This window comes from Filicampus tigris, chromosome 12, assembly GCF_054856515.1.
Source record: "Filicampus tigris isolate MCC_2025a chromosome 12, RoL_Ftig_1.0, whole genome shotgun sequence".
In the NCBI taxonomy this organism is placed as follows: Eukaryota; Metazoa; Chordata; class Actinopteri; order Syngnathiformes; family Syngnathidae; genus Filicampus; species Filicampus tigris.
Genome location: NC_141228.1, coordinates 9059904 through 9131992, shown reverse-complemented (window position 1 = coordinate 9131992; position 72089 = coordinate 9059904). Strand labels below are relative to the sequence as shown.

General features: G+C 38.2%; 3 protein-coding genes across 7 annotated transcripts; 1 reads left to right on the top strand and 2 right to left on the bottom strand.

Moving 5' to 3' along the window:
• Positions 1-26369: 26369 nt before the first annotated feature.
• On the bottom strand, positions 26370-44898 carry mfsd8l1 (major facilitator superfamily domain containing 8-like 1). The gene is made up of 12 exons (XM_086047421.1): positions 43419-44898; positions 42033-42218; positions 41879-41941; positions 40890-41009; positions 39740-39819; positions 38587-38944; positions 37639-37712; positions 37271-37484; positions 36474-36596; positions 34637-34767; positions 34346-34436; positions 26370-32757 (listed from the first exon to the last, which is right to left on the bottom strand). The coding sequence occupies exons 1-11, from the start codon at positions 43492-43494 to the stop codon at positions 34359-34361; spliced, it is 1503 nt and encodes a 500-aa protein (XP_085903547.1). The 5' UTR covers positions 43495-44898; the 3' UTR covers positions 26370-32757; positions 34346-34358.
• Positions 44899-45138: 240 nt separating this feature from the next.
• Positions 45139-48787, bottom strand: polr2h (RNA polymerase II, I and III subunit H). 2 transcript variants are annotated; one of them, XM_086047423.1, is made up of 6 exons: positions 48626-48787; positions 47997-48083; positions 47746-47829; positions 47467-47560; positions 47294-47377; positions 45139-45529 (listed from the first exon to the last, which is right to left on the bottom strand). In XM_086047423.1, the coding sequence occupies exons 2-6, from the start codon at positions 48067-48069 to the stop codon at positions 45412-45414; spliced, it is 453 nt and encodes a 150-aa protein (XP_085903549.1). In that variant the 5' UTR covers positions 48070-48083; positions 48626-48787; the 3' UTR covers positions 45139-45411. The 2 variants fall into 2 exon arrangements, with proteins under 2 accessions (XP_085903549.1, XP_085903548.1); XM_086047422.1 differs by lacking the exon at positions 48626-48787 and adding an exon at positions 48437-48619.
• Positions 48788-48848: 61 nt separating this feature from the next.
• Positions 48849-71241, top strand: armc9 (armadillo repeat containing 9). Of its 4 annotated transcripts, none has more exons than XM_086048052.1 (26): positions 48849-49014; positions 49321-49513; positions 49619-49744; positions 49916-50086; positions 52870-53025; positions 53099-53191; positions 54078-54102; positions 54307-54464; positions 55482-55580; positions 55701-55736; positions 59085-59119; positions 59208-59319; positions 59459-59551; positions 60163-60253; positions 60883-61006; positions 61128-61267; positions 61539-61615; positions 61823-61897; positions 62093-62183; positions 63188-63240; positions 64190-64288; positions 64880-64992; positions 65813-65982; positions 66284-66389; positions 67438-67616; positions 69382-71241. In XM_086048052.1, exons 2-26 carry the CDS (start codon positions 49439-49441, stop codon positions 69402-69404), a joined length of 2520 nt encoding a protein of 839 aa, XP_085904178.1. In that variant the 5' UTR covers positions 48849-49014; positions 49321-49438; the 3' UTR covers positions 69405-71241. The 4 variants fall into 4 exon arrangements, with proteins under 4 accessions (XP_085904178.1, XP_085904177.1, XP_085904180.1 ...); XM_086048051.1 differs by lacking the exon at positions 69382-71241 and adding an exon at positions 67867-67960; XM_086048054.1 differs by lacking the exons at positions 49321-49513; positions 69382-71241 and adding an exon at positions 67867-67960.
• Positions 71242-72089: the final 848 nt, after the last annotated feature.

Genomic DNA, 72089 nt, shown 5'->3' with positions numbered 1-72089 from the left:
TTGCCACTTCAGCTATTACAAAAGAACCTCTTTCAGATACAACAACTCTTTGAAGTATGGAATTACTTGCAAGGGTGTCACAGGAAAGCTTTTGGAAAACCTGGGGGAAAGTGAAATTCATCTCTATTGCTGTGAACGAATCAACAAATTGGGAGGCATGTGTAATGCGAAAGAGAAAAGGCCTAAAATTTGGAAGTACTTACAGAAACCTAAACAGGCTAAGGAGTACAGATTTTAAGAGGCTGAAAGGAGAAACACTGAAAGAGGCTTAATAAAGAAACACGTTTTGGTTTTAAAGGAGAACAACCTTACGCAGAACCTTATTAGAACTGAATATTTAATAATTACCTGTAGTGTAATTACAGGGGACTGAAAGTTTAGTCGGACTCACCGACGGACAGCCGGGTACTATTTTTTTACCCCCTGAAACAAAGGCGAATGACGGAGGACGCAAGGGTACCTACCCACACTGCAGATGGATGACAAATAACAGACGCTCAATTTTTAGTAAAATGCCCAGCTCTGATTTTCAAATGACAACGCTGACAGGTTCCTGATTATATAATGCATAGTGCAATTAACCCTTCCGTGAGAATCAGTGGGCAGCAACCGTGCTTGTGATCAACTCCAGAATTTATGTCAATATTTTGGTCGATGAGGTCGGCAAGAAATAAATAACCTTACATTTTCGTTGAGGGAGGAAATCTCACACAAACCCGCAGGGCAGAGTAAAAGTGTCAATCAGTTCATCGGAACTGGCGGTTTTAAAACAGCTTTGATTGAGGTTTGAATTAAAAACATTTTTGCACTTTATATTCTGACGACATGAGCACCAAAGTAGAACGATTTGTTCGTTTTATGCAATTGCGGTGACGGAGGTGAAGTTCATCTGACCCATGCAGCATAAAGGCTACTTTTATCTTTTATTACTACAGACACATAAAGATAACAAATTCATCCACAAAGTCTAAAATAGAGTGCTTGGAATGAAAGATTTAAGGTGTTTTTACACTCCCTGGTAAACTCAAGAGTCAAATGTCTCTTTCAGTAATCTCTCTCAACCGGTTTAAATGGCCTCTTTTTATTGCTTCTATGAATTGTTTCCAGGGTGATTCAGTCGAAGATGTTCATACATAAAAACATCCTCTTTATTCCTGGGCCATTCTCTACATGGTTCAAGGGGCACTTACTGACTTCTCGGTCTTATGCTAAAAGGAGATGCTGCTGATTCGATTATGGAGCAGTGAAAATGTACGGTTGAAAAAAAAAAAGACTCACTTTACAACAAAAACGAACACAGCATTTGGGAGAAAAACATGAAAGCAAACTATTCCTCCAGATCTAATTCACTGCAGTGTCCCCAAACAATTTCTTTCAACTTTGGATGCACTCGTGTTGAGTTGTACATTTTTTGGTTTAGTTCAAAATAAAAAGTAGCATTAGTAAATGTTACCTCAAAGAACAAAACACATTTCTAGAGTTTTAATTTCCAAATTGTTTGTTAGACTTCTAGTCATTAATATATGGGAGACCAGAGTTTTTCTGGAAACGCAAATACTTTGGTAGAATAGCTTAAAATCAACATCCATTCATCAATCCGTTTTCTACCGCTTGACCTATTCATTGTTCCAGGAACAGGAGCCTTTGCCAGGTAAAAGGTTGCCAGTCAATCACAGGGCACATGCAAGCACACATCTATTCACGCTCACATTCACAACTATGGACAATTTTGAGTCTTGGATTAACCCATGTTTTGGGGATGTGGGAGGAAAGTGGAATACCCGTGCAAGTGCAGGGAGAACCTACAAATTCCACATAGAAGAGCTAAACCAAGATGGTCAAATCCATTTGATATTGGATGGAGTATCAATATACACACCGGAATAAACTGTTACACATAATACACAGTTGATTATTAAAATTAAATAACCTCTTGTTTCCAGAACTCAAATTTCAATATGTAGTCAATTTTGTCTTTGAAATACAATGCTTTTATCATCTTGGGAAAGGTTGATAAAACTAAATTCATTCATTCAGTTTAATGTAATTTTAATTCTGTTCAACTAATCTTGCAGGTTACAAAACAATAAAATAAAATAATTATGAGGTTGGTCAAAAGGCTCCATCATTGTGCAGTAAAATTGCATTTCAGTTTTTTAAGAAAATGGTGTACACTCAGAAAAAAAGCTGGTCTTGTCAACCAGTTTCACATACCATAAGTTATGCTAAACACAAAAATGAATGTATATTTGACGCATTGCTGTGATCAATTTAGCATTAGGCCTACTGAGTATGAAACATTGACTTCAAGTAACAAAATATAGTTGTAGACAAGTAGCTCATGTGAAAATTGTAAATGAAATTTTCTAGTACTCAATGAGCCCTGCGATTGGCTGGCAACCAATTCAGGGTGTCAACCGCCTACTGCCCGAAGACTGCTGGGATAGGCTCCAGCACTCCCAACGACCCGTGTGAGGAGAAGCGGTATGGATAATGGACGAATGGATGGATAGTTCTCAATGAGTGGGTCATTATAGTGTCTAACGGTATTTTATTACAAAAGTGATTAAGTAACCAAATGGGCATACTTTTATGCATAAATTTTTGCATATTTTTCCTTTCAATTAACAGACACACCTGATCTGAAGTCAGCGTTCCGCGCAGGTCAATAGACACTGTTAGAAGTTCAAAGGTGAAAGGTCTGAGCCTTGTCCAATAAAATCTGGCTTGACTTCCTGAGAGGAAGCTTTGACCTGACCTAAAGTTCTTTGTGAGCTTGGCAGGCACTCAGGAGTACTCTCCACATAGATCTTATTCAGCCATCAGACTACTGTCTCCTAGCTGTATTTACGCCGGTGTAATTACTAAAACCAGATGACAAGTCATTGACAGAGGGTAGAAAGATGGGCTGCGCCCTTGAGTTTGGACTGCACTTGTATGGACTGGTTTTCACAAATTTACAATGCGGTAATGAAAAAGTGCAGAGTCGCTCAAATAGATTCTTCACTCAAGGATAGAGATATTGCATTAGTATTACATCCTCGCAATTTAACAACATGGAAAATTTGACTGTTGAAGCAATCTTAGACTGCCACTTTCTCTGAAAAGTAATAAAATATTAGATCAAAAGGTGGCCATTACACGTACAGGAAGCTAAAAAAATATAGAGTCTGGCTCACAAGATGAAATTCTTCCACACCAAACTCAACCAACCATGCATTTATTCACATTCATGGACCTTTGGTGCAGTGGAGCACATGCAGAAAAATGCAGTTTTGATTGGCACAACCAGGGTCATATGAATTTAACGCAACATTTTTAGTGGTATACAATCATACTGAATAGTGCACGTAACTGCAATCTGGACTTATCTTGACTTAACAGTGCCCCAACTTTCAAGTTTTTGGACTTACGTGCCTTAGTTTGGTCAATATTTTGCTTTTTGTGCAAGCCAAAATTTGAGTTACGAGCGAGCTTCAGATACACTTCCGCTTGAGCGAAGTAAATGTAAAATAAAAGGACAGCCACAGTCAAAGATGCACTTTCTTGAACGGGTAAACTAGTCCAACACACCAATACAAAATGAAAACACTCACAAGGGGCATGAAGCAGACACTCACTATGAACTAGCCGGGTGGTAAAGGGCCAACCAGGCCTACTCGGTTTGCACTCATAAAGCCATAGGTGCCATATGTTTCTGTTATGCTGACAGTAATGCAAGGCCTACTGTGCAATCTCTGCTATGAGGTGGGCAAAGTGAATTATAGCCACACGTGGCCATCATACAGTCAGTTTTGACTTAGATAGCCAACTGTAATCCATCCATTTCATTGCAGGAACTAGCCCATAAAGCCGTCATTATCCCGTCACTTCAGTATTATTTCAGCTGCTAAGGCCATCCGCAGGAGAGCGGAGAAGACAGTTCAAAAAACAACAGAGGAGCGCATCAAAAATTGTGAAGCTCTGTGCCAAAAGACAGTACACCTCTGCATAACTTTCACTTCCCAGGTCACAGACGCTGACTTTCACCAGTCGCTCGATTGTTAAATATTTTATTCCTGCTACTTTACTTGGCATTCATTTGGCTACGAAGCAGCATCACAGATGCAAATAACGACAATTAATATAATGCATTGAAGTATAGTTAACAAGAATAATTTTACAATAGTACACCTTGACAAAGTGAAATGTTAATATACCATTTTAAATGGAAAGTTCCGTTGAGCATCACAGACTGTATTTATTATTCTATCTCTTATGTTGAAGAAAGAAAACAACATTGTAAGGAAAATATATTTACAGTATTTCCAAAGATGATTGAGGAAATATGAGAAAGCTTCTTTTGACTCTATTTGCACTCAATCAAATCAAAAACATTTACCGGTGGCCTTTTAATTTCCTGCTTGGTTTAGGAAAAAGCTAAAAGTTTAGACATCACTTTGTTTTATTCTTGTTATGGATCGAGGAATTCATCAGGCTGTTAGTTTATTAGTTCTGCTTCCAGAGGCAGACTTCATAATGCAGAATGTTGTCTATTGGAGTGATAGATAATTTATTTTATGATGAAATATTATCTTCTGGCAATCTTGCATTTCTGTCATGACATCAGCAAAGAAGAGGACGGGATTCATTATGTCGAGTTCGCTAGTGAAATGACATGTCGTCATTCACACTGTGCACGCTTGTGCGTATTGACCCGCCATTGTGTAGGATTTTATCTCATCCCTCAAGCAATGTGCATAAAGGCAGTGCTTGACACCTGGAAGGGAGTATGAGATGTGATGACTATCTTTACTATTACATTCGTACTTACAGGCTACAACAATAAATACACCTGTAAAACCCAGTGAGGTCAAATAAAGTAACTGTATAACAAAAGACCAGCACAATATTAGCGCCTGGATCTTTCATAATGCACTGACATAATACAATGGGCTGGATATTCATAGACAGCGCAGCTTTTTCCACCATTTCAAGGACTATCGCTAGGACTAGCGAATGAGAGGAGCCACTTAGATTGGCAGTGAAACAAGTCGGCTGTTCACGCCCACAACAGCACAAAACTCTGTGTTTTTAATGTGCCATGCTACACCGGCTTGCACGAGTCTATGAAAATACCTAAACTTAGTCTAACCCGCCCGTGCATAGATTTACACCGCGGCTCGCACCAGATTTGCAACGGGCACAAAAATATAACCTTCAAAGGAACCTTCCCAAATCAGTGTTTCTATGGGTTTAATCATTCACTTTAACTCAATATGACATTATGAATGACACCAGAGTAGTACTAATTAAACGTGTAATACTTTTTTTACTTGAGGATAGTTAACACTGTCATCGTACTACCCTAATGATAACAAACATCTTGTATCAATTATTGATCACTATTTAAATTCCGTTGCTGTCAATCTTTTTTTATTCCTTTTATTGAGAGATGGACCGTCATTATAACAGAGTTTCTTCTTCAGCATACAAAGTAAGGCCCATATTCTATGAATGAAAACAGCCTGTAGAGCTGTTGACCTGCTAAAGTGCTTGTGGCCGCAATAAACCAGAAAGAAGGGGGATCATTGATTTTCTGTAAAAATCATAACTAAACCAAAAAAAATAAATAAAATTGACGTCAAGGGACATTTGTAAAAATGTATTTTTCAGCAATGTAATGACCCATGAACACTTTCAAAGATGGGACAAGTATCTCAGTAAAATAAAGCATTAAAAGCCAATGTGTTATTTGCATCAGTGTGGCCAGATGTCCCCAAAAATATCTGATGCAGTATTTTGTTAAAAATACTATTGAATTCATCCATTATTATTTCCAAAATCAATCATACCATTCCATGGCTCTAAAACCAACACTTTTGTCACATTTCACACATTTCTAAGTTGTGGCGCAGGTGGCGTAACTCCATTTTGGGTGGATTAGATCAAAGCACAGGCAGACAGATTCTGCTCATCACTAATATGTGTGGTGGATGTCATCATACTTCATTCATAAATATAACAACAGCGTGCATCAAACCCTCTGAATCACTATACAAAGCAATTCATTGAATGTATTATTTTTATCATCGGTGTGTGTGCATGTGTGTGTGCGGGTGGGGGTGTGTGTGGGGGTGCGTGTGTGTGTGTGGGGGGGGGGGGGTGCGGGTGTGTGTGTGTGTGTGTGTGTGTGGAGGTGGGGGTGCAGAGCGGTCTCCAAGTGCCCACTTCACAGCGGCCAACTTTACATCATCCGCAAGTGGAGATCTTCTCGCAGCTCCTTACAAATGTAGTTTGCACGCGCCAATCTCCTGCAGGGACTCCAGCGAGTTATGCTTCCGCCACGTAGACCACACGACTCTTCTGCGCTGCATTTAAAGGGAATGACAGGAGTTGCTTCGATTGACTGGGTATCAAGTTGGCTGTATTCACTCCCACAACGGCGCTAATGCCCATTTCTACCAGTGCTCGTCTATGAAAATACCAAAAGAGAGAAAACTCCACCCAGTTAGTGTGCTTTGCACTAGACTTGAACAAGGATAGGGCCCAATATCTGTTTCTGCCATTCATACACAAACGTATTAGGATCACAAAGCTTCTGTCAGTTATAAATGTAAATTTACCTCTGGACCCAAACCAAAACCACTCCAGATAAATGGCTGATAATCCCCAAATATTTATAGTGGGTTGATGCTGACTTTCCACAAGGACTAAACTTGAGCTACACATGACATTTATAGACTTTGTAAACAATAAAGAAGAATAAAACACATTTTAAAATAACTCCATAGCTCCCGCTGGCCCCATAAAATGGTATGCGGGCCGGATTCAGTCCGCACGCCTTTTGTCTGACGTCTCACGGCTCTTTTTTTAATTACATGTTCAAGCAGTGATGCTTCTACAGAAAGTCAGACTGAATTTGCGGCAGTTTTTTAAAATGTTTCCAGAAAATCTATGTTAACAGATGTTGTTTTGCACTGAAAGTTGAAGAAGGATGTAGCGCTCGAAAAAGAAGATCAAAACTGACAAAACAAATTCTATTAAACAGTGATTTTATTTGTATATAAAGGGGAAATGTATGTATAATTTGCAATATAAAAACAGCCAAATTATTACAATTAGATGAGAACAAGGGCTGCGATGACTTTATCATGAAGTAACCTAAATTGCATTTAGGCTGAAAACTCAAGCATGATGTAGGCGTGGTGTATTTACCTACAGTTCTAAAACAATAACATTTAACCATGTTCACTCTGCTGCTATCGAAAATACTTCCTTATACACAAGCTAATATTTCATTTGAATCACCGTGACAGTTAGATTATAGTTTATAACACAAATGTTAAACAAGTCATATTGTGGAAAATGGATTTTAGCAGCTCGTATACAAATACTCGGGTCTCCGGGGTGCTTGAGCACTCATCAAGGTGAGTAAATCTCTTCTTATCTGCACACTGTATGTCTTAAAATGTGTCTGTGAGCAAGCTATTCTAAATTTTCACCTCGCTGATAGGCAGCCGTTATTAAGGCCTGTGAATTGTTTGAAATAGTGAAGAAAAAAATATGCATAATATGTCTCCCTTAACAAACTGATATTTTCTCTCTGAATTGGATGAAACAATACTCCCTTACTGGGGTGGCGTCAGGGGGTTGACGAAATGTAAGGACGGAAGCGCTTTAAAAGGACAAGGACGGACAGGGGCGGATGACATTTTTTTTTTTTTTAATAAGGAGGGAGGGATGAGGACGGAAAGGTACCCAGGTCGCTGATGGAGGATGGAGGAGGGACCGGCAAAAAAGGGTAAAGTGCCCAGCTCTGATGGTAACCACACTAACTAACTTAGACGATGACAAACATATGTAATTGAAGCAAAAACAATATACTGTATTTGAAATCACCATGAATGCAAATTGATTTATTCCGACACTCTCTTCCACCACAACATAGTTTATGCTTGCTGGATACGATTTTGCTTAACACATAAATACAAACTGACATTTCATGCTCAGGCCTCACTGTTAATTGCAACAGCTGCAGGCTAATGTTGACTAAAAGTACATTATTAAGCCCTCAGCCCGTGAATGGTTGCACTGTATGAACAGCAGTCTCATATGTCAATCTACAGGGGCAGTTCTACTTAACGACTAAGCCTCATCATTGTTACAGTTGCTACTGTTGGACAGGAGACACACTTACTGCCCCGCTGGCAATGTGTGTGTGTGTGCATGTGTGTGCGTGCGTGTGCATGATACGCACATGGGCACAGTTGCACATCAGCCCTGTTCTAATGCTCATATCAATGGGTTCCACTTTCCACTGAGTGCGTCAGTGTGTTTTGGCAGAGGATCAGATCCTACGCCAACAATAACAGGACCCCAAGTTTCAGAGCCAAGTCACACAGCGCCCCCCTTTAATTCTCCATGATCCACCCTGTCTCCAGACAGGTGATCAGTGTGTGTGTGTGTGTGAGGGGGTGTGTGCGCGTGTGTGCGCGCAATGTCGTACTTGTAATCAGAAGTATTCTTTGGAGCTCTCACTCACAGAGCATTAGAAACAAATTTTCCTATTGGCCGTTCACTCTTTACATTAACCAATGAGGTAAGCCTGTCATAGACCCGCTTCTGGGCACTTCGTCTCTCGGCGGGAGAGTACTGAGGATTGGATATCAAAACAAGGCCATTTTGGTACTGACATCAGTCAATGTGTCAACATGTAGTGGACTGGAAGTGTAGAATTACCTTATAGAGTCTTTGCACTGCAAATCTACATTTAGCTTTTCGTAGTTAAGCGTCACCCATCGTGTGATGTTTCCAAAGGTCTTCACCATTACAGATAAAATGTAAAATGTTGCTATACATAGTGGGGCTCGCCTAAAGTGAGCTGGGACAGGCTCCAGTCCCCCACGACCCTATTAAGTAGGGCTGTAACCATAAACTGAAGTTAATATTATATTTATAATAATACATTTTTTAAATAATATTATTTAGAACAATATTCTATTATATTTATGTCTATTAATATATATGTAATTTATTAATAAGATAAATAAATTGGTCAGACTCGTTTAGACTGTGCATCAAGATGAACATTGTAGGCCGAAAACTGAAAAAAAATTCATTAAAAATTGATGGTGCATACTATACAAGTAAACTCAAAAAAAGTTGCCACATTTTGGCAATGTATGCTGGTACCTTGTGTTTGTGAAAAAGGTGTACTTTAATTCTAATATGCTATATAATGTCTGATGTTACAAATGTATATATATAAAAAAGAGATTAAAGAAATTGTGCCCATTCCATGTAAATGGTTCGGCTTCTGGGTCACAGACCAACGTGTTACATTCCTTCTATGGTACTCACTTATCAACATTAAATGCTGTTTTCCTGTTTATCTGATATATTCCGCCTACTTTCCATAACACGGTCTCCACTTGGTTACGTTTAAACATTTCGCTTTCACAGTTCCAGTTTTTACAAAATGGTAAATTGAGTGAACATACTTAGCACTTTATCTATACCATATGGAGTCGAAAGTGTTTTGCAGAGTCTCCTGTTCACTTATATGACAACGAATCAGACTGTACAACTGTGTGACAACCTATTGCAACCAATTCAGGGTGTACCCTGCCTACTGCTCGAAGACATAACTTTTTGAACTAGTGTATGTTAGGACATTGTTTTAGGTCAATATTCAGTCTGTTCCAGGTTTTCACCCCACATACAGATGCACAAAGGTTTTATATATATACATATATATATATATATATATATATATATATATATATATATATATATATATATATATATATATATATATATATATATATATATATATATGTGTATATATATATATATATATATATATGTATGTGTGTATATATATATATATATATATATATACACACATACATATATATACATATATACATACATATATATATATATATATACAATATGTATGTGTGAGTGTGTGTGTGCGGGGAGTGCGCGTGCGGGTGGGGGTGGGGGTGTGTGTGCGTGCGTGCATGTTTGTATTTATATATTAGCGCTGTCAAGCGATCCAAACTTTTTAACAAATTAGTCTCACGATTTTCCAAAACTTGCAACAAATATTTACTTCAGTAAAATCTTGGAATGTATGTAAACTCATTCAACAGAAAGTATATTTAGCTTCAAATGTTCTCCTAATATCTTTCTTTTATCTTTGAGTGCAATTCTTCTCCTGTAAAATACAACTGTTGAGCAATATGATCAAAACTGTCTCAGCGTTACAGGCTGCTTTCTTTTATTCTACTCATAGACACAATTCTGAAAACGTCTCGCTTACAGGTTTAGTTCTGTTCACGAGCAACACACGCCAGCAGCGTTGATTGGTGAGGCCCCATGGAGGGAACTTGAGCAGGGTGTTTTGCTCTGAGATGAAACGCCAAAGACGTACAACTAATACAGTACTTCAATTTAGCTTGGCAAAGTATGCAAATTACTTAAAATTTCTCCAACAAGCCCAAAGCCCATGTCTGTCCACCATCTTTTCGCCAGTGACTCTTCTCTAAGTTTGGTTTCACATGTGAGCAGAGGTTTCGGCCACCACAGGAATGAAAAAAAAACTGTTAACTGAGTAATTGTTTTAATTCGACAAATAATTCAAATTAATCTATTACAATTGAACAAATTGTAATTATTTGTAGTAGGCAGTGCTTGAAATAGAGGTTTTTAGTCTATAAAAAAATACCATACTTTTATTTTCCGAAGTTCTCCTTCTCCACATTGACCGTTGACAGCTTTGCTGACTTTCCCCCAACCATTGGCAAGAAAGTGAATAAATACATTTCCTAAAATATTAAATTATTCCCTAAATGGTGTCAGAAAAATTAACCTTTCTCTGTACTGTTAAAATGATCATTCAGCGTTCACTATTAATATTATGTGAAGCAGAATTGCAGTTCGCCTGTCAGAGGATGTGTTACATTACCTGAAAGTACTTTCTTGTTTTAAAATTTTTCCAGATGTGTAAGAGAAGCTGAGCCGCATGGGGGCTTTGGCTAAAGCTCATAATGTTCTCTCCCAAACCCTGAATCTTTTTGTTTTTAAAATAGCTTCAACTTAGTGTCATTTCCCATGAGTCTCTCTGACTGGAATGGCAAACACAGAGCAACAGTTACAAAACATAGCGTGGATACTCTATGAATTATAATAACCATTTGAAATGGTTTGGGAAAGCGCAGTCTCAGCAGGCCTAACAGCCAAACAATCAATCACAGCACAGCAAGATGAAAAAGACGGCAGGAAAATGATGAGAATCATGATGATGACGAGGAGGTGGGTTAGAGAGGAATAAGCAAGGGGATTTCTGTATTTCAGGGGGTGAGAAAGCAAAGGACAAAACACATGAATGAAAGCTCCTATTCTTCTTGTAAGGGTGCAAAGTAGCATATACTGTAGTGCACATACAGTATATTTCCCTTTCGGGGTATATAGTTGCCTTCCTAAACATTCTCCAAATTCTATATGATATGTTGAGAGCACTGTCAGTAAAAGATGTAATGGTACAAATATACAGTATTTACTAATAGACATCTTACTGTAGTCAATCTAGGAATAGGTATAGGGATAGACCATTTGGTTCTCTGGTGTTTAATTATTCATTTTACTGAGACATATTAGGCAATTGTATTCTCACAGAGTCACTGATGGTGTAGTGGCATACATGCCTGAGTTGTGTGTGGGCAGTGTGGGATCGGTTCCCGCTCAGTGACGGTGTCTATGTGTGTACCCTGTGACTGGCTGGCGACCAGTTCGGGGTGCAGTCTGCCTTTTGCCCATAATCAGCTGGGATAGGCTCCAGCACCTCACCGCGACCCTGTACAGGATAAGCGGTTTGGAAGATGATGACATGATATTCTCACAGGGAACAGATTTTGGTTCTCGCATGCCTCCGTGGCATCTTGAGAGCGTGCGAAGCCATAGCTATTCAATTTGATTTCCTTTGCAAGGACTGGTCAGGTGCCCCAATACATTTAAATGCAATTAATTCAATATACAGTATATTGTGCTTAGAAAAAAATAACAACTCACTGTAGTGCGTTATACGGCCTTGTGTTTGTGACACCTTAACAACTTTTTGCTCTGATTGCTACTGGCAAGAATAGTGTCCGCCTGTATGGTGCAATGTAGCTGCAAATACTGTATCACTATACATGCTCTTTCTGACAGCCTTGACAACAAACAGAGGCATGTTTATTTTCTTTTTCATCCTATTTCCATCTCAATATTAACATCAAAATGTATTACCTTATAGTTTAGTGAGTATTACCATACTTGAACTGGTTTGACTCCAAAGGATAATTTAATACAGATTAGCGTTAATACAGTTATTTTCAGGTGCGCCAAGTCAAGTCATGGGAGAAACATCTCCAGGCTATCTTTTTCTTGAGACTTTTATTGTTGGTGACATATTGGATTATTTCAACATTTATCAAACTAAAACCATGGGGAGGGAAAAAAGTGCTTTGGGTGGAGCACCTGGTTGATCGGGAAAATGACTAATACTGCACATTGCCTTAAAGCTGAAGTCAACCCAAGCATATTTTTTTCAAGAATATGTTCCCAGCAGGCCCACTAGTTGAAACACAGCATTCTGATTAATTTTGCGTTTGTGGAATATAAGTTAAGTAGCAAAATGCACTTGTTTTTAGCCATCTCCGGGGGTGGCCATTTTGTCTTCTGTCAACTGAAAATGACATCACAACTGCTTACAACAACCAATCACAGCTGACCTGTTCTCTGAATCTGAGCCGTGATTGGTCGTTGTGAGTAATTGTCATGTCATTTTCAGTCAACAGAAGATAAAATGGCCGCCCCCGGAGATGGCTAAAAACGAGTGGATTAACACTTATTCCCCAAAGCAATATTTATCAGAATGCCCTGTTTCAACAAGTGGGCTTTCATAAAACATATTCTTGAAAAAAATATGTTTGCGTTGACTTTCGCTTTAAGTACAATAGTTGAAAAACTTCTCGTGCAACAGTATGGGGGAAACCTTTGATATTGAGTGTCCAGTTATAAATCTGCATGGTATGTAAATTTGGAAGTTTAATTTCTTCTGAAATTGTCCAGTGAAAGATATTGTATAATGCATAACTCAATACTGTAATGTTTTTCAGGTCACGGGTGAGATGGAGCCTATCCCAGCTGAATTTGAGCAAGAGGCAGGCTACACATCGCAATATAGTGCACCTGTGGACACTCACTTGTTCCAAAATAATAATTAACCCTCCTGCTGTCCTCGGGTCAAAATGACCCGCCACTGTGTTGGAAAAAAAATGAAAATCCCACATTCACACATATTGTGGTGAAGGATGATTTTTTTCTTCAAGCAATATGAAATTTGGTGTTTAAAATTCTATCAAACTGCTTATATTTGTGGTTTAGTCATTTTGACCCAGAGGCCACAGGGTGTATACAGAAAATGAGGACAACAGGAGGGTTGAATCATCATCCATTGGAATTTAAACCTGAATTTGTCAATCAACCCATGAGTCCTGCAATGTATCAATCATCAAACTGACGAGGCACTGCAGAGTGCAGCCAAGGTGCACAAAAGCTCCCCTCCCTGCATTCTAGTGTGAACTCCTCTCCCATAATGCACTTGGCCTTTATCCAGCCCTCCCCCAGCCTCCCAACTTTATCTTTTTCTCTCACGGGTCACAACAGCAGCATTTATGGACTCTGATCCATCACTCAAAGTTCTTCTGTGCACCGCCGCCCTTGTCTTATTTAGGCTCTCTTCCAACAATTTCAAGTATTTAGCCTGAGTGACAGAGTTTAATCATGTGCCTCTGATAAAATTGACATTGGTGGGAATAAAAAAAAAAAAAAAAACTTTGCCATGAGCAAAGCTGCTAAAAATGATTGAAATGTGTTTATGGGCCTTTGTAAGCTGACGTGGAAGCGTGATAGCATCCACTTCCATGGATACCCAATCAACAATTTTGCCACTGAAAGACTCCTATTCTTCTTACTTGGATGATTTCAGCACTGATAATGCATCAAATAATCGGCAGACATGGATAGTAAGTTTGTGTGTAAGAGTGACACCAAGTGAACATCATAAAAGGCATTACTCCCCTGTCTAGGAATGTGTGCTTGCAGTCGATCGTAGCCAATGATAAGGCACCATCTGTTACCCATGAGTGCAACTTGTGTGCTGTCCACTCACACAAATACACGTCGAGGCCAGTCTTGTCACTTGTTCCAAAGCCTCCCTCCATGCCCTAGATTATGAAAGGGTTTTGGTGTATCAGGCTGCTTGGTTTCCATTCTGTTATTGTAACGTCTTTGGGCGTCACATGTTGCCTTTCTTCCTCTCTTCGGTTTCTTACTGGGATTACATGAAATAAAAAAAGGGGTAAAGGGGTGGCGACAAGTGGAGCCACGTCTCTGCTGATCCACCTCTATGAATTTAGGGCCCCAGCACAGCAATTTGGCTCCGCTCTCTCTGGGTTTAATTAGATTGGATGTGCCAGCAGGGAAGACAGAGAGGGAGACTGACAATAAAAGTTTAAAAATAAATAAGAGATATTATAACAGTTTTCTCCACGCCGTGTACGGTGTCCGCTTGTTGTGTTTGGATGGGGTTGAAAATGTGAGATGCCTGCAATGGGGCACACAGTGAGGATAATGTGACTCCAGTTTAGTAAAATGGCCACAGGATTGTATTTCCACAAAAAGCTTTTACAAAGTGGCATGCCAATCTGTCTGACCTCACTGGAGTTTAATTAAAATGTAAGCGAAATGAATGTCAGTCCAAACAAATGGAAACGTTTTAAGAGGCGCCCCGCAGCCTCCCACCCCCCTGCCCGCCTCTGCCCACGCCTTGCCTTGTAGTCCCGCATGAAAGCCAACAGAGAACTTGTCCTTCATATAATCAAAGGGTTGATTTGCATTGTTCTCTTATCTGATGCTGTTCCACAATGAAAGGCTGTTCTCAAAAAGCTGGAAAAGTCTAGTTGGAAATAACAGCATGCTTAATAGCTGTACTGTATTTTGGCCCGTGTATGGAAACGTAATATGGAGACTAATTAGGCTACTCCTATTCAGTCTGTTTGTTCAATGATGCAACATCTCTTGGTTGTTAGACATGTCAACACATCATCTCACAAGATGAATACGACTATGTCAACAAGTAGTCTACACATGTTTTAATACTTTTGTGTTAGCCAATTGAAAACGTATTTGGTTTGATGAGGAAACCTTTCAAGACCACAAAAATTTCAGTCAGGGTTTTACTTGACCCATATACAGATTGGGGATGGATTTTACGACCCGATACATGTGCACCAGGTCAGTGGTGCTGGGACCAGTGATTTTTTTATTTTATAAGACATCAGACTTGCATTTTGGGATTTTCTAATACATTTGTTAAGCATTGTATCTATTAGTAGCTATGCTCAAGTACATTCACTTCAGTCAGTAACTGAGTATTTGATGTGAAGTGGTAACACTAATTCAAATAATATTCATTTAGTGAAATTAGCTCTGTTTTAACACTCCTCTGAAAAGCCTTTGCACAATCTGTGGAAAGCAGGCTTCATTTCCCCATTTTACATTTCACCTGGAAGACATTCCAGGATTTCTCTCACTGGATCACATTCCCAGTATCTCTCCCCAAGGTGTTGGCTGCCAACACATGCCAACAAGAGAAGTGAGTGCTTGGCAGAAGAACAACAAGGTCCTGGGTCATGAAGGTTTCAGGGATTGGAAGAGAGGTTTGGAAAAGAGCTGTTATGAATTCTCCTGTGGTCCTAACTGAAAGGTTGTCACAACTAACCTTCAGGTAACTTTCAGGTACATAGCAGGCTGAATCAATAGGGAATGAAGGTTGTTCTGAATGACTATATATATATATATATATATATATATATATATATATATATATATATATATATATATATATATATATATATATATATATATATATGCACAATGCTTCTTTGCCCAAGAAGGACCAATGTTGCTAAAGCCACATTTCAATCCAGCAGTAGAGTGAGGAGGACATTAATTATTTTTTAATAATAATACTGGCTGCCTTTTCTAAGCGTATGACAAGCTCTATTTGAGAATATAATTTTCCTAAGAATTACAAGAAGATAGGAAGCAAGCCCTGTTTTTCCAATTTATCATCCATCCCTACATTTTCTACACTGCTTATTCTCACAAGGGTGAGGACTCCTCGTGATGGGAAAATGAAGCTTCAAGATACTTCATGAACCAGTTATATTTTTTGACCCCTCTACATGGTTGAAGAAATGGCAAGTCACTGTGCTTTCAGCCCTACGTCGAATAGGTAGTGCCATCTAGACGGCTCCATAAACACAACAACTGGTTCATGAAGTATCGTGAAGCTTCATTTTCACATCACTAGTAAGCAATAAGGTGGAGCCATTCCCAGCTGACTTTGAGCAAGAGGCATGGTTACACCCTGAGCTGGTCACCAGACAAGCAAAGGGAACATGTAGCCATTCCACCGATGTCTTCATTTACTGTAATCTGCCTTTACTACGTAGTTGGATACTTGCCACTATTTTTCTGGCATAATAGCATTTAATTGTATGGGTTTTTTTTTTCAATAGATAATAGAAACATTCCGAGGAGTTATGAGTCCCCCTTCCCATCATCTTGAATCATCATCATGAATGTAGTCATGGGGGGACGAATACGGAATTATCTTTGTTGTTGTTGTTTTTTCCATCGCAGCCTCCCCCCGCTCTAATGTGCACATAAAGCTGTCAGGTTCAATTAAGGGTTAACCGGAAGACAGACAGTGCTGAAGTTGGCCAATGTTTGACGGCGTCGTTATGTTTGACTATTGGCCAGGAAAGCCCATGTGACTGCAATCAAACATCCAATGGTGGACTCGCTGTTCTTTGATGCTGGCCAAAAATAAATAGCACTGTGGCAGGCATGCCGTCACACCACTAGGCTTTAGACTCCAAGGTTCTATTTCCTTCAAATGGACATGTTGTATGATAATTAGGTGTGTCAAGCTTTTTTTATTTTTTGGAGGATGTTCCTTTGTTATTTTTCGCAATAGCACACTAATTTCTAAAGAAAGCTATCCAAGATGTCAACTCATATCACAAACTCAGAGCCATGGCCAATCGCAGAATTCAGCAACCACACAACAAGGAAACACGCACTCAAAAAAATATATATATTTTTGCAATGATAAGCAAAAGTGCATATCAGCATTCCAGACTCCGAGCTTTCACATGAGATTGTGGATAGGAGTTATTGGGTGCCATGAAAGCTGAAAATAAGGCAAGCACTATCGTCAGTTTGTTCCCTCTCACCTCCGACAGCAGACAGCTCAGCTGTCCTGTTTCTTCTCTGCTAAGGTGCTAACAAACCGTGAGAGGAGATCCCCCTGACCAAATTTTGGCTTTCACGTGAAACCTGTCATGCATGTGCACACTTTGAGGCCATCTGTGCCGGGAAGCAGCAGGCGTGATTGCAGGCCCAGCACACTGTGAGGAGAACCTGATGGTGGGCCAAACAGCTTGACACACTTGGATTCTCAGAGCCTCACTCTCTGCAGATGTGTGCAGTACTTTGGGGTCCAAAATGGTGCCTATCCAAACCTGAGAATCTGATAGCAATTAACAACAACCGGTTGGACAATGAAACAGTGATGGAGCAAAGACAGAGACAAAAAAAAAAAGTTGAGGTGAAGGAAAATGCATAAAGTGGAACAAGAAACAAATGGGCCGAGAGATTCATTTTTTTCACGGTCAGGACATTTCTATATGGACCGGACCGGCCACCTACTGCACATAATGAAGCATAAAAATGTGCATAAATACAAACTCACCTCAAGGTAGAATCTAATGGTTGCTCACCATAAAATCAAGCAGTTTTAAAGGCACCATGCCCTCCGTGAATAGGAGACTTTATAAAAATTTCCTTTGGCTGCATATTGCCTGCTTACTCTTTATTAGATGTATTTTCATTTTTGATCAAATATTTTTACAACACAGCCTCACTTCAGCTTGTGAATATTACCTTCAACATGCTTGTTTTGCTTTTTGGGCATTTTTGTTCTTTTACGACACCACCACAGAACCTCTGTTGGTGAAAGAGAAAAAAAAATGTGATGAACACCATACTAACTCAATGCGACATACTATATGGCGAAGGCAGAAAGTGATCTGCATTTATTCTTTGTGACGTGACTCCCTTACCAAGCTATTGCAGTATTCTAGCCTTGTTGTTGAATACAGTTTGTTTTCATATTTTACCTTAAAATGATGTCATCTTCATTTTAGACCTGTAAGAATGTTAAATTTTAAGTCTTCTAAATATTGTATAATATTCTATTATTTAGTGTATTGTTTGTTAATACTGTAAATGCGTTACGATGGCAACGGTCTGACCCAAAACAAACGTATATTTAGATGTATTATGTCTTTTTATTCTAGATTTAAACTAAATTACATCTCAAGTAATTTATTTAAATGTTTAATCAAATTTATGTTGTGAATTTAATGAATGAGACATCAAAATTGGATGCGAACATGTTAGTTTTAGAACAAAAGATCAAGCAGATTGTCCACATTTTCCATTAAATGGTAGTTTTGTTTTTTGGTACATTTTACGATACCATGATTAATGCCTTTTTAGTTGAAGAACAGTTAACATGTAACTACTTGTAAAAGTTATACAGTATTTAATGGAACAAATTAGAAAATTCATTGTTTGCCTTTTTATTTTCTAATTCAAACAAAGCTGAGCTCAGTGCATTAGTTATTTGTGGTTGCAAGTTCAATCTCACAATCTAAAAGCGTTCGAATGTAAGGGGGAGAAGTCCAATTTTACAATGACTGATGAGCTTCAACTAATCACACATATATAATCATAATGCAAAATGAATGTTGACAATATTTGATATTGAAGCCTTGCACACATACCAAGGTGTCTTTGTCACTGTTTGTTGGCATTTAACTCGTCAGCAATGCCCTGCTGCGCTCCCAGAAGATTTGCAGTTCATCACAAGGTCATCCCTCTCTTCTCTGTCTCTCCGGATGCGATCATTTCGTCGACCCTCGTCAGCATCAGCACCCAAACCCCAAACTACGGTGATATAGTGCCCCCTAGTGGTCAATATATGTAGAATAATATACAGTATAACCGTCAAGTTTTTTCAGCTCTTTTAGCTAATTTCAACCTGTGACCTCGCTGTGAACCCAGAGTCATTCAGAGTTCATGGTGTCTGAGTTGTTGTGTAAGCTTCTTTTATAATAATAAAGCGCCAAACACATGGCGGTTATGACGGGCCTTGTTTGGAAGAATCACCATTTGTGTTCATGATGGTTTCTGACCTGGATACAGATGGAAACCAGAAAAATATTTTGAGCAAAAATATAGGAACGTTTTTTATTTTTTTTAACGAATGCAGTTTTTAGCAATTTGAAGAGATATAAAATGTTTTTAAATCTACAGTAGCTTTTGTTTTCACTGTTTATTAGTACTCGTTGACAATGCCGTTCCAAAAACTGCAGTATGAACAGAAATTCCCCGTTATTTGGATTACAATTATGAAGTGATTTTGTTGTTAAAAAAAACTAAACCAGTTCCTCCTTTTGCACAAGAAAAAGACTTTATAATAAATCACCCTCATTGAATATACTTTCTGATTGGTTTTCTAAATGTAATTTTCATCAATTTAAAGTGAATTAGAACTTTCCTTAAATTACATATTTATAAATCATAAATATGTAATATAAATAGATTATAACATATTTTGATGCAAATACATAAATGCAGTCAAATTAAATGTTAAATGTGTACACTTAATGACACTTTTCGAAAGGAGTGAACTTTATTATATTTATTTATTGTTTTAGACCGTACATTCTGAATCTGTGTACTGTATCCTCTGGGCAAATTCTTAGATAATTTATCACTTTGGATGTGGGGTTTAAGAGAGATTTTGTAAAATCCAGATTACCCTTTTATTATGCACAGAACCACATTTGGTAACAGGTAATAGAAACAGATGCCTCATTGCTCATTATAATGCAGTAGAACCTTGTGATTTCTCCCAGCCGATTTTCAAACATATTGGAATATAAAAAAATTTAAATGTTTTTTTTTTTAATAAATAAATAAAATAATAATATTAAACAGGTTAACAAACCTTTATTTTTTTTATTTTTAATAAGAGATGCGTGTAAACTTTTTAAATGAAACTTTTGCGCTGATTCCGAATCTTCTCTCGTTTTTTCTCGAGCACATCAGATTTTCATGATAATTATAAATGAGGATAAAGCAGTTCAGATAACGGATGGATGGAAAATAATAATAATAATAATAATAATAATAATAATAATAATAATATTAATAAGTAATATCGTCATATATTTAATTATGTTTATGAATGAAGGGTTAGGTTCAGCATAGGTGGAATAGTTTTCTGAAACACCATGACTATATCAATTACAACACATGGTATAATCTTCCGCAAGCTTTTAAAGGTCGAATTTAAAAACAAAAAATAAAAATCTCAAAAACCTGATGTGCTAGAAAAAACTACAGACATTTTTTAAATCAGTGTCAAAAATACATTTAGGAACACATAAAACCATCTCAGATTAAAATTAGCTTTGGACCAGTGTTATTTATAATTAAGTTATTTATAATTAGACATTCGGTAGAACATGACTATCATTTTATTGCTTTACTTACCGTTATGACACTCACTGTAATTCATCCTGTCATAAAGCTTCTGTATTATTCACTTGTCTTACTATTTTGCCCTCAAACAGTGAATAAAAAAGTGTTGTACTTTAGGATTAAATCAAAAATACTACTACAACTACTACTAGTAGTAATAATAATAATATGGTGGCTTTTCCCCCCCAGATGTACTAAACAAAACGATGTTTACCTTATAAAATTACTGTTGCCCCTGGAATTAATTCTGAAATAATACATGTGTAAAAAGTGTGCCCTATACATTTTATTTTTGCTAAAAATCTAAATTTTTAGTATGACGTACAAAGCTATATAGATTTTCTTTTAATTTGAAAAGTATGGCAATTAATACTGAAATGTTTTTTTTAATGCAGCTAATACACATACTTGTAATACAAAATTCTCATGAACTGAGTATCAAATTATACGTTCATATTAATAAGAGGTTTTCTAAATACAATATCACAATATTATATAAATGCATGCATTATGCATGTTAACTACATGTATAATAATTTAAATAACTAAAACAACGTAACCATCGCCAAGTATTTTTTTAGACGAACAAACAGCATCTAAAAGTTAATGATAGTGTTTATTATTAAATGTGTCTGGTGTCATACACAGCCAAGTGTGTGATAGTATTTTGGTGGGGCGGACTCAGGCAAGTACCCAAATACCTGTGTTGTCCTGGGAACAATTCAGATTATTATCAGTCGGCGTCACCTGACCGATTTAAGTTTGGAAAACTAAATCCTGCAATTAAGTCAAGTGTTCCCATCCTGGGGCCAGTAGTCCAGAACAGCTCTAACCTTATGTTGTGGCTCAAAATTGCTTTAGAGGCTCTGCACAAATCTCTTTCTCTCTCTGTGATCCCATTATGCCCCCTTTCCATTTATACAATAGATACATAAAATATTAGCTAGTGTAAGAGAGTGTTCCTCCCTGGAGATTTAATGGAATGTGACACAAATATTGCTTCATCAAATGTTAAACATAAAGAATCATATGCGGATTCTATTATCTTATGCATTGGTGTCCTTTGGAAAGAGCCACTAGTATTTCAAATGGGCAGAAAATGTGTTCCACAGTACACAGATCTGAGATTAAGGGGCTACAAGATGGAGGTAAATTCCTATAGCGACATCTTGTTTTGGCTTTAATGTAGACTTTATACCCTGCTTCGTGCTTCATCTTGGGCCCACCAATGGAGTCTTGGAGGCCTTCAGAGTCACAGTAAGAGTCAAGACAGCCCCTCAGAATCTTTTGTTGACCCCCTGCTATTGTCTGGATCTTCAGTCATGCTGCCCCTGACGTTTTACAGTGCAGCCTAAGCATGGATATGAATTGTTGTCAAAGAGGGACAGCAATGGCAAAATTCATTGTCAATCCCTCATAAAAAAATAAAAAAAACTAAAAAAATCAGTTTTATGGGTAGTTCGATGCCTCATTGGGCTTTACATAGCGCAAACAGAATGAGGCGTGCTGGGAGTTAGGTTCCTATTTAAGAACAATTTTATCGGTGGATCCTATTGTGGACTAGACCTAGGATTGAGCCTCATTAAGATAAATCAAACCCTTTGTAATAAACGCGGTCAAGGAGGCTGCCGAAAGGCAATGGCCCATTTTTTTTTCCTTCCCCCTATTGCCTGTGTACGCTTTCCTCTTTGCTTGTACTGAGCATGCTCATAAGCATCTTGTGTGCCTTCACCTCCATCACATCTATGTTGCTGCCGGTCTTATGCATGTCATGAGTGTAAAAGCAATGATAAACTTTGACGTCCAGGGCGCAGCGGTTTTCTGTGCTACGGAGCAGAAGTAAATGCAAAAAGCTTGGTACACAAACCGGCAGTGCGTGACTTATTGGTCAAGCTCAGGGCTGACATTACTCTGCTTCTCGTGTTCATATTTCAGTTGGAAAACAGAAGGGCTTAGTTCTTAAAACACTGTTTTAGAAAAGATTCCAAGATGAAAATCAGATACCATAAAGTACAACACTTACACAGACAATAAATATAACATTTTAATGATATACTATATGATGCATGATATGTTGTTTCGATAACATCAAGCTGTCCTTTAAGGATTATATAATAGCTGTTTGTGTAGTGGTATAATCAGAAAAGCACCTCAGTATTTTTTAAGTGAATGAGCATCATCATTCACAGTAAAGTGTACAGGCATTTACAAATAGTCTCCCAAATAAAATTGTGCAATAGAATACAAAATTCAGTATTTAAATTGTAATAACTGCAGGAAGAAAGGCGGTCATTGCAGTACTATATATTTATGGTTTATGTAATACATTTGGGGAAGATGTCAGATATGGCAGTTGATATGTGCTAATATCTTTGAATTCATCCTCCTGTTTACCACAATTATCCTTTTTAGTTGAGTATTATGTTGAAAACTCAGTAACAACGGAGACAGCTAAAATGGTGTTCTGAGCTATCTCTACAACATTTGATGAAAAGAAGAAACAGGCACCAAATGTCAAATTAAATATTTATGGGAATAGCGGGATCCTCACAGTGTGAAGGAATTAAAATGTCTCCTCTCGGAACAGAACACCAGAATCACACTGGTGATGGGATCGGCGTGTCTGTAAGTTATCCCCTTCAACAGATACACGTAGTGCAAACTAAAATTAACATAATGTGAACCCACTGACATGCCATGACAATTTTTATCAATGTTTTATTTTATTCATTCTGTGTCTAAAGAATTAGTTTTTCTTTCTAACAGACTTTACCATAGATATACAATTAAATCCAGCATTAACCTAAAACTTGGAATTTAAAAAAAGAGGGAAAATGTGAACCATTATGAATTTATGTGTACAGATTCTTTTTTTTTTTTTAACAAAAGTGTGAACATTTTTAACTGGAAATATGAGACTATTGTTTTTAAATAAAGTGGTTCATAATCAAGTTTAGAACCTAAATAACAAACAGCACTTTCTTTCATGTTATTCATGTGGTGTCTTATATAATAAATACACATTTGTCAGAAAGATGAAAAAAAATTAAAAGATTTAAAAAAAAAAAGGTAAACAAAACAATTTATATCACATATGATCTGCCTCAAACTACATCAGAAAAATATCATAAACCTTAACCATAAACCAACAGTCAGTAGAAGTCATTTCAAATGACAACTCATGCTTAGTTATTATTTTTTTTAAATCTATTATTTATATGATAATGTTACGGCAATACAGTACTTTGTACTGTGTATTTTTGTAAGGTTGAGTACCGGTTAGGAACCAATTTTTGTAATTTGGGTCTGGAGCTGAAAAAGTCTGGTCCATGTCCAATAGTCGTCCATTAGGGGTTATTGAGAGGCCACAGAATAGGGAAGTTATTCTTTCCAATTATGTGGCATTTGTCTTTGCACCGCATGGGTGTGACTCAAATGTCTTTTTGACACATGAGAGTAAAACTATTTTTCTATAATCTGAGCCGACATTAATTAGTGTGATTATGTATCTGCGTGAACAACCGGTCGTTCCAATTACTTTTCTAGCATTTCACAAGTTGACTGGCGCTCTTTTACACTTCACTGTCACACTGCAAGGATTCTACCATTTATACAGTCATGGCTGGGCATGTCATGTGTTTGGAACTAAATACAGTACATGATACATACGATTAACAAATTATAATTACCTATTGTATAATCTATCAGGCTTTCAAACAAGAGTTAATAATGAGCAATGCTAACGGACCTCCGCCAAGGCCAAATAACATCAGATAGTGGTATGGTTGAGCTGCCTGTAGCTTAGCGGTTATACAGTCTGCAAAGGAATTAGAGCAGAAAATGGTGCATTAGAAGTTATTTATATATTTGCTCTGTTGTTAGGCTAATTGAAAACTGCAAATTGCCCATATGTGTGAATTTGAGTGAGAATGGTTATTTTGTCTAAACTGTATAGGTATGCACTGCGATTGACATACAAAATGGATGGATGGAGGTCATTGCAAATTGCAATTATACATTCTTGTACATACTTCAGATACAGAGAGGTGAATTAGGTGGCCCTTCAGTGATACACAGCCGAGCCTAAGGTGATGTGGCCCCATGAACCTCTAAATAGGCTCCATGTAACCAGATACACAATAACACCTGTCCTTGAAGTCTTAACTATGGCCAAATAAATGAAAGACATGTTGAAAATGGATACCCGGCATGTTATTTTAATCAAACCTTCAGATTGTTATTACTGGTCACCTGCTCACTTGGGATCAGGGCTCTGCTCAACAGGAGAAGCCAAACTAAAGCTGCATCGGCCATATGCACTCTTCAAACAGTCTGCCTCAGTCTACTGCCCCCTAATTGGATTTAATGAGTGATTTAACAACACAGCACTGCCCCATCAAATCAAACTGCTACTGTCCGCTGCACTTACGTTTGGGTCACTGCTTTGTAATGCCTACTTGTTCCAGAACCCTCCTTTCTGTAGGACTCCCGCCCTTCTGCCTCATTCCCCCGTCTTTTCCCCTCACCCTCCATCGCACCCACATAGTTGTCAAGATTCTCACAGCACGGGTGGGCCCTAAAAAGAGGGGTGTTTTGGCCGATATTGGTATTGAGCTCAGGGTGCGATCACACCTGTAGGTTAAAGGAGAGAGGGAAAAAAAATAAGACATTAGGATTGTTTAGCCTTGATGTATGTACTAGATAGCTAATTCAATTGGTGCGTCTTCAAATGAATCCGTTTGTATCAAGTTGAGTTCATCACATTTAACTATACTTTACTATTAGTATAAGTGAGTGAGAGATTAGGGTGTCTTCTGACTGACGCACAAATTTGGCATAAGATCAGAACGTCGTCATAAACTGAGAACCCCCTGTACAGTAAACATTTGTACTTTTGCTATCCACTGATAATTGTATCTTAATTGATCAGATGAGATATTTTTACTGACAAATAAGTCCAAACACCTTTCATATTCTTTAAGCACCATATTGATGGAAGGGCCAACATTACTTTCCGTACCCCATGCCTTTTTACTTGTGTGCTTTGTTTCATTTTGACATTCACATGGTAAATTAAAAAGACTAGTTTAAGAAATACCGTATGCTCATCAGTAGGAAAGGATGCAAAAAGGAAGGTGTCACTCTCCACTCAATTCATAATGCTTGAAACAATTATTAGGTTAAAGGAGAAAGGCTCTAGAGCTGAGAGAGGGAGGGGGCGCTGCTGGGTTCATTAGAAGGTTCAACATGTTATTTTCTCACCATTTGTTGGGGGCTGTTATTGTGATGTACTATTTTCTAAATCCATCACAACATCACCAACCCGTTAAGTAGAGAGAGCAAGAGACACTGTGCATTAAAGGGCACATACAATAATACTGTATGTAAATAATAACAGTGTGGAAGACCCTACTGAAATTGTTTTATTATTAGTAAACATGATTGAAATAAAATTATTTCCTCGATTTTTCTTGTGATTTTTATTTCAATATATATTTGTTTGGCATTGAAGGCATGAAAAACCCACAGAAAAATCAAATAACAACCCAAACTAAATCAGACTTAATGTTTCAAATAAAACTCCATCTTATATAGCAACTATGTCAAACACACACTGAAATAAGTCCTGGCAAAGCAAAAAAGCTTAACTGCTGAGGTTGAGTGTACAGTTATTTTATTGGAACATTCATAGGGATGACTTCAAGATTTCCATAATTTCCCTGATTATTAACACTGAAATAATTATTGTACAGTATTGGCGTTCCAATAGAAACAGCAGACACAGCAGCAAACATGGTTTATGTTGTACCAGAAGTAATGAATAAACGTGATTTATATACACAGTTCAATTAAAACAGGTCATTTAATAAAATAATAAAGAAGCACAAAGGCATAGTAACATACAATGTCAGCGTACATATATGTAAATATACTGTATATATAAATATATATTTTAGATTTTTTTTTTTAAAGAATTTTGAGAAACTTTGGAATATCAATAATTCATTACAAAGGCAGTTGATGAAATAGCTTAACCAGCTTTGGTTTATTGTAATCAAATGTTTATTAAAGTTTGTAATCACATTGAAAACCCTGTTGGTCAAAAGGGTACTGTTAAATGAAACCCTAAAAAAAAGGCTACTCAAGAGAAGGCAAAATGTGTATCGTGGTTTACCGAGGCAAAATCGGATGTGCACTCACCGAAAGTACAGAACTAGTACAGTATGCAGTATCGGAGTATGGAAGAGTTCCACCATCACATTCTTTAATTTGTGCATAGAATGCAAGAGGCCAGATATCATGAAGGTAAGAAGCATAAGAAATGAATGAACTATGAAATTCATGTTAAAATTGGACCTAATAAACTGTTAAAACAGTATAAGTATAATGAAGTAGCATTGCATTACTTTTGCATTCAATACAATGGATGTTACACAATTTTACTAGCAGACTATGAATGTCAAATAAAATTCTATTGTGCCTTGCGGCCAAAGTTTGATGGAAATCTAAATTCACAAGAGAGATCCTCAAAGTAATGAATGCAATACAGGAAATGTCTCCAAGTCTTCACTGTTCACTGTGTGATGATAACCTCCCTATAATAGTTACAAGACTGTTTAATGGCCTCGACTAGACCTGGCGGCCATGCAGGGCTACCATCATTACAGCACTGAAAGTCACAGAAATTTATGCTTTACTGCTAGAATCTATATTGCCCCTGACACTTTGTTTTTATAGCTCTACCACTCGATTCATGTATCTTTTTTTCTCATACATTCACTGGTGGGGGGACGACTAAGGCTTCTTCTATTCTTACTGCCATTTGCAATTTTTTTTTTTTTTCACGCTTCTGCTCTCATCATCCCTCCCCAAGTTTGCCCAATTTCTGTTCGGTTCAGCGGCAGGGCAGTGGGTCATGACACTGGCTTGATTTTCACACTGTTCCCTCTATTGAACGACACATCACATTAATCGGGGTTAACAACTGCGCCGGTGCCTTGCTGAGCAGGGCTCCCATCGGCTTAACGCGGCCTGGCTCTGGTGATCCAGATGGGCTGGAATAATCTGTGCTCTGGTTGAGAGTGGAGGCACATCTTGGCAGGCTGATTGCCTGGCTTTGGCTGACGGTGCTTCATTTAGTTGGAAAATTAAAATGGTGTCACAGGGGCTCAGATAAACAATGAATTAGAAAAAGTGATGAGACAAAACAACATGGCAAAGACAAGAGACAAAGAGAGGAGATAGACTCGAGGTGACTGCCAAGCAAACCGCGTGTATTTTGTTCATTTTTGATTGGACTGTTATATTTTGACACATCCTGAAACATGTTTATGATAAACAATATTTTTCAAGCAGCACACTACTCAAATCAAAGTACACACGTTTTGTTTTCTGTTTACAAAGTTGTCCTGCTGTTATTATTTACAAATTCAACGCTCAACCCAATTAAAACTCATTCACTGCCAAAGACAAGTTTATTTGTCTTTTCACAGTCCAGCCATTAAGTTATTCAATCCCAGGAACTTATTTATATATATTTTTATATCTATTCATATTATTATTTATTATTATACTATCTATTTATATTTTTTTCTTATTTTTTCAAACGTTAGGGTAAAAGAGGGTCTGAAAATGTCTGGCAGTGAATGAGTTAAACAGTTTTCAAATTCCCACATTTCAAGTTCCACTCCAGCTCTGCAGGTGACGAAAATGTGGACATCAAAGGAGTTGACAAATGTCCCCCCGACCAAAAAAATAGCTGTCCAATCAGTATCATTTGTTCTTTTAATTGAAAAAGATAATTTAATAAAAGAAAACTTAACTTATTTTATTTGATTTTAAACATAACATAAAAACAATGAAGAAAAAAAACCCTCCTGACTTGAATGTCAGCTTCATGCACTTTATCTGGCACGGAAGATATGCTTTCATCACCACTGTTTGCCTGTCCAATCGCATTGTTTTCATCTTAGTCATGCACAAAGAACACCACGTGGACTTGGGGCAAATGACTTGAACAACACCTTTGTTTTCATCCATCTTTCAACATTGCTCAAGGATATGTGAGGCTTTGCGTGTAGGCTCTATGTCCCACTTGAATGATTTTATTAGCTAACATGCTAATGTATCTTTACTAATGCTCATTACAAAACCTATGGGTCACATAACCACAACCAACTAAATATTCAAATAAAATGTATTTTTAATATTCTTATAATTAGAATTAAAAAAAAAACTGTCACTTTTTTGAGTGTTTAAGAGTTGTATTTTTTTTTTTTTTTTTAGGTCTGCGTCCAACTTTCACAATAATGAATGTAATAGTCATCAACAACAACATATGATTTATATTAAGCCTTCCAAAGGACCCCAAAAAAGTTGGATGATGCTGCAACATGTAAAAGGGATTACGATTGTAATAATCAAAACAATTTCACTTGAAATGTGCTTAAATATAAGGGAAATGTTGTTATTGCTCTCCAAAGACTGGCACCATTTCAGGGCCATCTCTTGCCAAAGCTTGTATGGGCTTAGACAACCCACAACCATATAGGCCAAGTGCCATAGAAAATACATTAGTCGGATTATTGTTCAAACAGAGAAGAACCTTTACGTTAACTCTTATTCTTTTGGGGACTAAAGGAAGTAACTTTTGGTACAGTGATATTTTCAGATGGTTATAACTGTAACTAGTACTTTTAACAATTACAAAAAATAAGTAAATGTGTCTCACTGCTGCATTATTGGCTGTAATGATCCTGTTCTGTACATCTTTTCAAAACATGGTTCTAGATGCATTTTCATGGCTTTTTGCAGGGCCCTTAAAATAACGTGGCAAACTTGTGCTTCTAAAGAGCTAAGTGCATAATAAATCAAACAAGAAACACATTGTTAACAAAACTACAATGAAAATCACACCTACTCTAAACAAAATGACAAAGATTATGTGGGTGAAAGTCAGGTAATAGCCCCATTCCTCCTAAAATGGAAATATAAATACTCCTAAACGAGGTAATTCAAAGAGTCAGCATATAAATACACACATAAGGATATTTAAGAAATAAACTGCATTAGAGACCAAAAGAAGTTCAGGTTTTGAAAACAAATCCTATTTAAATATCAAGGTGTATTTTTTGCTCAGAAAGCACCGGCTTCTCTCCAATCACAGTTGCATACTTTGAGCAAAGAGAGGGGTTAAAACTAAAAATGATTTCGAATTCACATCTAATGTGAGATTTCTTTTAAAGATCGAAGACGGGTATTGCTAGAAGAAAGGATGACTGAAGCATGACCTGTTTAGCAAAAACATACTGCCAGTTTGGTCCTGGCTGTATGCTGTACATATTTCATTATTCATTCATTCACTTAGACAAAAATAAATAAATATATATATATATATATATATATATAAAGTCACAAAAATAGAGAGGTCTATTTTGAAAGCAGCTAAGCCATACCTAGCACTTAAGCTAACATTTTAAACTTAGACTGAAGTCTTTCACACATCTCCAACCCTGGTACCCTATTTTTTTTTCTCCAAAAGCAGACCTTTTGTCACTGTACATCCTTAATTTTGCTGCTACTATGTGCCACTCTTTTAAGACCCATAAGCGTCTTGTTTTTGCCACACCGCGCCTTTTCAGAGTGACACGTTTTATTAATTTAAAAGGATTCAAGTGCGGCCCATCGTGAGGACACTCGCATACTTTCACAGGTTTCTGTTGGTGCCACCATTTTGATTTGACTGTGTAATGGAACACATTCGCAAAAAAAGAATGTGTGACACGAAGCACAACTAAATATTTTACGGGCCTGACATTTCATGCTCAAGCTTTAGAGTATACTTTTATTTATTACCCATCTCGGTTACTGTCATGAAAGTCTTGTAAAGTGGGTCCTTTTTGAACTATCAACTTCTTGCTCAAAGCATGTGGCAGTGCAAAGGAAAAAGGTGGAAATGGAGGGAAATTATGTTGCAGTATGGTTTTAGCAATAGGGAATCTGGGGATGGGAGGCTAAGCCATGTCAGTGTCACAGGCAGAGCACATCATCCAAATGTATCCCAGCCAAATCATTAATGAAGCCCAGAAGATACAAAAAAAAAAAAAAAAAACAATATACTTAAACTCTAAATGCCCTCATTTGCCCTTTCGAGAGAAAACCACAGTTCACCAAAAGTTCACGTCTGTTATAATTGTCGATCCTGCCCTTCTATGCCTCAAACTATCCCTGTGATTGGCTGGAAACAAGGAACCAAACATACCCTGACTACTGTTGATATGACACTCGACGTGTTCTACACCTCTGACCCTGATATGCTGGGTCGCTGTTCGGTCAGATTGTCGCTGCAGGCCAAGTGTGATTGGGGTTTGTGTGTGCGCAGTTGTGGTTGGTGATGCGGGGGGTGGGGAGGGGCAAGAAGAGGTAAAAGCTCAAAATATCTCTATATCTGGCCTTGTGACATTTTAGAGTCCACAACGCCCCACATAAAGAAAGTTCAACTGGAGTTCATGGTTGAAGCCACACCCCCTCGCCACGATGTCATCAGGCAAGCGGCGTGACATCACAGGCAAGAAATACTTCAACTTGTCACCTGTTTCCAATTCCGACACAGTGATGACACCTTGTGGGCCTTCAGCAACTGTAACATTCTACAACTGTTTGAAATATGTAGTCTTTTGGTACACCCCCGTTTACATTTTTTTCCCCATTTTATTTTAGTTAAAAGCGAAAAACAGTTCACTTTATCTTTATCTTATTTGACCAAAAAAACTCAACCAAACCAACTAAAAAAACTATAAATTTATTTGATCACTGCACAATTAAAAGTGTATGTCACAGCAATCTTATTGTTAACAGCAGTGATAATTACCAAAATCCTTTTATAGGATTCGGCTGCGTGTACAAATGCAATTTACATTTTGTATCTCTAATCAGGGACTTTATTCATTTCATAAATACGGTATAAATAATGCAAATACAAATATAATTTTAAATTATACTTAATGTAATCAAATCACATCAGTGAGCATTTTCTCATTGAGAATTTTTCTGTAATATACTTCACATTTTTTTGCTTGCAAATAATGTTCCAAACAGATATGACACAGATTACAAAAAAAGTATGCATTAAAATCTATGGCATTTAATTTACTTTGACAATTATATTCAGAGCTATTTGTTGCCCATGAATAGTTATAGCAATCTGTTTTCTGTTCCTTGTGAATAATCAACTGATTTAATTGAAAAAAAGATACCCAGTTTAAAAACACATTAGAGTTAATGTACAGTTTAATAATTTACAACATGATTCCTTGAAAAAACATTTAGCGCAAACAGGGTTAGTTATAACAAAATTGGTAGCTACCCAAATAATAGTAGAATCAACATTCATAATTATTCAGAAAAATATATTCGGGCAAAAAAAATCTATTTCTCTGTTCATGATATTTTGGGGTTTGTTAAACTTATACTGTATTATTAATTATTAAAACGTTTACTTTGGCAAATAAATATACAATATAAAATATATTAACCACATGTAACTGGACATACAACCATTTGCCACAAAAATTACAATCACAAGAACGTTTGACTATAAATACTTCCCTGACAGACTTGCGTGGATGAAGCATTAAGTTCAATTGTCATCCATTAGAAGTCCAAGTGTGCCCACTAGTGCGAAGAATAAGTACTACACCATGACCAGAAAATATTTTTTGTTGTGCCGTCTTGAAAGCAAGACAGAAGCTATTGAATAACTTTAGATGAAGCAACATCTTATATGGCAGGTAGATACAACTGGAAAATGTTAAATGCAGAACAGTTCTAATGCATTTTTTTTAACCAATAACTTAAATCAGTAAATATTGTCAGTGCTGGAGCACACGAAAGATGACAATTGGACATATATGTCACTTGGATTCTATATTCACCAAACCAGTCCTTTGATCTTCATTTATGTGCATAGATGCCCTGTGGTGGGGGCAGGAAAAAGTGGAACGGCCAAGGAACTTTACAGTTCAAAACAGGACATCCCACTTTGCTCTGGCAGAAAGGGGGGGGGGGGGGGGGGAGTATTAGATACAGATTTTCAAGCCATCTTCACACAAACTACTACTATATAAAGGGCAGAACTGACCTAGGCAGCGTAGTAATAAATAAATAAATAAATAAATAAATGGTGCAACAACAATCATTTTCAAAACAAAGTAGTGAAACTGGCACTGTACTCCCAATGAGTTGTCTCTGGTTTGAAGAGTGCCTTCTCAAAGGTTTTTCACCCAGATTTATATCGGGCTCACACACTGTGCTCCAAATTATGCAAATGTTATTTTTTTATTTTCCTAATATCTACTAATTAACTGCAATGGGCATAAAAGGAGATGCAATACAATTTTATTTATATAACGCATAACAGCATGCAATCAAATAAATGGCCAAATGTTCTAATGTAAATTGTATGTTAAAATGTTTTGATTATAGCTTCCTATTTCAGTACCAGTAAATACTGTAAGACCTATTGATGGAAATTCACCATGAATATTTTCACATTTTCAGTTCTTTTTAATTGATAAAACTTCAAATTTTCTTGTGCGTAATAATTTGGAACAGTGCATTTGAAGTTTTTGGGGGGAAATTAAAAAACTTCTTATATATTTTCCTTCTGAATCCCTTGAAAAGGATGAGTTTTTATTGTACTCTGCAATTTCTGCATAACCGAATCTCTTTTCTTTCACAGTAGGTACTGTGTTCTTCTATTTGTAGACTTCCTATTCTTTTTTTTTTTTTTACCCCTATTTTATTCCTCTGCAGCCTGAGTTGATGTGACTTGCCAAAATGTTGCAGTGTTTCTAAAACCTTTGTGGCTTGTCAAAAAGTTTTTGCGCAAAATCTAGTCTCGTTGGTTTCAGGTAATTTCAGTGAACATTTTGGGATTTTCTTTTAATGGAAGAGTACTATCGCTTTTGCCTAACTGCATACATTTTTCTAGCATTAAATTCAATAAATTCCAAATTTGAATATTGGGCCCGGCTGATTAATTGGACGGTTATGGCACTTAAAACATCAGCTAAAAATAATCGGCCAAATAGCCTACATTTGCAGATTGTTTTTACGTTTTGTGTACTCTAACCATTTACAGCAGCTGTACACAAGTAACACTGGTTTCATTATTCATCACACGTAAATGTATACAATAACCTTGTATCCTTAAATATATATAATGAAATTTGTTGATAAATTCATTTTATATAACTGTCATTCAAAACAAAGCAAATGTTAGTTTTTTTAATATATTGACACTTGATCCCCACTATTCGCACGAACAGTGACCAGGCCAGCCGGCGAATAGTAAAAGTCTGTGTATAATTGACGTGCATTGAAATGTATTGGGGGGGCGGGGGGGTATTTATTTATTTAATGCATTACCTGTATATATATTTTCTAATTGATCGGCCAATTTAGCAATTAATCTGGATTTTTTTTCTCCAAAAAACTGGCATGAAAAAGTCCTTATCGGTCTGGCCCCATTCAAATGTTAAGACATCTAATTTTAAATTAATTGAAAATAGCTTTTGTACTAAAACAATAAAATATAGTATGCTGACTTGCAACTCATTGCTATCAACCTCACCAGATACTGTAAATTAAGAGATTTCTCCGCTTTCCGCTTCTTCCTCTTGAGAAGGTTCAACCAGCCGCTTGTAAGAGAATGCCAGCATCAACTGAAGAAAAATATGTCACATCAAAATTCAGTAGTGAACGCTTTTTTGCTCTCATTTCCATTCCTTCAAAATAGCGGTATGACAGCTATTTTCCCATCTTCAGGATGATTCCATGGTTATTTATTCTTCTTTTGAGAATTTTGGAACGTTCATAATGTGTTGATCAAATGCTTCATTGAACTTTCTTCTATGTTGCTTACCGTTAGGAGTGCCAGGAGCGCCATCATCACACCCATCATGATATACATGTTGTCAGTGAGGCCACCAGCCCACAGCGGACCCAGAATGGTGGCTAGACCTCCGACTGAGCGACGCACTCCCTGACTGAAACCTGGAAAGCCAGCAACGCGTATCATATTTGCAATTTGGCTAAACAGTGAGGTTGAGCACATTATAACAGAACTACAACATAATGAAGATTGCTAGTCAGTACATTTCAAAAATGTTGCCTTAAAAATTGTTTTAAAAAGTACTGTATATATACTAGAAAAAAAAAAGAAAAAGAAACTATGACAAAAAGGAAAACCAGCACGTAACATATACTTCACCCTCCAGGAGTATTTGCGCCCCTGGTTAAGATGTTTTCTTTAGCTTTGTATACGTAACCCCTTTTGCCAACTATACAGCACCTAATCTCCTTCTAGAATTATTCACAAGATGGGAGAATACAGAAAGAGGGATCCTCAACCATTCTTTGCACAATCTCACAAAATCGTCCAGCGAACTGGGTCCTCTACTCTGCACTCTCCTCTTTAGCTCTCAGATTTTAAATGGGGTTGAGGTGAGGGGACTGACATGGCTATGGGAAGAGCTTGATTCTGTGTCTGGCGAACCATTTCTATAATTTTCAGTACAAGTATGTAAAGCTGTGCAATTAATTGAAATTCAATTACAATTATTATGATCCACGATTACAAAATTGGCACAATTGTAAAAAAAAAACGATTATTAATATGCATTTATAGCCAAAGTACTACTTTTGTTTACACACAAGGAAATCATACTTGAAGTTATACATTTGCACCTTTTTTATTTTACAAAAACTAATTTTATAAATTTTATTTGTAACTTACATAATTATAGTGTTTCAAAGAATTTCATTTGTCTATGTTTTACAATTAAATATTTTCTTGTTTTGAAAAAAATTAAATGATCGTTTGAGTAACTGTGATTTTGATTATTACCAAAATAATCATGATTAATATTTTTTTCATAAATCGAGCAGCCCTAAGACTATGCTTCTGCAATAAAAACTGAATTCATTTTATGGCTTTTTAACATATCTTAACCAGGGGTGCCAATTAATTATGGAGAGCACTGTATCAAAATTTAGGCATAGTCATGAAAGACTGCATTTAACTGCATATGTTTCTCTGCAAAGCCAATGAACATTCAGGTTGTTCTTTTTTTTGTGATGTTCGTATCGGACAATCACAAATGTCTGATATGACTCTTGTTATTAATGAGGGTAAAAAGAGATCTTATCCAATTAAATTAAAGTTGCAATCTTGCGAGGTGAGAAGATTGTCCAAACAGAAAATCCAAATTAATATGTTGATACTTATCTACTGTGGGTTGTAATTTGTGCGTGGTGTTATGTAGGATCTGATCTTTCCTAAATGGAGTTCAAGTTTTATTTAGATCCATCCATCTATTTTCTATACCACATATTCTGTTCTGTTCAGGCTCACAGGTGAGCAGGCGCCTTTCCCAGCTGACTTTGGGCAAAAGGTGGACTACACCCTAGACTGGTCGCCAGTCAATCTCAAGGAACATAGAGACAGGCAACCATTCACATTCACACTGACATCCTCATGAGAAGGAACTGAACCCACGTTGTCTGCACCAAAGTTAGGCAAGTGTACTACAACACCGTTCATGACTTATCCAATTCCTTACTGATCCAAGGGAGTACCATTTCAAGCCCAGGACGAAGGCTGCTCAACTTATTCATTTTACATGCAAGTTTAAGCTTTTGCAATAATGCGAGCTTTCTGAGCTCTTTTCTGATATGTTTTAGGCTGCACCGTTTCTTACCTTGTGTTTTTTCAGAGGTAATTTTGGAGAAGAGGGAGACCTGGGCAACAGCTACAAATGGCAGACCCAGAACCTGCAGAAACACACCTATGATAAACTCTGCCAGCTGCCATGGGAAACCACCTACACAAAGACACAGTGATCAGGTTCATGAAAAGACCATTTTTAGGTGATGCACCATTATTGTAGGTTAGTTAAAACTTTTAGGCATTTGAAACAACCTTTGATTAACCCTTTGCCATTCCACCTGAACGAAAGGTGCACCAAAGTAAATTTGATGCTGTACTTGAGCCATTTGGAGTATCGGCATAGTTTTATCTTAAAAGATAGAAGAAGGCTGACCCACGGACGACCCACAGCCTTCTATGTATTCAAACTTCCATAATTCAGTGCCTGTAGCACTTGAAAAGATTCTGACAGTTGAGGAGAAAAACCCAAAGTGTTATCTTCAAAAAGAGACCAAAACTATGCCGATACTCCAAATGGTTCAAGTACAGCATCAAATTGACTTTGGTGCACCTTTCGTTCAGGTAAAACTGCCAGGTGGAATGGCAAAAGGGCTACCACATAGCCTTTTAAAGACAATTATGGATCAAGTTGGGAAAGACGTTACCTTGAATTAACTTTACGTTCTAAAAGTTTATTAGCACAACAAAAGAGTCAAAGAATCTTTAACAGCTATTTGGCAGATATTAGAGCTCTCTGTTCATGCTTTAACCAGAAGCAAAAACAATCCCTACAAGTCCCACAGGTTTGTGTCGGAGAAGCACATGATGCAGGCCATAGTGCAGACTAACCTAAAGGGTTAGCCAGGAAGATGAGGCACCAGACACAGGAAATGTTGCAAATGACAAGGCCAACTGCCAGAATCACTCTCTCAGCAACACGTTGACTCAGCCAGCGCACGAATAGGAAGCCAGCAATCACTTCCACGCCACAGAGAGAGTACATGAGGCTGTTCTCCAACTCCCCATAGTTGAAGTACTTTTGGGTCAGTGGTGTCACCATGGTCTGGAGAACAAGTGGATTATTACCAGTGCACATGCAACGGTGTTATTATAGGATTAAGACAACAGATTAAAAGACAAAGGATGCTCATTATATCCAGTAAAAATGAGATGATTTTTACTGTAATTTTTTTTTTTTTTTTTTTTCTGAATTGTACCTCCAGTGCAGTTTGATTAAAGAGAGTGATGAATTGAGCAGCCAGCAGCACAATCACCTCTTCTCTCAGGAATTCTGCGGAGATAAAGTTGATGCAAATCACGGTCAAAGAATCCACCAAAGTGTATGTCGGTATGTGTGTAGTCAATTAAAATTTCATGGTAATAGACAACCATAATATCTAGTCCATCAAGGATGTTTATTATATTTTTTGTATAAGTACAGTGGATATAATATGTCGTGCCAAACATACCTTTTGGAAATATGGCCAAATAGTTCAACCTTGAACCTGAAAATAACATATTTCTCTGTTTGTGTTTGGGATATTTTTTATGGTCCATTGAAACCAATGTTGAATTTTATGGCCATAATTACAAACGGCTTATTGGTTCAAACAACACTGCGTGTCACCCCTCAAAAAACACCTCAAGTGCAGCATGGTAGTGGTGACAGCATGCTTTAGTGCTGATTTTCTTCATCTGAAACCAGCGCCTTATTAGAGTTGGACGGAACTATGAACAGTTCAATTAAGCAGTCAGCGTTAGTACAAAACATTACATTAGAAGCAAAAAAAAAAAAAAAAAGCAAGGAAAGCCCACAAAAACAGCTGAAATTTGAGGTTACGCAAAGGCACATTACTTGGTGGCAACTCTGCTGACTTCAATACAACAAATTTAAATATGATTAATTCTGAACACAGCCACATCCCATCACAAAAGGATATGCACACTTGTTCAACCACATCATTTCATTTAATTTTAGTTCCTCCCTCAAAACGATTCAAATATTTTTTTCAACGTAGCAGTACAGGTCACAGTAATAGTTGCAAAGGTTTTGACATGATTCATCTCAGTCAGATTTTTTTTTTTTTTTTTTAATATCACAAAGATCTGGCATTTGAGCGGGGGTGTGCAGACTTTATACCCACTGTACCATAAAAGCCGCCTACCTCGGGAGACACTGAAGTTCTTAAAGGGACTGGAGGATTCGTGGGACACTGGTGGCTCAGGACATGGTGAAATATGATTCAAGGTTGCATCAGAAGTTGCAGTAGTGTGATTCCTTTGCGAGTCAGTGGCGGCCACAGAACCGTAGGAGTCTCTCAGCTCTTGAGATTGCATTAGTGGCTTTACCTCCTCATCCTCATCCTCATCCTCTTCCTCATCCTCCTCTCCAGTCCTTTGTTTATTCACCATGTCATTGCACTTGGTTTTAAGGGTGCCCTTCCCCCTTGGCAAAGGTGGCAGATCCCAGTACATGAAGACGACAACCAATTGAAGAAGAATCCACAATAAACACATGAATAACTAGAGGGAACAAAAGAAAAATATAAAAAGGTTCCATAAAATTAGTGTTTACCAATTGTGAAACTTTCTCAATGTGTTTAATGCAAAAACTTGACGTTTCAGATGACGAGACAAGACTAGACAAAAATTAAGGCGGGTGTTCTTTCAGATGTTCAAAATGTACGCAGATGTTCAAAATGCACGCTCATCACGTGCTGATTGTTTAAAAGGAGCTGAAATGATTGACCGCACATCTTTTAAAGCTCAGTCTAATCATGCAGGTTTCATGTAAATCAATTTATCTTTGACATTTTACAACCATGGCCATCTTATGTGTGTTAGCTACTGCTGTGAAAATGCAAGGATTTTAGGCTCGTGAGTGTCTAAAAAGTGGAGTGAAATGTAGAATTTTAGACCTGTTGCTGTCACCACACAAAAAACAAACAACTGTAGAAATACTTTAGATTTTCGGCCTTATGCTCGAGAGAAAGATCAAAACGCTCCAGTAAAGGGTGGGTGCTAGTCTTGTGGTTAATAAGCCATTATATTTTGGTTTTGCTTGTTTGATAATTATGTTTTTAATGTGGTACTATTTTGCCAAAATTATGTAATTTACTATACGTTTATTAAGTATAAAAAAGTGACGAAAACTGGATTAAATGCTACGTGTATAGAGGCTAATTATTTTCCTAATTTAGATATCAGAAACCCTCCAACGTATGATTGAGCGCACTCAAACTACTGTACATCAGACATAAGAAACATATTGTTGAATTAAACATTTATTCTATTTAGACAGACTTATTGACTCCTTACCCCTGGTGCGGTGAATGTATTGACCACAAAAGGACCAAGAGGGAAATCACACAGTCTCAGAAAGATGTTTAACGCTGGACCTACATCAAAGGTAGAAGTAAAATTTGGTCAACAGGCATAAAGTCATGACAAAACAGTAGCTGATCTTTCTGCCTAATTTCCATTTTGAGCATTACAGCAGAGGCATCCATCCATCCAGCCGTCCGTCCACCTTCTAATGTTTATCTTCAGAGCTGGGCATACCGCCTATGTGACGGACCGGATCTGATAAACGATAGACGTAAAACTTTAAAAAAAATTGTCGGACTAAGCGTAGTCGGAAGGCCTTTTTTTTTCCCCCGTCTGTTTTCACCAAAGCGAGATTTGAAAGGAAACACTCACCGTGGCATGGAAGCCTCACGCGGCCAGACTAAATGCATCTCCTTTAAATGCTGCAAGGCTTCCGAGGTCATACACAAAGATACATAAAGCTCCCAAAAGGTCCTGGAAGGTGCTGAAAGGAAACGCATTTAGTCCAGCCGCTGGAAAGGATATGGCTTCATTCTGTCAGGATTAACACTATAGATCAGGGGTGGGCAATTACGGCCCTTGAGGGCCGGCATCCTGCATGTTTTCTGTCACCCTGGTGTAACCCACCTGATTCAAATGATCAGAATCGTTGACCAGCTTCTGCAGACCTTGCTGATTATATGATCATTTGAATCAGTTGTGTTCCAGCAGGGAGGGATGGAAAACAGGCAGGATGCATTCCATTTGGCGTAGCTGTGTGTTTATCATTGTGCAGTCTAGTCCAATGTCGACACGTGATGGTTATCTTAGTGACGCGTTCAAATATGGCAGCCAGCTATATTATTGTTTAAAGTTATTTAATGTACATGAAAAATGAGGTTAAATTAATTATAGACAATTGACTTTTCGTTGCTGCAAATGGTGTACATATGAGAAGTATTCCTTTAATTTCAAAACGTACTCATCGCTCTGTATTAAGTGTTTTTTTTTCAAAGTCACACTTCTCCTAATGCACAATAACCGCCCATTATGGATGAACGCCAACATATACATCTCCATGGTGAGCTACAATTTAAAAGAAAAAAAAATAGCAATAATCCATCCTTGCTTAATTCATTTCATACAGCATTGGAGCACTCACCAATCAGAAGGCCCACTTGTCGACAGACCATGACAGCGGCAAACACAGTTGCGCGATCTTCTGAGGCTGTGCTTCTGGTGAGCAAACCGAATATGGATGAGCCAGCGCCTGTGCCAATGCCTGAAGAGAACATGTCCAGCATAACTGCATTACAATGCTGATCTATTTTCTGACATGCTATGGACCAAACCAGTAAGCAGAGCTGGGCACTTGACCCTTTTTGGCCGGTCCGGCCGCGACCCTCCACCCTTGACCTGGGTACCCTTCCGGCGCGCGACCCCCCGCCCTTATTCATAAAAATTATCACCCCGGCCCAAATAAAAAAGTGTCCGCCGCCGCCGTCGGAGAGATGCTAACGGCAGAAGCTTTTTAAGGATCATTAGCTGGCTAATTTACTATTCAAACCCGCTGTGGACACTGTGGACACAAACACGCTTCAAAATGCGCCACTAGTACTTTACTACTTACTACCCAACTCCGTGTGCTTACTTCCATTGCGAGCCTCGGGATTGGTTTTGTCGTATTGTATAATTATTTGGTTCCAACAGCTGGCCAGAAGTCACAGCCGACAAGTTATTTATTTTGCACACTTCCCCTCCTTCACGGCCTTCAAAAATAAAAGCATCCCAGCAAACCACTATACGCAGCAGGTTTGCTACGGCTTATTTCCGGAAGTAGGAAAGACGCCAGAAGAAGTGCATGAACTCCACCTTGATGTGAAAGCGTCATACTTGAGTCAGTGCTACGCGCAGCTTGAATATACTCTTGGACACAAGTTGTTTTGAGACGGTTGAGTTCCAAGTCCAAGTGTAAAAAAAAAATTACAGTCAGTTTAATGGAAAAATCAATAGAATAAATGATGCTAAAAATACTACATAGGGACATACAAACTACAGTTTTCAATGCCTACGCAGCAACAAAGTACTGTAAAATCTTCCAAAAGTATGTACAATGACAAAATGTCACATATATGCATCATGAGGCCTTACCTGCCACCAGTCTGCTCGACAGTAGCAGCCATTTGGAAAAGCCCATAAAGTACATGAAGTTACCTGAACAGTTGAATATAAAACAGAATTAGTTTTTGGGCTTTTCACAAGCACATGCAAGTTACTCATCTTAGTGCGAGAAGTGTGAACTCACCCACAATCTCAAAAAGGTTGGCAAACAAAATAATCTTCTTGGTGGTTCGCGTTCTATCAGACCAGTGGCCAAACAGTGGTCCTGACAGGAGGCCGCTCAGACTGAATGCTGACAGGGTCAAACCCAGAAAGTATGATGGCGCCTCTAATGTTTGCAAATACCTCCATATAGTGGGCAGTATCACAGCTAGGGACAATGATAGAACAATTGGAAATAAATCATTAAGCACTCCTGCTCTAGGGAGTCACATTGGTAAAAATGAAAACATTTAGGCTTGTCCCTGTGGATTCTGGGAAAGCTCTGCTTTAACTTTGGATTGAACTTGAGCCAGCATGAGGGATGTGTATAGAGAGGCCTGAGAGAGTCACTAACAGCTCTCAGACAACTACAAATCTAGAAATCATTGTCTTGGGCAACATGATGATTTAAAAACATATTTCAAAATTAAGATGTACTATGTACAAACAAATCCCACATGTAGCCATGCTTCAACTTATGTAGTAATGTTTCTACAATTAACCATAACTACAGTTCAAATCTTAGCATTCCATGGACAAAGCAGATGGCTGACTCATTTTAAGTCACATTTCCTAAATGAATGTGCACAGGAAGACACTTTTAAACACTTGTCACAGTGTGAATGGCATTGTCACATCTCCCAGACAAAGATGCATTTATGAGATAGTAAAGCGATGGGTTCCAAATTCCAACGTATAGCCTGTCAGTGTCATAACGTGATCTGATTGTGTTCACTTGTTTCAATGACGCAACTTTCAGATTTTGCAATTTGATGTCTGCAAAGGTAGACATGTTGGGATATAAATCGTGTCTGAATCACTTCATGTCTAAGCAGATACTCTATAGTCTTTTTTGGTGTTACATCACATGTAGTTAGAGCCAGACGAAAACTAATCAGTCAGCAGGACAGGTACTTATACTTTAAGAGTTAAGATCGTGAGAATACTGACAGTGGTCAAAACAAGTATAAATGTTGTAGGCCATTCATAGGAACAACCCAAAACGTAAAATAAAATCCTTGTCCATTTTAGATCAAGTTCAGATTTAAATCTGAACGTTGCGTTTCCATGCAGGCTCAATGTTGTCTAGGTTACAGACAAAATAAGAACATGCACTAGTGTTCAAATAAAATGTTCACGGTCATCATGTACATACAGTACACACCGCCATTTTAATATAGATAAACTTGCTCAAACCTGTTGTTAAATTTGCAGTGTTAACTGATCCTATTATCTTAGCTGTTAAAATGTACCGAACTTAATGGATAGACACAACGGATAGGTTCAATGTGATCAACTTCAGGTTATCAAAGTTTAAAGACTGTACATGCAAGCTAACGCCATATGGCATTTTCAAAGGGATATTTACCATATTCCACGCCGCTCAACAAAAAGATGAGTCCAATGGTAAAAAACGTCAGCTTCCTTCTCCGTCCATGATCCATGGTGATGGGCTGCTATACGCTTTTAGTGTTAACCCTAATTTTTCCGCATATATATATTTACATTTTAGCATCTCCGCAAGACAACGTAGTGAACATAATCTTTGAAGAACTGCTTCTAATAAGAGCAAGTGCGTTTAACATACTGCAACGTGTCTCCGGGACACAGGAAATGTACCTAACAGTCGACAAGCACTTCCTTCTCCTATTAGTTGTAAAGTTTGTGCCTGGTCGTATTCAAAAGTCCGACCAGTACAACTGACAGCACATTTACGTGAAAAAGGTTGCACAAGAACCCGACCGACTCCTGCGCATTTTAATCCAGCAAGCATCACTTCCGGGTATCTGATTACACCTCGACCAATCACAAACTCGGATTCACCTCAGTGGCATGAATTAAGGTGCGCCTCTAAAGAAAACATTTTTCAACGAAACCTAGAAAATGGACAATTTCCTCCCGCACCCAAAATTATCCTTCACAGCACACTAGTGTGCGACGGCACCATGGTTGTGGATTACTCATCTTGATGAATCTATCTGATATCTGACCATTTTAGACCATAGGAATAAGTCCCCCTCCACATTTACTGTAAATGTGCAAAGTGTACAAGCTTTTCCTGTGCTCTCATATCTTCACTCTTTTGCAATTCTCTCTCCTCATGGTGTCACCATCCTGTGACATCCATTACCAATGTGACATTGTGCTGAAATTCCACACAACACTCTGTCCCTTTCAGTTCTACTCTTAATTAAATTTTGACTATTGAGTGTCCACTTAACAGGCACCAGCATGCCGGGAACTAAATGGTCCTCTGCCAGTTTGGGAACATGTTTGAAATTTCTCATACTCAAATTAGCACACCCAGCCCAAAACATTTTAAAAGCGCAAAAGTGATACTGTTTGAGATGGGAGTGGTTGCTGATGACACATGGCTCATAATTTTATTCTGAGAGAATGAAGTTAAAACTGTTTTTTTTTTAATACAGTATAATGTGCATGTTCAACGTGCATTGTGCAATGACAAAACAGCCTTTTCAATTTTTTTCTCTACTCTGTTATAGGCAAAGTGCTATTTGAATTTGCTAGAGTTGTTGTGTTCATTATTAAAGGTGTGGTCAGGAACTAAAATTTGCAAGCCAATGTGTCAAACAGCCCCCAAAGTATAATAAAATTAAACTGCAGTATGATCAACTAGTTCAGTGCTGTGTATTATATTAGTAATTACCGTATACAAGTTCAATTTTGTGACAATGCAAATAATAAACAAATTAGTCAGTCAAATTAAACCACAAACTATATCTTTCTGTTCCGAACCACAAGTAAATGAATATTTACGTTGAATGCCCAAAAACATGAAAACATAATCATCTTTGTATAGTTTAACAAAACTATGTTTGTCTATTGTGTATTAAGACCAGATCATATTTTATAATCAATTTATGGAGATATCCAGGTAATTTCAAAGCCACATACTTCTTCTTGCTACTGGACTGGAAGATGAAAATGTTCTGCACCTTTGTTCCAATTTGAGGTTTCACCAGGTTTAAAATAATCAAAAATTGCAGTTTTATAAACCCAAAACCATAATATGTTTTTTGCAAACATTACTGTTCCATAATTCTGAAACCACAAAATCAATTCAGATGTACAGTATGCAAAAATGAAAGAGCCCTTTTTTATATATATATAAAAAAATCTATTTACAGATAATTAGAAGGTGGGGGTTGAAGCAGTTAAGTTTCAGTCTAATTGTTAGTCCATTTCTCAAGTGGAATGTTTTTTTTTTTCCCCATTGTATATATAAAACACTTATGCTCTACAGGTATAACCTCCGTTTGTTATCACTGTGCTCGGTTCAGTATGGTTTTCATGCAGCCTGTGATAGGGTGGCATTGAGGAGAAGAGGGGAGGGCTGAGTTTTAGAAGGCCAATTTCTTCATGAGGAGGTACACCCTGGAGTCCACCTCGAAGCCATGAAGGTTGTTGGCGTCCCCTTGCAACCTCATGAGGAGGCCACCGTAAGAGACGTAGGCAGAGCTGAAAATGGAGAGGACGTATTCAAGACAATTCATGCAGGAAATGTTATACATTTAAAGCGGAAGTCAACCCAAACACATTTTTTTCAAGAATATATTCCCAGCAGGCCCACTAGTTGAAACACAGCATTCTGATTGATTTTGCGTTTCTGGAATATAAGGTAACCAGCAAAATGCACTCATTTTTAGCCATCTCTGGGGCGGCAATTTTGTCACTTCTGTCGACTGAAGATGACATCACAATTGCTCAGGGCTCAGGTAACGACCAATCACGGCTGACCTGTTTCCTGAAGCTGAGCCGTGATTGGTCGTTACCTCAGAGATGGCTAAAAATGAGTGAATTAACACTTATTCCACAAACGCAATATTTATCAGAATGCCCTGTTTCAACTAGTAGGGCTTGCATAGAACAAATTCTTGAAAAAAAATGTTTGCGTTGATTTTCTGCTTAAGAAAGGTACTTTCCTCTTTTTCTCACACATTCCATACCTTCATAAGCATTTATAACTACACAACAGAGGGTGATAACTTAGTAAAAACACAAGTCATAATTTACAACCACCAAAGCAGATACTTTAGAGCAGGGACATCTCTCATTTTTGTAGTTTTGGTTTCCTAAGCTGTTTTGACTGTGATACAATATAAATGTATTATCGTCTCATGCTATTATTACTTGTACACAACAAATTGATGGATGATTAGTTTTAAAATCAAAAGTTAATGAAAACATTTATAAAGCAATTATTAAATTAATTTTCAAAAAGGGGTTTAGTAGCAAACGTTTGCATTATATATCCAAACGTTAGTAAAGGAAAAAGTGATTGGCAATTTTCGTACAGATTTTAACAAGAAACAAGAAGACAATACACATTATTTGCTTTAACCCATTAAAGCCTAAAGCACCTGACTCAACAGCTCCCCAAAACCTAAGGTCGTCTTTGGAATTACCCTCGAAAACCTGAAGTTTTGCCAGAAATTCAACACCTACAAAATAATTAATATCTCAGCCCCTGTAGCAGACAGAAACATAATTCCAAAAAAATCTGAGAGTTTAGCCATGTGGCTTTCACACAGGGCCGAGTTGATTAATCTTTACTGTTTCAATCGAAGACGTAAAAATAAAGTGTCAGTCCAAGAAAAGCACTACCGGTACTTTTAATTTAAAAAATAATCGAGTAGTAATCACCATCCTCTTTTCTGTTACACAGATGTCAATAGCTGTCTACGAACATGTATTTTAACCAAATATCGCGTTCGACTGGTTCTACTGGTTCAAAGCCCACAAGCGTGTCATCCACAGTATATCACTGCCGTTTGTCATTTAAGAGCTCCCGCTACCGCGGCGCCCGCCATTATGACTCGAAAGATTTCTGTAACATCCTCCACGGGCTTACGACACCATCACGTGTGTATTCTGCTGCATTTCATTGGTTAAGAGACTGAGAATTAAACAACACTGTAAATAGAAAATGAGGTATACACTCTCCCGGCTTTAAGGGTAGAAAGACGAAACAGCACTCCCCGCTCTAGTGGTTGAAACGCGGTTATGCGCTCCCGGCCTTAATGGGTTAACAGGCCACATAACGTGATGTGGTGGCTCAGTTTGAAACGTGTGCTATGGATTCTTAAAATGTGATAGTTTTTAACTCTCAATTCTTTTTAAATAATATCGACTAATTACCATTGAAATAGTAAAACTTATTATGGAACAGCTTAGTATGGAAGATGAAAGAGGGAAAAGAAAGAAAAAAAAAAAATCACTCACAGGCGTGTTGCAGCTTCTGTTGAAGTCTCATCACCCTCAATCTTATAAACCTTCCCATACATTACATAATCAAATTGGTCTGATCTGAAAATGTACAACAATGAAATTCAAAGTCAAAAAAATAAAATATTATTTTAACACAAATGTGTCAATGCGGATTAGTCGGAACATACCGAGATGGTCTGTCATCTTGAGGGTTGTACTCCCCATCATCTGGCGTTCCATCTTCATACAATGTGCTGGCGATCACCAGTCTGAACTTGTCGCCTAAATAAGATGAACAGATTTTTACTGTGTACTTTCACATATTGTCGTATCAATTCACAGATTGACCATATATGTTTTTAATGGCCTTACTACATGCATATGGGTGATATAATTCATGAATTTGTAAGGCAAATAAAAAAAATGAAATGGTGCAACTGCTTTAGTGCAAAGATGTAAAACCTCACCAAGATCTACTGGATAGATTTGAATGTTCACATCCAAGATGAGGTCCATCTTAAAAGATTCACTTTCACAATGTAGACGAGACACTGTGGAAAATAGTCAATAATACAAGTAATTTAGGTTCACTAAATACAAAAATGAAGAATGATTATGCAATGATTTGCAAGAGGGGTTATCAATTGTATTCTACTAGCGTCCACCGGGAGGCATTGTTGAATTGTTTGAAATTGCTGATACAGTAAAATAAACACACCTCTATCAAACTTCTTGCCATCTGGATCGATGTCCTTTACGTCGAATATATCCTCAAAAAGGATTCCAGCCATTTCTTTCCCTGTTTCTGCCCACAGAAATAGAAAATATGACAAAATATAATAGTTTACTACATTATGTTAGAAAGTTGGGGGACAGACGTTGATGTCCCGAATTCATGATATAATATCATTATGGCATTTTACACAAGACAAATACACGAAATAAGATGTAAAAAGCACTGGTAAGACACGATTGAGCAGAAAGTGTGTCACCTCGCTCATACAAAAAGTTTGTCGAAAATATTGCAAATCTACAACTACACCAAGAAATCCCATGCTCTATCGAAAGTCGTTCTTAACTAAATTTCTATATGTCTATGTATGTCTATATGCTAGCTGATAGCTTTAGCGTGTTGTGCGCCTGTTTCCCGAACCTTACCTCTTGGAAGTTAATGTACTACGTTCTTCTATATTGTACACAGCCAGGATTTTCTGGCACAAGGTTGCGCGTTGTTACAAAGACGATGATTACAATCTGCACTTAATTTCTTGTTTGGTTAACTCGTCATTCATTCAAAAAGAACCGTGTGGCGGTGAAACCAAACAACGTGCTCAACCTTTGACATACCATCTACTTCCGGCGAGCCTCATAAACTGCTATTATTTTTAAATGAATGTTGTAACATATTCGATATGAATAAATCTTCACATGTATCCATGTGTTGTTTCAAAAATAAATCTAGGGAGATCGTGCTTATGGCACTGCGAACAAAATAAATACATATGTATATAAACCTTGCGACGTTTAAACAAGTGTTTTACGACATTTACTTCCACTTTCCAGCCACAACTGTGGTTGCTATGCTGTTAGCGTCTCTTCTGTAAATGGTTGCTAGCTAATGGAAGTCGCGCTAATATCGATGTACTATAGAAGATAATGCAGTCTATTATTAATATTGATATTGGATTGTGACGTTTGGAGCAAGGATGCTGGCGCCTGTTAACATGTTAACTTAGGTGAGGATGGGAGAAGGCAAGAATAAATATATATCTGCTGTGCTGGAGAACTGTTGCTGCTGCAGCTAGCATATCATCGAATAGCTACTACTTGTTTGCTTCATTTTCATCGGTGATTGTATTTTTTCTATATTTAAAATAATGAACAAAAATTAGATGGTAACACACACGTACTTGAAATGAACTAAAAGTAAAAACAATGGAGTGCGATCTTTTGATGCGTAATGCAGCCTTCAACTCTTTAATTCAGTCAGTTCAAGTTATTATTTTCCGGTAGTGGTATTGAACGTGTGACTTGTTTTACAGGACGTAATAAACACGCTGGAATCAACCAATGCTGAAGTAGAAAAATAGAAACATTACGTTACCAAGAAGTGCAAATTGTTGCTTTTAATGTGTGGTTTAAGAAGTTGTGGATACTCACATGAGTTCCAGGGAGGAAGCCAAAATGGGGGACATTTTAGCCACTGAAGCCAATCTGCTTGGGATGATCAAGGAGGTATAAATAAATCTGTCAATGTGATGAAATAATCAACGTGTCCAGTATACCACTTTCATTATGACATTCATTGACTTGTATTGCTTGTTTGTTTTTCCTACATAGTACCTTAAGGTTGAACAGTTTGACAACACAGTTAACAGTTTTGACATGGAGTGCAAGAGTAAAGGAAAACTTGTGTCCAAGCCTCAAGGAAATGCCCTGAGAGATGTAAAGACTCACATCATCCAGGTAAAATCTAAAACTCAGCCGTTTAAATTGGTTTGTAAAGGGTGTAAAATGACAGATTAAACATACTTGTATTTGTTTTAAAATGGATTGTGAGCAACTGTGTTTCACCATTTATATTGTTTATTTCAGATGTCTTACTGATTTCCCTTCCAACCCCATCTCTGTGTGCAGAAAGACCTCCTTAGTTCTTTCAGTGATGGAGACTACAAGGTGTTCTTTGAGTTGTGGGCAGAGAATATTCCTTCTGATCTAGTTAAAACCAATACTGAGGCCCAAAAGCTGGAGTTCTACCTTTATATCCATTTTGCCATCTACCCACTGAGAAGCCATCCTGGAAGACAAGTATGTATTTTTATTTTGTATGATATATGTTGTAGGATCCTTTAGTATTCTGACAGCACATAAATGTCAACTGATCAACATGTCCACTAAACTGGGCTGTTCATAAGCATGTTGCATTAGAGAAAGTCATTGTCAGTAGTCAGTAGAGTATTCATTTCAGTATATTGTTGTTGTCCTGGGGCCTACTGTCCTTTTCTTCATGATTAACAAATATTTTAAATAATTTAATTTAATTTTGGCTGATTAGCTGTTAGGCTGATTAATCATTTCAGTTGTCCTCTGGGGTACAAAATACCCTGCAGCAGTAGTGCAAATTGTCACATCTTACTGCTTTATGAAGTGTAATTTTTAAAATCAGAGAACGTTTGAAATTCTTTTCAAACAGAGCAAGTGATTCCCACCTTTTCTGGTCAGTTGCAAAAAAATTCCGCAAAGTAGCACCTCTTACATGAACACGCCTTTGCTTAAAATATTTGTACTTGTTTTGGATTTTTTGAAGATACTTGTACTCCTTAAGCCCTAGCAACTCTCTAATTTCAATCAGTTTCTGAGTATTATGGAAGAGTAGGTTGTTGTGTACTTTTGCACATTATTTGTGCTGATTTGATCTCAACTTGGATTTCAGAGTGTTTAATAATAAATAGTGAACTTGTTGGTTCTGTATATTTAGATCAATTAATAATTCATATTGCTCTTTTTTGTAGTTTGAAAACAGGGTGTCAGTTCTCCTGCCAAATGAATTGTGTTATTTTTTTCGTCAATGATAGCGATGCGTCCAAGTCCTGAGCTAGCCATGCAAGTTCCATACTGCGATGCCCCCTAGACCTGACTCCACAGTTGGAATATGTTTTTGTTTTTTGTTTTTTAAGTTTTGATGGTCACTGCTCTATAGAACCCTTTTTTTCTCCACACATAGCGCTGTGTGTTCCTTCCCAATAACTCACCGTTGGTTTCATCTGTCCTCACTTAAGCATCCAGGCAATCTTGAGTAAATTTAAGACTTGAAATTGCTTTTCTTAAACATAGGTATTCTGACAGCTCTTTTATGCACTACTTTGTTCACAATATTGGACAATGCTTCTTGAGAAGAGAAATTTTATTTTATTTTTTCAAATTTCCCCATGCTGCATTGTAAAAATGTATGTGATGTGTCCAATAAAATACATGAACACATGCACAGTCATTATTTCTGTGGATATTTAAGCAGACTGTATTTGACTATTGTTGTGATTTAGACGACGATCAAAACATTTTATGACCAATTTATGCAGAAATCTATGTGATATCGAAGGGTCCATATGCTTTTTCTAGCAAATGTAGACTGTTTCCACAAGGTCCCTTTACAAAATGATGGCCACAGGAGGGCGTGCAAGCTGCTGCTTGGTCTGTATTATTGTTCAACATTAGCACAAGTCAAATAATAGTGTGCTTCCTCACATATTTGAGTAAACTTTATACATCTCATATTTATTCGTTAGTCTCTTGTCTCGTTTAACTAAAGCAATTGGTCGTCAACATCAAGCTTTATTAGCATCAACTCATAGTACCCCATATTTGTTACAAATGATGAGCTGTCTCAATAGCATTACCTGCAGTTACATTGGAAGGAGACTTCGTGGATATTCTCTTCTTTATATTCAAGGTGCAACTCAATAAATGTGAATACCGTGGAAAACTATTTTAATACTTCAAACTTCTGTTCAAGAAGTGAAATGTATACTTTTTAGATTCGTCAAACACTTAGGAAACTTTTTCAAAGCTCAGTTTCTTTTATTTGTAATTATGACTTACAGCTAACAAAAAAATCTGTTTCTCATAAAAATAAAATATTGTGGAAAAAGTTTAATATTGTAAACTACTGGCGTCACTCACTAATATTCTAATTACTTGAAACACCTGCAAAGGCCTGCTTGTAGCCTCTGATCATGGGGAAGACTTGACTTGACTGTTGTTTGACAGACAGTCATTGGCACCCTACACGTGGAAGGCAAGCCACAAAATGTTATTCCTCAAGTAAGAAAAGTGTGTTTGAAAAAGATGCACAAGCAATAACAGTGACTCATTCAAGACTTTGTGGGTACTTCACAAGGAGTGAACTGAGAGGCTGGAATAAGTGCATCAAGAGTCACTGTGTATAGGAATTTGGTATTCCTTGTGTAAATGTTGAAGGTTTTTGAAGAATGAGTGGAGAGGCACACAATCTAAGTTGCTTGAAGTCAAGTCACTGATGGTTTGGGGTACTATGTTACCCACAGATGCTGGTCCACTTTGCCTTCTGAGGTCTAAAGTCAATACAGCTGTTTACTAGTAAATTTGGTTAAGATGGTTAAATAATCAACAATGCTAAATACTTGTGAGGAAATGCAGCCTCCATGAGTGAAAATACAATTGATGCTTTGAGTGAATGCAGCATTGACTTATTTGCATGAGACAGGACTGCCCCCTCAAGACAAGCGTGGTCATGTTGCTGACCAAGAAACATATTTATAATACTTTTATTATTAGAAATATTTATAATATACAAATATATCATTGCTGTCCTTTGAAAAACACATACATGCATGTCCATTTTTTTTCAACTTTCTTATTTTTATGTGAATGGTGTTTCCGCGCTACAGACATCGCATTAATGTGAAAATTAAACATTTTTCCAAAATTGGACGTACGTGTTTTTCACAGGACAGCGACGACAGAATAGGTTTATGAGTTCTTTGCATTTGGTCTTTCAACTAAAATGTATTGTAAGATCAGCATGAATTAACAGATTCTGACTGCTTCTTTAGGATCAGGTGGAGTTTGAAGAGAGAATTTCTCATTTCAAGAAATACCTGGAGACATGTGGAAGAACACTGAGTCAGACCACAGAGTTTCTGCCTTATTATGCTTTGCCTTATGTGTCCAACCCCACCACCCATCCCTTCTTCAAGGATCTCTTTCAGGTTTATTGTTGTCTTTAATGTAATAATTACTTGTCAGAGGCACGTTGTCAATGAACATATTTACCTGTTATAGGAAACCTGGATACCAAAGTTGAAGAATAAACTTCAAGAGTTTGTGTCTGTGACAATGAAGCCACCAAACTGCCCAAGGCTGCTGACATTATATGTATCCTTTGCAGCAATTTAAAATTGCAACTTAATTATTACATTTGATAAGTATTTTTACATTTCCCTGCCAAAAGGAAATTTGATGCACCAGGTGACAATGTAAGGGTATGTTTATTTATGTGGAAGTCAAGAATGAATTTTTGCTTAACAGATGAAACTGTCGTAGTGTGGTCATTCCATGTTACACTAACACTCCCTGGGTAATTTGCATGTAAAAATTATTATAGGTACAGAAAACATGGTAGAGCAACATGAGCAACTAAGGATAGAAGTCGTTACTCATATATTAATGTAATGTGTAATGTAACTAATATATATTAGTTATACTAACATTTCAAGTGCTGTTCAAAGAAAACCAAATTGTCTCCAATCATACAGCATAACCCAAATCATTCAGCTCATCTGACGCATATATTTCCTTGCGCAAACACTCATACAGCTGATGTGTCAAATGCTTGTATGCACACATTAAATAGACTGCTGCTGGCAAGCTTTTATTTGACATACAATAAGTTAACTAGAAGAGGTCCACTTTAAAGTGCATGTAAACTCATGCATGACAGCTGTGTTTGTCCATAGAAGGGTGTTGGTCAATGAAAATTTCTAAAAAGAAATGCAACCCTCCCTACAAAACAAACTTGGAACAATCACATATTGACACCGGTTTGCCGTCACTCTATAAAATGGATTGTCTTAATCCTGTACAAATTGTATTGGCAAGGCCACTGCTAGCTTCCAACAGGATGTAGGACGTTGTGTGACTCACATCTCATATATTCTTTATGCACCTTTTTGTCACACTGAGGGAAATGGACACACATTAGAAGTGTTGAAGGAATGTTGAGATGAGTGCTGACGTGTGTTCTTTAACAGACGGTATGCAGAAGGAGGGCGCAAAGAATTCAAAAGGTAAATGTCCCTCTGTTGTTACTTAGGATGTCTTTGGTGATGTAAGACCAACTTCCAAAACCTAATAATGCACTAATCCTAGACGTCCCTTGTTGCAGTACCAAGTCGAAGTGTCGAATGTGCACGTTTAAACCAACAATACGAAGCTATTTTACTTACACAGTTGTGCTTATAAGTGCAAACCTTTTTCCCTACTTTCCACAGAAGCCTTGCAGCAGCTCCAGGCACAGCTGGTTGAGTCAGAGCGCCGCTCCACCAGCTACATGCGCAAGTTCAACAAGATGCAAGCAGACTACTACCAGCTCATTGGCATCACTGCTGAGCTGGTTGACTCGTTGGAGGCCACAATCAGCGGAAAAAATGTAATGTGGATTGCAAACTCACACATGCCCACAACATAAAATGTAGTACTGGCTAAAAATATGCATACATGCAGTAAAAAAATATATACCTACAGTAAATGTAGTCTTTTAGTTTTTGTGTTTTTTTTACAAAACGACAATACAGACAGCCATCTCTATACAGTGGTGCCGAGACTCACGGATTGAAATTGTCGTGAAAACGCTACACCTTAAAGTGGAAGTCAAACCAAACATATTTTTTTCAAGAATATGTTCTATGCAGGCCCACTAGTTGAAACAAGGCATTTTTCATCTAGTGGGCCTGCTGGTAATATTCTTGTGTTTGGGTCGGTTTCCCCTTTAAAGCTAATACTCCCTGTGCACACTTTGCCAATGAATGCGCCACTGCCACCTACTGTAGTGAATGTGCAATTATGTTTTATTCTACGACAAAAAAAAAAAAAAAAAATGTTCCTTGGGGTCACATGCAACCCCATTGACAGGGAGCCCCGCCCCACTATTTGAGAAGGACTACCTTAAGCACTGGTCACTGTCAGTTTCAGTCGACAGTAAGTAGCAGGACAAGACAAAATGTCAGCCTGCTGAGATAGTTAAAAACTGGTGGATTTTTCTGCTTAATTCTTACTTCCATCCATCCATTATCTGTACCGCTTATCCTCACAAGGGTCGCGGGGCGTGCTGGAGCCTATCCCAGCTGTCTTTGGGCAGTAGGCGGGGGACACCCTGAATTGGTTGCCAGCCAATCCTAATTCTTACTTCACAAACATAATATTAATCACAATACCGTGTTTAGACTAGTAGACAGAGTTTCTACCTTAATTGCTCCATTTCATTGCACTTCACTGGTGCGGTGGAGGGCTAAAGCGCGATCCTAACTCAAGCCACTCCCTGCAAGTCAAGGTAAAAAAAAATAGCAGATCAAAAGCTCGTTTGTCACAAACTCATAAGCAGGGGCACTTGTAAGTCAAGGTACTGTTGTACTCTTAAAGCTCAAGGGGGCCTGCTATGTTTTTGCAGATATCGCCCGAGTACCTGCAGAGTGTGTGTGCTCGCCTGTTCAGCAGCCAGATGAGGCAGAGCACGGTGCCGATGACTGACCTTACCAGGCCTGGCACTGTGAGTGGAAGAACTGTTTTACACTTTATACTTAACACCTACCTGATAGACAGACTTTGTTTGAACTGAACAACTTTTCTCTGTTTGTGTTTTTGCGTCTATGACACTTTTGTCCCAAAGGGATATTACTCTATGAGTCCATATGATGATGGCTATGTAAGTTTCTCATGCTTTCATCTTTATTTCCTCTTGCTGAGTTAATGTGCCATTACTGTCTTGCTCTCTCATGTCTCATTGTGTCCTCTTCCACTCGTCCACACCTCGTACCCTGCCTCCACTACAAATAACCCTCTCAAACTGATTTGTGTCCATCAGTCATTTATTGCCTGATCCTGCTAGATTGTCCCTTTTCAAACGGCTTCACATATATAAGATCCCTTTTGTCAAATTCACCTAATTTTGAACCTCACATGCTGCCTGATGCACTGTTCCTCTCACCAACTCTCCTCACAAATGTTGCCTGTTTCATACTTCTCCCAGGACCATGTCTTTAACAGTATGGATTTAGTTGGATTCAGTTAAAGGACCAGAATTATGGTAAACAAAAGGAATCTTGATGCAGACATTTTTATCACACTTAGGCAGTTGAACAAATTGGCTTTGGTTACATCCATTTCAAAGGAGGCAACCGGCAGTTTTCTAAAAACAGTCATTGTTCTTAACGTAATCATTAATCAGTTGAAATTTTATTCAAAAAGGGAAACCACGTGACTCTCATACCGAATCTTAATATTTCATTGTGTAAAATGAAGTCTTTATTTTGTTAACATTCTGGCATAATGTCATGTAATGTACAGCATGGATGACCATGCTGCTAATGTGGCTCAAATTAATGGGTCCTATTTTTGTAGACAGCTGCACATGCGCTCGGCATAAAAACATCTTCATTTTCGTGCAGGGGCAAGTCTAGTTTAGTTTAGTTTAAATCAAGGGCCATCCATTCATTTAATCCCGCTTATACAGGGTCGGGCCACAGGGGCAGCAGCTTTAGCAAGGAAGCCCAGACTTCTCCCTCCCCAGCCACTTCATCCAGCTCTGCCAGAGAAATCCCAAGTCGTTCCGAGGCCATTTGGGTCTTTCCAGCGTGTCCTGGGTCATCCCAAGTGCCCGCTCCCAGTGGGATATGCCCGGAACATCTCATCAGGGAGATGTCCCAATCAGTTGCCCGAGCCACCTCATCTGGCTAGTGATGATTCCATCCAGTTAGTGCTGATTCCAGTGATGGACGAAAACTCATTTCCATCAGTGCATAATCCGTCATTTAAAAAAAAAAAAAAAAAACACGTCATTCGTCATTCGCCAGCAAAACAGGCATCCGTCAGAGACGGATTGATGGACCTTCCGTCAGTAGGTCTGACAGGATGCCCAGCTCTGAAAATGAGGTAAGGCACTTTGATTGGCGGGGGAAAAAAGTCAGCTGTGTTCACTCCCACAACGACGTAAATGTCCATTTCTAATGCACTCGTCTACGAAAATACCAAAAGAAAACTACACCCATGCGCACAGTTAGACTGCACTTTGCACTAGACTTGCGCTCAGCATAAAAATAGGGCCCAACGAGTCTGGAACACATTGTTCTACACAGAGACAAGCAACAGTGTACTTTGCCGATGTACCAACGTTAACACCATGATTGACTATAATGGACAGTTTGTTTTGTCTCTTTGCTTGCGTTTTACATGCTAGGGAAAATTCGGAGTAGAGCTGTCAGTGAAGTCAATAACATGAACAATAAATGGCTTTACAACATACTAAAGATTACATGACAGAATATCCAACACTTACGTAAACATTGTATTCCCTGGGTTGTGTCTCTTTGTGCAGATGGAAAAATGTAATTTGAGACCAAAATCAGTTCTCAAACAAAATGAGAGATGGTTTGATTAAGGCCATAACAACAACACACAACATCCCATATGTCACTGTGCTTCTCATTCACATTATCGAGTGGCCTGTGTCACATGTTCCCTTCCAATACATATTCTGATATTGTCACTAGCCTTCAATGGCTTGCAATACCCGGCCTAAAAACTCCCTATTCAATTTTACAACACAAAAACACTACCGTTATCATTGTTCTATGCATGGCAAGGCATTATTTCTGTAGCACATTTCATGCACAAGACAACTCAAAGTGCTTTACATAAACATCAAAAGCATTACAGAAAGAGAAATAAAACATTAAACATCCTCCCAACAAATTCCTACAATTTTTTTTAACCAGAGATGCACGTGAACTCTTCTAGATTTTTTTTTTTTTTTTGTGATGATGATAAATCGGTGAGATTTTATAAAAATTAGGATCAATGTAAAAAAAAAAAAAAATAGCTTGCAATTGCACTCCTGCACCAAGAATGACAAAGGTCCTCAGTGAAGCACAAGCCCAAGTGTCTCACTAAAATGTCTCATTAAATGCAAAAAACACAGTTCAGTACAACAATGCAATATCCACTGTTGACAGTTAATAATACTTTCGGTCTTCTTTTTAATTGTTGAATAGCAATTTTAAGATGATGTATACCTCTTTTTTTTTAGCGGTTTCTACTTTTATTTAAAATTAAGTGAATCATTTCTTTTTTAGAACAGATCTGTACTATGATCCCAAAGGAGGACACTTTATGTTGATAATTATTTTTATGTGCACAAATCTTTTTTAGTTCATTATTTCTTTTATTTATAGCTGTACTTGTTTTATTTCCAAGTAGTTCTAAAAATAGCACTACAAATAGAGCGCCAAATTTAAATCAATCAGACACTGATGGCACAGCACTCTGTTTGTCTCTCATTTCTTTTCATCCAAAAATGCTTTGCGCTGGTTAGAAGGTACTTGGAAAAAATATATGTTTCACAGGTGGTGCATCATTGAAAAAAGATGGAGAACCACTGCTCTAGCACATCCGATTTTCATAATAATAATAATTATAATATGTAATATCATAATATTTATGAATTAAGGGTTTGGTTCGGCAACAGGTGGACACTCTACTGTACAAGTGAATGGTTAAATCCATATTGTGCAAGCTTTTACAGGTCAGATTTAAATCCATATTGTGCAAGCTTTTATAGGTCAGATTTAAATACAAAAAATGAAAATACCTCAAAAACCTGATGAGCTAGAAAAAAAAATTTTTTTTAAAACTCGACGCCAAAAATACGTTAGTGGACACGAACTCATAGCCATCTCTGATTAAAAATGTCTTTTGACCGGTGTTATTTTACATAACAAAATATTAACTGAGGTCTTGGCGGCTCTTCTCCATTAACTCAAACAATCCCATCCCACTTACACATGGGGTATCTTTCCAAACAGAAATATAAGTTTTGGAATTGAGCATGTGCCACATGCATGATGTAATAAGCATGTCCATGTACTACTAATGACTGAAGCATTTGGTGATTAGTAGGACAGCATACACTAAAAGGTGATAACTCATGTTTGTCTACCAATTGCACGAGTTTGAAATATGATACATGCAAGATCCTTTTTTTTTTTTGTTCCTCTAGGCTTCCTCAATACTTCGAGCATCCATCGCACCATAGTAAGTGTTTAGGTCTTGTACAGCTATGGTTCATTTGTTCATCCTGATAATGAAATTTATTTTGGATGGCTTTTCTGATGATCCCCAGCAGACCTAAGGACGTTCCAATGCTGCCCTCTCTGGATTATGTAAAGTTGAAAAAGGACCTGCTTGAAGGATCAGACCGTCTGAGGTCCCTCCTGCTTCAGGCTCTGCGCTGGGTTTGTACATTTTCCTCTGAACTTCATGTTACTATTTTTTATTCGAGCATTGGCATTGTAAGATGGCTGACCTCTGCCATGTTGTTTCCTGACTCTGAGCCAGTCAAATTGATTTTCCAAAACTGTCAATCATTTTTAGAGACTTACTCGCTCACTTCCCGGTGAACAGAGGGACACTGCGCTTCAGGCTTATATAAGCAATGATCTACTGGAACAGTACAGCACAAAGCAGGTGGAGTCCTATCAGTAATTCTTTTGGTGTTTTACTACTTTATCATGAAGTGTTGAACAAACGTCTCATGTCAAAATGCAAAGGCTAATAAATTTGTGTTGCCTTTAACCCAACAAAAAAACACAATGTTGAAGACATATGTAATAAATTGTCAATCCGACATGGGCTTGACCCCGGAGTTGGCATCTGCATTCTCCAGTATACCAAAACAAGCCCATGCTTCCAAGTTTGTGTAATAATTGTCCATTTTCATCACTGCCTAATTCATCTCCATGGGTTTTATTACATTACATTACAGATCCCTGTAATGTCCAAACACATACAGTACAGTAGGTTAAGGACACAACACTGTTTTTGTTTTGTTTATATGCACGTTTTATGCAAGAACAATCATGAATCCAATCCAGAAATACACACAAGATACACAAGATCTAGGTACAGCACATGCAAATGCAAGATGGCAGATTAAATGGATTGCATCATTTTGCAGTTGTCGAGGTTTCTGCATGTGCCTTGCTCAAGGCCAACAAATCTTATTGTATATTTTAAATATGTACTTTACCTCAAGGTATTTTATGAGAAAAAAAACACTACACATCCTGTCTCTGTAGGAAACTATGCTTCATTTACTAACTTCAAAGAACGAAATGGTGCGGCAGTACATGGCTCGTCTCATCAATACATTCTCCTCCTTTGCAGACGGTAAGTGTCAAGTACGTCAAATAAGAGTTTGGTATGGTTATGGGTGAGATTTAACAACAATGGGGGTTAGTATGTGCCCTGCGACTGGCTGGCGACCAGTTCGGGGTGTAGTCTGCCTTCGCCCATTGACGGCTGGGATAGGCTCCAGCAACTCCCCGCGACCCTATATAGGATAAGCGGTTTGGAAGATGACATGACATGACATGACATGGGGGTTAGTATTGGCCTAGCCCTTTCTGGGACCTTTGTCATAGAACCGGTAAGATGAGTGTGCGAGACTTCTGTCTTTTAAAAAATGTGTTTTGAAGGCAAACCGTTCAAGATTGCATTACATTTTTACTTGTGGTTTAATGCAGAGCACTGTGCAAAAAGTGATGATATAATGATGAAATATATTTCTCAATCATAGAATACAATTAAAGACTCCAAAAAAAAAAAAAACAGGTTTAAAATAAAAAGCTTCAGCAAAAAGTACTGATTGTAGTTTGACCAACTTTCTGCTCTTGAACATAACAAAATGTGACCCCAATTTAAAGAAGTCAATTTCAAGAGTCTTGATCTTTACCACTTAGTTGGTGACATACATAAATATGACAAATGTATCATGTTATATTTATACTTACTTACAGGTCGAGTTTACCTTTCCCAAATCCCATTGCTTCTAAAACTCCTGATGGAAATGCTCAGGCAGGAGAAGAAGGACTCCTTGACCAGAGAGAATGTTCTGGTGGCTCTGCAGAAACTCAGCCTCATGTAATTGAGAGTTTATCAACCCCACTGTGTAGAGAGCAATGTCCCAATTAGCCATTTTACAAGCATCAACATAAAAATATCTCCGATTGAATCCATTTTGATCACTGCATCTGTTTGTTAGGAGGAGCCAGCAGACAGTCATGATAGAGGATGATTTGATTGGCTGGCTGGTGGATGAATTGCATGACTCAGACTGTCTGAGCGATTACACCCTGGAGTATTCTGCATCTCTTCTCATGAATTTATGCCTGCGAACAAAAGGTGCCTGCAAAAGATATACAGTGCACGAACAAGACAGATTTCCGTTCCATACATGATATTAACTCATTCACTGCCAGGCATTTTTAGACCCTCTTTTACCGTATCGTTTGAAAATATTTGAAAAATATATAAAAAGTTCCTGGGATTGAATGGCTGGACTGTGAAAAGACAAGTAAATCCGTCAATGGCAGTGAATGAGTTACAAATATTCAGCATTGATACTATGAAGTCATGTGTACATGTTTAAGATTACATGGTTGTCTTTGTATAGGAAAAAGGAAGTGTGCAGAAAATGGCCAACATGTGCTCAAGGTTCTAACTAACCTCCTCGGACATGACAACCATGAGGTGATGCATACGTCCGCTTGAAAAGTGTGTGTGAGTGTGTCTGCAAATGTGTGTGCTTGTGTCTGCGTGACAGTAAGATGTTTCCAAACACAAACTTACCCCTTTTGTTGTGTGAGTTTAAATTCCATTATTCTATGCAAGCAACTGTAAAGCTGTTCATTTTGCATTTGGAGATGCATCTACATTGGTTGTCTCTGTTTTCTCCAGATTCTTCCGTATGTGAATGGAGCCCTGTACAGCATCCTGTGTATCCCCTCTGTGAGACAGGAAGCAAAAGAAATGGTAAGATAGTGAAATGTCTTTGCCTGCTTGCAGGATGCTGACTTAGCCTTTCTCTTCCCTTTTAATGTCACAACACACGCAGATGTTTATTATCTTCAAAGATGTTTGCAGCTGCACACGGTGTGTTTTGCTTACCTGTTGCTCAGGTCTTATTCATAAGCCAATTGAATGTGTGTTTTGCTCAAATGTGTGAAGAGTGTGGAGGAGATCCTGCGCTGCTTCTGCAAGGAGGATAATCCAGATCTTCACAGACAAATTGGATTCATCATTAAACAGCTCAACTCAGGTCAGTGAATGTACATTTATGGTTTGTTTACTCATTTACAATGGAGCATGTCTATTGGTCAATTTTGGTTGTATTATTATTATATGCAAAATAAACAAGTTATTTCTCAGGGAATGGAAAGGGAATGCACAATCATTACAATGTAACTCCAAGTCAATCACATTTCTGGGATATCATCTTGTCCGGTTTGGAATCAATTTCACCTGCTGTTGTGAAAAGAGAAGTGGAAATGAGAGGCAATACAACCCCTGTTAAGGAATGAAGGCCACATACCTCACCTAACCTGTCCTCATCCTTTCTGGTTTACTTTTTTCACGGGTTCTCGCCACTAGAGGTAGTGTCACATAATTTCTGGAACCCACAAAAGTTGCTCAGGTGGTGCAGCTCAGCCCACCTGGCAAGACGATTTGCTCTGTCTCCCAGCAAGCATTGTCAGACCATATGCTGGTGCAGTAGGGCGTGACTTCCTTCTGATGAATGACAGTGCTTGGCTTCTTCAGACTGGAGTGGAGTGTGTCAACATTTCCTGCATGAAGAAAGCGTTGATGCTATGAACCGGCCTGCCAGTTTCCCAGACCTGAACTCAGTCGAGCACCTTTGGGTCAGCACGTTTCATTCCACTGGAGAACATTCGCGGCTCATCAAGAGCATTGTTGCGGGACGTTGTAGGAAGTGCATGCAGGCACTTGGCGGCCCCACACACCACTGAGCTTCATTTTGCATTCTCTTGAGGAATTTCCACAGAAGTGATTTTTTTCCCCCCCGTTTTATTTTCAGGATGATTCTGAATCCAGACCTCCATGGAGTAATAATTTGGATTTCCATTGAATTTTAGGTTATTTTGTTCTCATCGCATTCCACTTTATAATGAATAAGATTGCGGAAAAAAAATTCAACTTCATCTAGAAATAGGCTTTATATAGGTGCTCTCTCAGACGCAGTCGTAGTTGGAGTCGATTTGGGATTTTTCTTCATTAAATACATTCATGCTGTGTTCCATCCAGCGGAGGAAGAAGGTCCAGAGTCAGACGATGAAGAGGATGAGGATGACAATGATGTAAGTGTGATGTTCATAACTGACACTTTACTGCTACACACATTTTGTCACACAATAGTAAGCAACGGTGAGCATTACCACATTAGAGAAAATGATGAGATGAGACAAAAAGTCTGTTCTACCCTCGCTGTAACACCAGCAACATATGTACAGCAGATGGTAATCTTGACACGGTACTATTCAGTGATATTCAATGTATGTTGCTTGTGTGCACGAGGGTGTTTCCAGATTTCAGTGGTAAAGGCGGTCATGTCAATAGTGAGTGTGTGTCATGCTGTGTACCCACAATGCATGTATCTTGGAGAGTCAAATGTCCCCACTTGGGTAAATGTTATCCACAAGGGTTGTGTGAACTCGTTTTTAAAGCGGAAAGTCAACCCAAAACAGTTGGGTTTTTTTCAATAATATGTTCTTTGCAAGCCCGCTAGTTGAAACAAGGCATTGCATTTGTGGAATATGAATTAAGCAGCAAAATCCATCCGTTTTAGCCATAACGGGGCGGCCATTTTGTCACTTCTGTCAACTGAAAATGACATCACAGTTGCACAGTGCTCATATAACAACCAATCATGGCTCAGCTTCAGATAACAGATGAGCTGTGATCATGGTCATTACCTGAGCCCTGTGATGTCATTTTCAGGCGACACAGGTGACAAAATGGCCGCCTCCAGAGATGGCTAAAAACGGGTGGATTAACTCTTATTCCACAAATGCAATATTAATCAGAATACCTTGTTTAGACTAGTGGGGCTATATAGAACATATTCTTGAAAAAAAATGTTTGGGTTGACTTCTCTTTAAAGAAATTACTTTGTAATTTTATTAGAACTGCTCATTGAAAATCAGTCAGGGAGGCATATGTTTACAGAGTAAATTTCTGGATTCTTATTGTTACTAAATACAGACTAAAAATATTATACTTAGGTCTGTGTGATTTATGTTGTGACAGGAAGATTTAATAGAGTCGGACCGAGATAAAGAGGAAGTTCTTCAGCCAAAGCCCAGTGAGCTGTCTGGGGAAAGTCTGCTCACTACAGAGTACCTGGGTGTAAGCAAAAAATACACACAGACGCACGCAAACACGCACTTGACATCCGACTTCACAACAACACGCAAATGTGTGACCACTTACATACTTAAATTGCATGCTAACAGTAGATCAAATCCCGATCCTTTTGACTGTGTTACTGACACGCTCGCCACATGCCCCAACGCACTACCCGACTAAGTTAAACCGGCGAATAATGTTATCATTCAGTCCGCCGGCTTTAAAGACAAATTAAAGAAAATGGATTAGCAATACCTTGGCTGGAGTCCATAGTTGATGTATAGTGTTTGATAGTTACTATTGAAATTACTCATCATAAACTAACACTGTTTCAGTGTGATTTTAATCCCATATGCGTAACAGACAAGCCATCATACATGCAAACATATGCAAATGTATTTTAAACACATTGTAGTTGAAAAATACAATGATACATAAAGTATTTGTACACTGGGAAAAAAAGTGTACTTTTTTAATCCCAGTACATACATATCAGTGAATCAATCAATCAGGGTGATTGATTGTGAAATTGCCAAATATTTTCCAAAATGAAATCTTCCATGCTAATTGTCCCGTGTCTTGATTGTGCAGATTATTACCAACCTACCCAAAGTGAAGAAGCCGAGCCCGCAGCATCAAGCAAGTATTGATGAGCCTCTACAGCGACCGGTGACCCCAAGCTCCCACCGTAACAATAATGTTGTGTAAGTGAAATGACAAAACGTGACTGCTGTGTGACTTTTAGCCTTTTTTTTACCACTTGTTGTCCAACATTGTGCGTTTATGCAGACAGATTCCGCCTCGTGCAGTGTTCAAGGGATTATATTTAAAAGTTGACATCGTATCTCAAAAGCCTTAATTCTCTTGAGGGAGATCACATGACATAAGCACAAAAGGAACCTCAAGTAGCTCATTGTCAAACCATGATCGGTCAATGAAGTAAAGCTACAACAATAAAGACCAAAGAGGTCATTGTGACAATGATAGCATTGTCTATTTTGCTCTAACTTTTCAACCTCTTAGAATATTGATATCTAGAGCAGTGGGTCAAAGAAAGATTGGGGTCACGATGTAGTTTGAAATTAAAGCCTGGCTGGGTTCTTTCAGGTTGAGGTATGAAATAAATGAGAAAGTAATTGAAAGCACCCCGCGACCCATGTGAGGATAAGCGGTATCGATAATGGATGGATGGATGGATGGTTGAAAGCAACAGTGAATAATTTCTTTTTTTTTTTTTTTTTTAATTAAAGAACAGCACTTGTGATACTCTTACTTCTAGTAACCGATGCATGGTGTAACCACAAGAATGCCTTATTGATACAGTCTTTATTTACACATGAGTCTAGAAAAAGTTGCGGCTCAAGTCAAAAGTATAAAAACAATAATAAACTATGAAAGCATTTAACTTTTTATGCCAGCGAGCATACAATAAAAGGGAGAAGTATCACATGAAAAAAAAAATAAGTATCAGCTGCTTTTTCTTCCAATACTCATCTGAACTCTGTGTTTGTATTCCATGCATAGAAATTACCGCCCAGTCAGCCAAGGTGGCATAGGTGACAGAGAAGGGGAAAACCCTCACCTTGGACTCAGGAGTGAAAAAGGAAACTCCCCTCCTTCCAAGAACGATTCTCGACCTCAAACGAGTTCTGGCAATCGCCCACGCACGGCCGACTCCCTGCGTCACAGCCCGGGTGGGTAGAACGTTGCAATGACTCCATAAACTGACAGCAGTCAGCTATGACAGCAGTCTCAGGACATAGATTTTCAGAAATCTAGTTTTGTTCCAACAGTGTAGTTAAATCTGTACGCCTACAGGCTCTTAGACCAGAGGATCACTTTTCAAGTGATGCTGTGGGTATAAATGAATTGCAATGTGTTGCTGGAAAAATGCTAGTCTGCTTACTGGACTATTGTCATGGTGCCCTTGATCAAGTTCATTTTGTAACATCTTTGCATTTAACATTTGTCACTAACGAACGCTCAAACGCACAGATCTGGAGTACGGCCGACTAGCCAAGGCTTCTGATCTGGACCAGTCCTACGAGGTACGAGTCAAAAAAGGAACCCTCCGAGAGAAACACAATGGGCATTTTTACAGGTAACTTGACACAAAAATACCTAATCACAGACTAACCATGAATTGAAAAAGGTGTGCTTTTATGACCTTTTAAGCTATTTTGTGGGAGAGACTTTTATATCGTATACTATTTAAATTGTCTGGTCTATTAAGACAGTTACAAATAAGTCTTCCCTTGTTAGAGGGAGACTTAAGACTCCTTGCTAACTACTTGCAATTCCACGTGCTCAAAGAAATAACTTACAAGACAATGGTCGGTCTGTTCTAGTCACATACTTCCATTTACAGAGTGAGTAAGTATTTTAATTGGGGATTTGGCTTCATGTTACAGTATTATTTTCTTGCATCTATTCGAACAGCTTTTTTTTATTTCTCTACGGTTGTCAAAGAGCATGTTACATAGATCTCTTTTTAAACAGAACATATTATGAAAAATTAACTTTTAATGGATTGTGTTAGCGGTACTCCGATTGATCGGCCACGGATCATAATCAGCCGATTTCCATGGAAACGAACGGCCTATGTTGAAAAAAACGATCACCCACAGCTCGTACTTTGAAGCCAGCTGCCACTCGAGACCAGTTTGTGTGCAATGTAGCTTTTTAAAATGTATTAACCTGAACACAACTGCACTATACTTTTCTAAACTTGTACAATTACTGAAACCAATATTAAAGTATTTTATGGTCTACCCCGATGATGGCCACCTCCAAAGTATCAGTAATCAAATCTGGTATGAAGAAGCCGAGGTTTTAAGATGAATGAGTGCTATCATTTTCAAAGTCAAAGGGTCATGTACAAGGTGAGCATTGTTGCCCACTGAGCAGCTCATCAAATCAGGGAAGGGTAAACGATCCCACCAGGCTAGTGAGAGGCACTTCAATTAAAACCGATGTTACAAAGTGAATCGATAACATTCCGTCTTCAAGGGATGACTCAGCAATTGCAGCGCTACCACAGCTGACATTTCTTACTGTATGTACCGTGTTTGTACATAGCAGTGCGCAAACGAACTGACTAGCAAAGCCTGGACGTATTTACTTATTTCTCACCTCTCTCTTGTCATCAGCGGCGATTCAATCTCTGGGTTTACAAGCAGGCCGAGGATAGGACGGACTCCTGAGCCAGGAGAGGTTCATGGAAGCACTGCGTACAGTCTGGCGCCTAAATTTTCCCAGACTGAACCACAGCAGTGCAGCCGTCCATGTTCCACAAGCTCCCCGAATGGAGCGAGACGACAGAGTAGAGGTAGGCATAATATTTTGAAAACCATGACATATCAACACGGCATAAATCACTGCCTGATTATTCCCATTAGTGTTATACTAGAAGAAAATGGTTTTATTGTCACTCGTTCTACATCGACATCTACTGTTACAAATGTTGGATGTAACAGTTTTATGAGGAATACAGTAAACGTCCCGTTTATCACGGGGGATACGGTGTACACCACGTGTCAAACTCCGGTCATCGATGGCCACTATCCTGCATGTTTTAGATGTTTCCCTCCTCCGACACTCCTGATTCAAATGATCAGCTCATCAGCAGAACTCACGAGGCAGGACCAGTGTCGCGTAAGTAAAATATTGCGAAATGATATTCATCGCTAAAATCAAGGTGAACAAAAAATGACTTAAAAATATAGCAGAAGTAAAGTCATTAAACCAAAATGATCGAAAATTAAGTAATTGACCTAAGAATATAAACAGCATGAAGATGAATAATAGTGAAGTAAAATTAAAGCTAAGATAAAGAAAAGTAAATGAATAAAATATGAGTTAAAAGCGGAATTTCAAAAGTTGGTCTTCAGCCTGTCCTTAAAACAAGAACATTCTCTGCAGTAGGGCGGTCCTTCCAAAGAAGTACATTTTTTCATTTATATTTTTTAATCTTCAACCCGCTGAATTAGTTGGAATAGTTGGAATGTTTTATTTTGATTCAACACAAGTCTGCTTTCATGAAAAACTACATTAAAAAAAAGAAGCTGAAATTCTGAGGATTTTGAGTTTTAGACAAAAGAGATATCCAAGCGATTTATTGATTATTGATGATAATTATCGATTAACTTGATAATCGATTGCTTGTCGTTTAATCGCTTAATTGTTGTGCCTTTAGTTCAACCCAAGTAGTTTTAGTCAGTATCTCAAATATGAATCCTGGCCACAGGGCTTGCAACTCTTAAATGGATGGTCACATCAATTCTGTACTCCTGCGTCTTGATTGCATTGGATGAGCCCGTACCTCTGGCACAAACCTCATCCATAAATCCTTCAATCAAGCATAATGCTAAGTGTGTTTTTGAGGTCTGGCATTAGTCAAACATCAGTGAAGTCATACGGAAGACACTTACTCGAACCTTTAAGGCAAATAAGCAAACGCACATGGCACAACAAACAGAATAAGTGGACATTTATTGTGCGCTTCCGTTGCTTTTATCCGCAACTTCTCTGCTATCAGTCCTATTAGTTTACACTTGAGTGCAGTTTCCGCTGCCCGTCAGGTTTTATTATCACTAATATTTGCAGCTTGCTAGTTTCCTGATGCTAAAGGAGGCGGGGTGGAAATGCAGCTGCACATTGAGGCACATCCCCCTTCAGGGCTACATTTGCTACACAATAGACGTGTGCCTTGCTCTGGCCACCCACTCTGCAAGTAAATAGGGAAGAATGATGGGAGGATGGAAAGACCATGAAATTGTGCGCACATGGTGTTGATAACACACTTTTACCATAGTGGCAAATTCCTGTAATGTTGATTTGATGTGTACAACTGAGTAAGCCAATTTTAGGAATACATTATTATACAATGGAACAGAATCAGACTACATTTTTGGGGAGAAATTTACCCTGGAAAGTTGCACTGTTTCTGCCTTTTAATTTGAAACTGTCCCAGTATGTTCGGAAAAGCACCTTGCTGAAAAAAGGTGTTGGTCATTGTTTGGCTTCATAAATGCCTTCGAGCCATTTACCTTCCCCCCAAACCTTAATTCCTCACCACCTGCGTCCTCCTTCAGGCAGCCAGTCAACACGGCGTTGAGGAGGGAGCTGTCACCACGGCGTAGATCTATCTCCCCCGGCACATCACGCTTCCTGTAACATCATCCTTCCAGGTTTTGATCAGGGTCGGGGCAACGAGAGGGGGTCGAGCATCAGCAACGGGAGGCGGAGGGGCTTGAACAATGCAAAGGATTGTGGTCCTGCATTTTTTTTCCCGGCTTCGGCACAGACTATTGCAACCAAATACGGGATCAGACAATAATCACATCCCCCAGCCGGCCAACCCGGTGCTCTTTGCGGCCTCGTTTGGCCCTCTTCCCTGCTCTGTCTCGTTCTCTCTCAACAAGGTCACCTGGCACACCTGAATATGTGGAACATCCTGCCACCATGACAGAACTGACAAGTCTTAGTTTTAAAACTGGAGATTAGCAGCGCAATGAGAGTTTAACAAAACAAAGAGCTACTGTATGACATTAATGAGAAATGTTAGCCTAATATCATATCACGTTTGCACGACAAGGTATGATGAAGTTCTTGTAGTGTAAGTCACACTTCTGGTTAAACTTGTGTCAATATCAAAAAAAATATATATATATCATTGTGATTTCTAAATGAAAAATAATAGATGAATGATTTTTTTTAATCTAAGAGCAGTTTGGTCAGTTTACCTTCATGAATTGTCCATGTTTTTATGTTTTAAGACATGTGTGGTATGGTTTTGTGGTCGTAGCATGCTGTTATCATGATTGTATCGCAATAATCATACATTTATGATCATTGATATGGATATGTCCGCATTGTTGAAAATTTGGAAAATCATGGGATTTTAATTTCTGATTTTCTATTGACGGACATAATGTTTTATCATTGTTTTGTTCACACATTTAAGAATGATGCAAGATTTAGAAGAACTTATGTGTATGTATCGGTTTGTATGTGGGTTGCAAATTTTAAATGAATCATAAATCTATTATATTATCGGATTTGTTACGATTTGGATTGACATGATCCAGGAGGTTTGCGTTCATGAATCCTAAAGCTGTATGTCTATTGTCATGGCTTGAATTTGAATGTATAATTTGTATCGCTTATTGGACAACACACTGCTACGTTCTAGTTATATGATCTTCTTAGATCAATATCTATTACAATGTTTACACAAGGTTGCATCCCACAAAAAATGAAATTGTGAGTGTTTCATTCTTCACAATATACATTTGCGCTGTTCCAAGTCCAATCGTGTATTTATGTGGAATACATTTTTTTAATTGCCTTGGTGAAAATGGTACTTCACACAAAATAAATGGCTTGAAATCCAACTTTATCTGACCCATATTTAAAGGAAATTGAGTGGAGCCGCTTCGATTGGCCGGGAGTCGGCTGTGTTCCATCCCGCAATGGCGCAAACGCCCTTCTACCTGCGCTAGTGCAAGTAATATACCAAAATAGAAAAGAAAACTGCACCCATGCGCACAGTTTGACTGCGCTTTAAGATCAACTTGGGCTAACCATGTAAATAGGGCCCCTTGTGTTCAGAATTTCCCAATCATATTCAAACGTATGTTAAATGGGAGTCAGCGCACACCTGCCACTATTTAAAGTACCGCTTTGATTAACCCAAAATTAAGTTCAGATGTTCCATTAAGGTTTTCCTGATATTTTCCTTTTCTTTCTAGCAGGAACTTGAATGTTTTGTGTTAACACTGCTATTTGGAACCATAGTTTCAGCTGAAGAACAACAGCCCCAAAACATGATACTGCCACTAACATGCTTGTAGGTATTGCGTTTGTGTCAAACATAACGTGTTATTTTTGTATTTTTGACAGTGTTATTGTTTCTAGTCGTGTATTAAACTTTTGCTATTTTTGGTATTAAATTATTGTGACTTGGTGACAGCCTTAGTCACAAAGCTCGGCAGCCAGTGTTATATACTGTATAGTTTAATGGCAAACACCATCAGTTCAGGCCAGCTTACATCCATCCATCCATTATCGATACCGCTTATCCTCACAAGGGTCGCGGGGCGTGCTGGAGCCTATCCCAGCTGTCTTCGGGCAGTAGGCGGTGGACACCCTGAATTGGTTGCCAGCCAATCTCAGGGCAACAAAGACAAACATCCGCACTCACAATCACACCTAGGGGCAATTTAGAGAGTCCAATCAACCTACCATGCATGTTTTTGGAATGTGGGAGGAAACCGGAGTACCTGGAGAAAACCCACGCAGGCACGGGGAGAACATGCAAACTCTACACGGGGAGGCCGGAGTCGGGATCAAACCCACGACCTCTGAACTGTGAGGCGGACGTGCTAACCAGTCGACCACCGTGCCGCCTAGGCCAGCTCACAAATGTTAAAAATAGCTGGGTTAAAATTCACAGAAACACTCCAACATCAGAGTGGAATCTGTCCTAGCTACAAAAGGGTAGTCTCGTTGTAGTTCCAAATATTTTGTCCATGACGATAGTGTGGCTTGAGTGGCTAATGAGCAATTACAGATTTGTTCATTTGACCCTTGACCTGTCAAAGTACCCTTGAGGATTCCCACTCCTAGATCATCAAGGGGTAATTTTTCTTTAAAAGTGTTTACCTTGATATAAACAGACCTCTGACTCAAGTGGACTATGTTCTAAAGTGACACATTTCTTAACAAACTGTTGTGAAACACCAGATGAGCCTTGTTTTTACAAGCATGGCAAATGAAAAGGCAAAGCCAGCATATCCGA

Coding starts and splice junctions, on each gene's coding strand:
- mfsd8l1 (XM_086047421.1), bottom strand. CDS start 43,494: ATGGATCATGGACGGAGAAGGAAGCTGACGTTTTTTACCATTGGACTC. Junction 42,219..43,418: donor GTTGAGCGGCGTGGAATATG/GTAAATATCCCT, acceptor CATTGTCCCTAG/CTGTGATACTGCCCACTATA. Junction 34,437..34,636: donor CGCTCCTGGCACTCCTAACG/GTAAGCAACATA, acceptor ATTTTTCTTCAG/TTGATGCTGGCATTCTCTTA.
- polr2h (XM_086047423.1), bottom strand. CDS start 48,069: ATGGCTGGAATCCTTTTTGAGGATATATTCGACGTAAAGGACATCGAT. Junction 47,561..47,745: donor AATCTATCCAGTAGATCTTG/GTGAGGTTTTAC, acceptor CATCTTATTTAG/GCGACAAGTTCAGACTGGTG. Junction 45,530..47,293: donor ACAGAAGCTGCAACACGCCT/GTGAGTGATTTT, acceptor CTCCATTTTCAG/CTCTGCCTACGTCTCTTACG.
- armc9 (XM_086048051.1), top strand. CDS start 49,439: ATGAGTTCCAGGGAGGAAGCCAAAATGGGGGACATTTTAGCCACTGAA. Junction 50,087..52,869: donor GAAGCCATCCTGGAAGACAA/GTATGTATTTTT, acceptor CTGCTTCTTTAG/GATCAGGTGGAGTTTGAAGA. Junction 59,120..59,207: donor CGAGCATCCATCGCACCATA/GTAAGTGTTTAG, acceptor GATGATCCCCAG/CAGACCTAAGGACGTTCCAA.